The sequence below is a fragment of the Salmo salar genome, chromosome 22 (assembly GCF_965601325.2).
Source record: "Salmo salar chromosome 22, fSalSal1, whole genome shotgun sequence".
NCBI lineage: Eukaryota > Metazoa > Chordata > Actinopteri > Salmoniformes > Salmonidae > Salmo > Salmo salar.
The window spans coordinates 64,330,485-64,402,573 of NC_138312.1; the positions used below are offsets into that span (position 1 = coordinate 64,330,485).

Genomic DNA, 72,089 nt, shown 5'->3' on the forward strand with positions numbered 1-72,089 from the left:
TCTGACCAGATCACACCAGATCATACCAGATCACACCAGATCACACCAGATCATACCAGATCACACCAGATCTGACCAGATCATACCAGATCACACCAGATCATACCAGATCACACCAGATCACACCAGATCTGACCAGAGCACACCAGATCATACCAGATCACACCAGATCACACCAGATCTGACCAGATCTGACCAAAGAATTCTGACAAACATCAGTAGTTTGCTCATTTAAATAAATTAATTTTAGTCTAGTGGTTCCTAAAAAATAAAGTTAGATATTGCAATCCTGCTTCAGTTGATTCATGCCAGAAGATCATAATGTGCTTCTTCATAACTTGCTTCTTCTAAATAGTAGGTGAAAAAAAAAGGTTTATAGAATCGTCTTTCAAGACCGTTGTATCTGACAACAGCTGATAATCACATAATGTGACACGCTGTACCAAAATGAATTGAGCATTAGATTATGCATTCTCAGTAGGAGGAGCCTAGCATGCTGATATTCTCAGTAGGAGGAGCCTAGCATGCTGATATTCTCAGTAGGAGGAGCCTAGCATGCTGATATTCTCAGTAGGAGGAGCCTAGCATGCTGATATTCTCAGTAGGAGGAGCCTAGCATGCTGATATTCTCAGTAGGAGGAGCCTAGCATGCTGATATTCTCAGTAGGGGGAGCCTAGCATGCTGATATTCTCAGTAGGAGGAGCCTAGCATGCTGATATTTGTAGCTTACTGCATACGTTTTTGCTAAATGTTGTAAATAATATGTCGTATGATTAGTACGTAGTTTAAGTAGGTAGTAGGCAAACCAGACTTCAGACATGGATAATGTCAATCCACCTGCCGAAGACTCACTGAACAAGTAGGGATCAATTACAAGCTACACCAGTCACTGTTATCCACAGAGGCAGTTCTGTCCAGTTCTGGACCATGGCACTGTAGATTTCCAGTTAGTAGTGCAGTAGTTCTGGCAGCTCTGTTCAGTTCTGTCCAGTTCTATTGTCCAGTTCTGGGCCATCAAAGCAGTGATAAGGGAAGTCTATCATCCGGCTCGAAGGGACAGCTTGTGACTGAAGGAGCAGGGAGTTTGTACAATAGTAGTCCAGTGTTGTAGTAGTCCAGTAGCACAGGAAGTACTGTCCAGCTCTGGGTCATCATAGTAAACAGTATGTCCATGAACAGACCAGAAGATACCATACATCTCTTACTCTCCACTCCTATCATTGTAACATCCATGTCAGCCACAGACATCCCTGTCACTGAAATAAGCCTCTCTCTCTCAGACTTATGAACACTTCATTGTGACAGATGCTGGATTAGGTTCTGGAGAGAGATGTATGAGATAAGATACTAAGGAGACTAGTGAAGTCTCCACCCCCCTATATGATAAGACACTAAGGAGACTAGTGAAGTCTCCACTACCCCTAAATGATAAGACACTAAGGAGACTAGTGAAGTCTCCACTACCCCTAAATGATAAGACACTAAGGAGACTAGTGAAGTCTCCACCCCCTAAATGATAAGACACTAAGGAGACTAGTGAAGTCTCCACCCCCTAAATGATAAGATACTAAGGAGACTAGTGAAGTCTCCACTACCCCTAAATGATAAGACACTAAGGAGACTAGTGAAGTCTCCACCCCCCTAAATGATAAGACACTAAGGAGACTAGTGAAGTCTCCACTACCCCTAAATGATAAGACACTAAGGAGACTAGTGAAGTCTCCACTACCCCTAAATGATAAGACACTAAGGAGACTAGTGAAGTCTCCACTACCCCTAAATGATAAGACACTAAGGAGACTAGTGAAGTCTCCACTACCCCTAAATGATAAGATACTAAGGAGACTAGTGAAGTCTCCACTACCCCTAAATGATAAGACACTAAGGAGACTAGTGAAGTCTCCACCCCCTAAATGATAAGACACTAAGGAGACTAGTGAAGTCTCCACCCCCTAAATGATAAGATACTAAGGAGACTAGTGAAGTCTCCACTACCCCTAAATGATAAGACACTAAGGAGACTAGTGAAGTCTCCACCCCCCTAAATGATAAGACACTAAGGAGACTAGTGAAGTCTCCACTACCCCTAAATGATAAGACACTAAGGAGACTAGTGAAGTCTCCACCCTCTTAAATGATAAGACACCAAGGAGACTAGTGAAGTCTCCACCCCCCCTAAATGATAAGACACTAAGGAGACTAGTGAAGTCTCCACCCTCTTAAATGATAAGACACTAAAGAGAATAGTGAAGTCTCCACCCCCTAAATGATAAGACACCAAGGAGACTAGTGAAGTCTCCACCCCCCCTAAATGATAAGACACTAAGGAGACTAGTGAAGTCTCCCCCCCCCCCCCCCAAATGATAAGACACTGTAACCCACATATTACCCTTATTTACAGGTGTATACCTCTGTCCTCTCTCTGCAGGTATTACACTTCACATAGCAGCACCAGAGAAAGTGGCAGTTGCACTGCCAGACTCTAGAGTACAGGTGAGTGTCGTAGCCTCGTCCACAACACAACAGGTCACAGCCATTAGTCTGCTGGGCTGTCTTGTTACAAGACCTCCCGTGAGTACCCACGCTGCCCGTGACCAGGTCAGCCTCGCAGTAGTTAGGGCTCCTCTCTACGTACACCAAGTCTGTTTCCGTGGGCTTCCTGTAAGAGTGGGCCTTCTTGACCTTCAGGAAGGTGGGTCGTTTGTGTCGCGTGGCGCGTACCGGTTCGACGTGCACCGCCTGGTTGTACTTGTCCCTCAGCATGTACCCCAGCTGGCGGAACATCGGCAGCCTGGTCCAACACGTCCTAGTGGTGCAGGATCCCGACACTCCATGACAGTTACACTCCAAACGCATACTCTTCTCCAGGATCTGGAACACACACAGAGAGAGAGAGGAACACAGGGTCATATACATCGCCTTCAATTCACTGTTGGAGCTACAAACACAAGCATTTCTCTGCACCTTCGATGACATATGCAAATCTGTGTAAGAAACCAATCAGAACAACAAGTTTTGATTTGATTTCAATTTAGACTATGCTTTAGTCCCCCCCCCCGACAGACAGACAGACAGACAGACAGACAGACAGACAGACAGACCACCACACAACAACAACATGGTTCAGTCTACAGTACACAACAACATGGTTCAGTCTACAGCAGTGGTCACCAACCAGTCGATCGCGATCAACTTGTCGATCTCCAAGGCATTTCTAGTCTATCGCCAAACCTTTCTGTAAAAAACTCAACGATAAAGCCTTTTTCTATTTTATTAGTCTCGGGCTGTTGGTTTTTTTCTAAGTCCTGCCGTCTCCTCCCTCTGCCCGGTCTCCCTACGGCCCTACAGACTGAGGAGGCCTTGTTTACATACGTCTTCCGGCACTACGGGGTGCCTGAGGATATAGTGTCTGATCGGGGTCCCCAGTTCACTTCGAGGGTCTGGAGGGCGTTCATGGAACGTCTGTGGGTCTCGATCAGCCTTACCTCAGGTTTTCACCCCGAGAGTAACGGGCAGGTGGAGAGAGTTAACCAGGATGTGGGTAGGTTTCTGAGGTCTTATTGCCAGGACCGGCCGGGGGAGTGGGCGGCGTTCGTGCCCTGGACAGAGATGGCCCAGAACTCGCTCCGCCACTCCGCCACTCCTCCACTAACCTCTCCCCCTTCCAGTGCGTACTGGGGTACCAGCCGGTTCTGGCTCCTTGGCATCAGAGTCAGACCGAGGCTCCTGTGGTGGACGACTGGTTCCGGTGTGTGGAGGAGACATGGGACGCCGCCCATGTTCACCTTCAGCGTACCGTGCTGCGCCAGAAAGCCGGCGCAGACCGTCACCGCAGTGAGGCCCCCACCGGGTCTGGCTCTCGACCCGAAACCTGCCCCTCCTGCCAGAAGCTGGGTCCGCGGTTTGTGGGGCCATTTAAAGTCCTGAGGAGACTGAATGAGGTGAGTTACAGGTTACAGCTTCCCCCCGATTACCGTATTAGCCCCTCGTTCCATGTGTCTCTCCTCAGGCCGGTGGTGGCTGGCCCGCTCCAGGAGTCTGAGGTTTCGGGAGGTTCCTCCGCCCCCTCTGGACATCGAGGGTGCCCCGGCGTACTCCGTTCGCTCCATACTGGATTCGAGGCGTCGGGTGAGGGGCCATCAGTACCTGGTGGACTAGGAGGGGTACGGTCCGGAGGAGAGGTGCTGGGTTCCGGTGGAGGACGTGTTGGACCCTTCAATGCTGCTGGAGTTCCACCATCTCCGTCCGGATCGCCCTGCGCCTCGCCCTCCGGGTCGTCCTCGAGGCCGGTGTCGGCGCACGGCTGGAGCAAGGGGGGGGGGGGGGGGGTGGTACTGTCACGACTTCCGCCGAAGTCGGTTCCTCTCCTTGTTCGGGCGGCGTTCGGTGGTCGACGTCCCCGGTCTTCTAGCCATCGCTGATCCACCTTTCATTTTCCATTTGTTTCGTCTTGTTTTCCTGAACACCTGGTTTTCATCTCCTACTAATTACTATGTGTATTTAGCCCTCTGTTCCCTCCATGTCTGTGTGGGGTATTGTTTATTTGTCAGGTTGGCACGCTTCCGGCTGGTTTGCGCCGGGTTTTGTTTTATACCCGTGCTTTGTGGCAGCCGGTACTTTGTACTTTGTTTGTGGTACTTTGTGCTGCCTCACTTGTTCTTTGGGCATTTTGTTTTTGTGACACGATTGCATTCTGTTGATATAATTGCCTCAGTAAAGTGCTTTGTCCACTCATCTCTGCTCTCCTGCGCCTGACTTCCATGCACCAGCTACACCCACCACTGACATGCTGCCTTGGCAGGAACTAATGGGGATCCATAATAAACCCCGGGAAGAGTAGATACTGCCTTGGCAGGAACTAATGGAGACCCATAATAAACCCCAGGAAGAGTAGCTGCTGCCTTGACAGGAACTAATGGAGATCCATAATAAACCCCAGAAAGAGTAGCTGCTGCCTTGGCAGGAACTAATGGAGATCCATAATAAACCCCAGGAAGAGTAGCTGCTGCCTAGACAGGAACTAATGGGGATCCATATTAAAGCCCAGGAAGAGTAGCTGCTGCCTTGGCAGGAACTAATGGGGATCCATAATAAACCCCAGGAAGAGTAGCTGCTGCCTTGGCAGGAACTAATGGGGATCCATAATAAACCCCAGGAAGAGTAGCTGCTGCCTTGGCAGGAACTAATGGGGATCCATAATAAACCCCAGGAAGAGTAGCTGCTGCCTTGGCAGGAACTAATGGGGATCCATAATAAACCCCAGAAAGAGTAGCTGCTGCCTTGGCAGGAACTAATGGGGATCCATAATAAACCCCAGGAAGAGTAGCTGCTGCCTTGGCAGGAACTAATGGGGATCCATAATAAACCCCAGGAAGAGTAGCTGCTGCCTTGACAGGAACTAATGGGGATCCATAATAAACCCCAGGAAGAGTAGCTGCTGCCTTGGCAGGAACTAATGGGGATCCATAATAAACCCCAGGAAGAGTAGCTGCTGCCTTGGCAGGAACTAATGGGGATCCATAATGAACCCCAGAAAGAGTAGCTGCTGCCTTGGCAGGAACTAATGGGGATCCATAATAAACCCCAGGAAGAGTAGCTGCTGCCTTGGCAGGAACTAATGAGGATCCATAATAAACCCCAGGAAGAGTAGCTGCTGATTTGGCAGGAACTAATGGGGATCCATAATAAACCCCAGGAAGAGTAGCTGCTGCCTTGGATGTTCTTTCTATTTCCTGTCCAGTAATATGGTCTTACGCATTAGATGTTCTTTCTATTTCCTGTCCAGTAATATGGTCTTACGCATTAGATCGTCTTTCTATTTCCTGTCCAGTAATATGGTCTATCACATTAGATGTTCTTTCTATTTCCTGTCCAGTAATATAGTCTTACACATTAGATGTTCTTTCTATTTCTGTCACGCCCTGACCTGAGAGAGACGGTTTATTTCTCTATTTTGTTAGGTCAGCGTGTGGGGTGGGCAGTCTATGTTTTGTATGTCTTTGTGTTGGGCCGAGTATGGTTCCTTATCAGAGGCAGCTGTCTATCGTTGTCTCTGATTAGGAATCATACTTAGGCAGCCTTTTCCCACCTGTGTTTTGTGGGTAGTTATTTTTGGTTTTGTATTCGTTACCTGACGGACCTGTTTGGCTTTTCGGTTTGTTTCTTTGTTATAGTGTTTCATTGTTTAATAAATAATATGAACACTTACCACGCTGCGCTTTGGTCCCCTCTCTACGACAGCCGTAACAATTTCCTGTCAAGTCATATGGTCTTATGCATTAGATGTTCTTTCTATTTCCTGTCCAGTCATATGGTCCAGGGACCAGGGATTGACCATATAACTGGACAGTACTCTAAGTGTGATGGTACCAGGGATTGACCATATAACTGGACAGTACTCTAGGTGTGATGGGACCAGGGATTGACCATATAACTGGACAGTACTCTAAGTGTGACGGGACCAGGGATTGACCATATAACTGGACAGTACTCTAAGTGTGATAAGACCAGGGATTGACCATATAACTGGACAGTACTCTAAGTGTGACAGGACCAGGGATTGAATCACCTGATTCAGAGTGCTAGATGTTACATACTCTGAACATGTTCTTGTAACAGTAATTCCCTCACCCATCTTAATAACGATATTATCTATGTGTTCTGACCGTGATGAAGCTGCTTCCAACATGATGCCTTGCAGTTTTTTTTTTTCACTTCCTCTACATGTGTTCTATTCATCAGCAAGCACATATCTTCAACCAAATACAATACACTTAGTTTTAGAAATGTTCAACACCAATTTGTTCATATCAACCCACTCAGACACCATTCTTAGTTCACTGCTCAGTACATCTGTTAGCTCATTACATTCTGATGCTGCGTTATACATTGTAGAGTCATCAGCATACATGACCACTCTTCCTTTGTTCATTACTGAAGGTAAATCATTAGTAAAGATAGAGTAGAGCAGTGGGCCTAGGCAGCTTCCTTGAGGAACACCACAGTGTATATCTTTACTGTTTGAAAAGCTACCATTAAAGAACATAACATTTGCGAGTAACAGTTCATGATCAATTACATCAAAAGCAGCACTGAAATCTAGCAACACCGCACCAACTAACTTCCTGTCATCCATACTCTTTAACCAATCATCTGTCATTTGTGCTAAGGCCGTACTCATAGGTCCCCAAAGCGCACACATCCTTGGGTCGCACCTCTTTTCAGTTCGCTGCAGCTAGCGACTGGAACGAGCTGCAAAAAAACATTCAAACTGGACAGTTTTATCTCAATCTCTTAATTGAAAGACTCATTCATGGACACACTTAATGACAGTTGTGGCTGCTTTGCGTGATGTATTGTTGTCTCTACCTTCTTGACCTTTGTGCTGTTGTCTGTGCCCAATAATGTTTGTACCGTGTTTTGTGCTGCTACCATGTTGTGTTGCTACCATGCTGTGTTGTCATGTTGTGTTGCTGCCATGCTGTGTTGTCATGTTGTGTTGCTACCATGCTGTGTTGTCATGTGTTGCTGCCATGCTGTGTTGTTGTCTTAAGTCTCTCTGTAGTGTTGAGGTGTCTCTCTTGTCGTGATGTGTGTTTTGTCATGATATTTTTATTTTTAATCCCAGGCCCCAGTCCCCGCAGGAGGCCTTTTGCCTTTTGGTAGGCAGTCAATGTAAATAAGAATTTGTTCTTATTTAAATAAATAAAAAATAATATATATTTTTTTTATACTCTGGACTCTCTGACATTGCTCATCCTAATATTAATATATTTCTTAATTCCATTCTTTTACTTTTAGATTTGTGTGTATTGTTGTGAATTGTTAGATATTACTGCACTGTTGAAGCTGGGAACAAAAATTCCTCTACACCTGCAATAACATCTGCTAGTATGCGACCAATAACATTTGATTTGAACACAGTATGAATGATGAGCACCTCGTGCCTAAAACAACATGTGGGTGTGTTTATATGTGGGTGTGTTTATATGTGGGTGTGTTTATATGTGGGTGTGTTCATATGTGGGTGTGTTTATATGTGGGTGTGTTTATATGTGGGTGTGTTTATATGTGGGTGTGTTTATATGTGGGTGTGTTCATATGTGGGTGTGTTTATATGTGTGTGTGTTTATATGTGGGTGTGTTCATATGTGGGTGTGTTCATATGTGGGTGTGTTCATATGTGGGTGTGTTCATATGTGTGTGTGTTTATATGTGGGTGTGATCATATGTGGGTGTGTTCATATGTGTGTGTGTTCATATGTGGGTGTGTTTATATGTGGGTGTGTTCATATGTGGGTGTGTTTATATGTGGGTGTGTTCATATGTGTGTGTGTTCATATGTGTGTGTGTTCATATGTGGGTGTGTTTGTATGTGGGTGTGTTTATATGTGTGTAGTGTTTATATGTGTGTAGTGTTTATATGTGTGTAGTGTACACAGATTAATCTCAAGAGTCAGGTTTCAGCTACTCCATGTTGCCTGCCTTTCTCCTTCATAAAGGGCTGGGCTATACTCGGCCTTGTCTTAGGACGGTAAGTTGGTGGTTGGAGACATCCCTCTAGTGGTGTGGGGGCTGTGCTTTGGCAAAGTGGGTGGGGTTATATCCTGCCTGTTTGGCCCTGTCCGGGGGTATCATCGGATGGGGCCACAGTGTCTTCTGATCCCTCCTGTCTCAGCCTCCAGTATTTATGCTGCAGTAGTTTATGTGTCGGGGGGCTAGGGTCAGTCTGTTACATCTGGAGTATTTCTCTTGTCTTATCCGGTGTCCTGTGTGTATTTAAATATGCTCTCTCTAATTCTCTCTTTCTCTCTTTCTGTCTTTCTCTCGGAGGACCTGAGCCCTAGGACCATGCCTCAGGACTACCTGGTATGATGACTCCTTGCTGTCCCCAGTCCACCTGGCCGTGCTGCTGCTCCAGTTTCAACTGTTCTGCCTGCGGCTATGGAACCCTGACCTGTTCACCGGACGTGCTTGTTGCACCCTCGACAACTACTATGATTATTATTATTTGACCATGCTGGTCATTTATGAACATTTTAACATTTTAACATTTTGACCATGTTCTGTTATAATATCCACCCTGCACAGCCAGAAGAGGACTGGCCACCCCTCATAGCCTGGTTCCTCTCTAGGTTTCTTCCTAGGTTTTTGGCCTTTCTAGGGAGTTTTTCCTAGGGAGTTTTTCCTAGCCACCGTGCTTCTTTCACATGCTTTGCTTGCTGTTTGGGGTTTTAGGCTGGGTTTCTGTACAGCACTTTGAGAATATCAGCTGATGTACGAAGGGCTATATAAAAATAAATTTGATTTGATTTTGATTTGATAAAGCCGGTGAATCCTGAATGCCTATGGGGCTCAATGTATTAGTCCCATATGGCACCCTATTCCCTATGTAGTACACTATTTTAGACCAGGGCCATAGGGTAGTGGTTCACTATACAGTCTAGGGAATAGGGTGATAGTTGGAATACAGACTAGGTGTCTAGAGGAATCTATAAAGGTCTTGCTGACTGGTGGCAAGTAGCCTAGCGGTTCAGAGGTTGGGCCAGTAACCAAAAGGTTGCTGGTTTGAATCCCCGAGCTGACTAGGTGAACAAGCAAGGCACTTAACCCTAACTGCGCCTGTAAGTCACTCTGTATAAGAGTGTCTGTTAAATGACAAAAATGTAAACAGCCTGTTAGAGGTTGGTATTCTAGTCTCTCTCTTTCTGCCTCCATCTCTCTTTTAGTCTCTGCATCAATCTCTCTCTTTCAGTCTGTCTCCATCGCTCTTCAGTCTGTCTCCATTTATCTCTTTCAGTCTGCCTCCATCTCTCTTTCAGTCTGTTTCCATCTCTCTCTTTCAATCTGCCTCCATCTCTCTTTCAGTCTGTCTCCATCTCTCTCTTTCAGTCTGTATCCATCTCTCTTTCAGTCTGTATCCATCTCTCTCTGCATCTCTCTCTTTCATTCTGTTTCCATCTCTCTCTGCATCTCTCTCTTTCAGTCTGTCTCCATCTCTCTCTGCATCTCGCTCTTTCAGTCTGTTTCCATCTCTCTCTTTCAGTCTACTCCCCGATTTCCAAGATGGCGTAGCAGTCAGACATCTTTGTCCTGTCGTGTCCCTTGTATATAGCTTTTTACATATTTTTCTTCGCATATCTTTTTTAAATATTTTCCTAAACCTCAACTTCTAAATACTCCCCTGCAACCCGCCTCACCCAATGTGGCGTGGATATATATTTTTTTTCTCAAGTATTTCTATTTACTTCGGATCTGGAATCCCTCAACTGAAGCTAGCCAGCTAACTACCTACCAGCTATCAGTCAGCAAACCATTGCTAGCGGTCATAAGCTAACCTTTAGCTCGGAAAGCTCTCGCCAGTTTGAACAACGTGACTCAAACCAGAGCATAACGGACCTATTATTATTTTATATATTTTTTTCCCCCATATCCCCAGATTCCTACCGCAAACTCTGAACATTTTCATCTGGATCTTCGCAACTAGCTAACCGCAATCCCGGGTGACTACTCCTGGCTAGCGTTTCCATCCCGGAGCAAGAACCAATTAGCCTGAAGCTAGCCCGGCCAGGGCTTCTGTGCTACCACCGAAGCCCACTCCTGGGCTACAATATCCGGACCCCTTCTACTGCCGGTACGGGGCACGGAACCCCGCCGATCCTCTACGACTGGAATACCGACATAATCTGCCTGAGGATTCCAACAGGCCCCTCAGGCGCGACATCTGCTGAAGGCCCATTCTGCTAACCGGCCTTCTAGCTATCTAGAGCTACTTGGAACCCTACTAATTCCACGTCTGGTCTATCGATGTCACAGCACGAAGAGGCAAAAACAGACTTACCCCCATCGCGACGTCCCCCAAAGGCTAACTTGCAAGCCACGGTCTGCTAACTGCTAGCTTGCCTGCCCCGGTCTGCTAACTGCTAGCTTGCCTGCCCCGGTCGCTAACTGCTAGCTTGCTAACCCGGTCTGCTAACTGCTAGCTTGCCTGCCCCGGTCTGCTAACTGCTAGCCCCGGTCTGCCAACTGCTTGCTTGCTAACCCGGTCTGCTAACTGCTAGCTTGCCTGCCCCGGTCTGCTAACTGCTAGCCCCGGTCTGCTAACTGCTAGCTTGCCAGCCCCAGTCTGCTAATTGCTAGCTTGTTTAGCCCCGGCCTACTAACTGTTAGCTTGTTAGCATCGGCCCGCTAACTGTCTGAATCGCCGTGTCCCCAGTCAGCCCAACCAATCACTGGACCCATATGTTCACTTGGCTACGCATGCCTCTCTCTAATATCAATATGCCTCGTCCAATACTGTCCTGGTTAGTGATTACTGTCTTATTTCACTGTAGAGCCTCTAGCCCTGATCAATATGCCTTAACCAACCATGTTGTTCCACCTCCTACATATGCGATGACATCACCTGGTTTAAACATCTCTAGAGACTATATCTCTCTCATCATTACTCAATGCCTAGGTTTACCTCCAATGTACTCGCATCCTACCTTACCTTTGTCTGTACACTATGCCTTGAATCTATGCTATCATGCCCAGAAACCTGCTCCTTTTACTCTCTGTTCCAAATGTGCTAGACGGCCAGTTCGTATAGCCTTTAGCCGTACCCTTATCCTACTTCTCCTCTGTTCCTCTGGTGATGTGGAGGTTAATCCAGGACCTGCAGTGCCTAGCTCCACTCCCACTCCCCAGGTGCTCTCATTTGTTGACTTCTGTAACCGTAAAAGCCTTGGTTTCATGCATGTTAACCTGTTATGGCTAGGGGGCAGTATTTTCACGGCTGGATAAAAAACGTACCCGATTTAATCTGGTTACTACTCCTGCCCAGTAACTAGAATATGCATATAATTATTGGCTTTGGATAGAAAACACCCTAAAGTTTCTAAAACTGTTTGAATGGTGTCTGTGAGTATAACAGAACTCATATGGCAGGCAAAAACCTGAGAAGGTTTCATGCAGGAAGTGGCCTGTCTGACAAGGTGTCGTTCTTCTTGTCTCTGTTTATTGAAGAGTGAGGATCTTAGCTGTCCCATGACACTTCCTACGGCTGCCATAGGTTCTCAGAAGGCGGAAAAAAGCTGAATCGTGGCTTTGCAGGCTCTGGCTGAAACAAAGTAGCGCGTTTGGGTAGTGGCTGGTTACAGTACTGTGAGACTCAGGCTCGTGCCCGCGTCGACCGAAAGCTTTGTTTTCTTTCCTCTGTTTAGCTAAATGGACATTCCCGGTCGGAATATTATCGCTTTTTTACGAGAAAAATGGCATAAAAATTGATTTTAAACAGCGGTTGACATGCTTCGAAGTACGGTAATGGAATATTTAGATTTTTTTGTCACGAATTGCACCATGCGCACGACCCTTCTTTACCATTCGGATAGTGTCTGGGACGCACGAACAAAACGCCGCTATTCGGATATAACGATGGATTATTTTGGACCAAACCAACATTTGTTATTGAAGTAGCAGTCCTGGAAGTGCATTCTGACGAAGACAACAAAAGGTAATCAAACTTTTATAATAGTAAATCTGATATTGGTGAGTGCTAAACTTGCCGGGTGTCTAAATAGCTAGCCCGTGATGCCTGGGCTATGTACTTAGAATATTGCAAAATGTGCTTTCACCAAAAAGCTATTTTAAAATCGGACATATCGAGTGCATATTGGAGTTCTGTATCTATAATTAAAATAATTGTTATGCTTTTTGTGAACGTTTATCGTGAGTAATTTAGTAAATTGTTAGCAAATTCCCCGGAAGTTTGCTAGTTCTCAACGTCACATGCTAATGTAAAAAGCAGTTTTTTGATATAAATATGAACTTGATTGAACAAAACATGCATGTATTGTATAACATAATGTCCTAGGTGTGTCATCTGATGAAGATCATCAAAGGTTAGTGCTGCATTTAGCTGTCTTCTGGGTTTTTGTGACATTATATGCTAGCTTGAAAAATGGGTGTCTGATTATTTCTGGCTTGGTACTCTGCTGACATAATCTAATGTTTTGCTTTCGCTGTAAAGCCTTTTTGAAATCGGACAGTGTGGTTAGATAAAGGAGAGTCTTGTCTTTAAAATGCTGTGAAATAGTCATATGTTTGAAAAATTGAAGTTTTTGTATTTTTGAGGAATTTGTAATTCGCGCCACGCCTATCATTGGATATTGGAGCAGGTGTTCCGCTAGCGGAACGTCTAGATCTAAGAGGTTAACATTAGAAGCCTACTCCCTAAGTTTGTTTTACTCACTGCTTTAGCACACTCTGCCAACCCGGATGTCTTAGCCATGTCTGAATCCTGGCTTAGGAAAACCACCAAAAACCCTGAAATCTCCATCGCTAACTATAACATTTTCCGCCAAGATAGAACTGCCAAAGGTGGCGTTGTTGCAATCTACTGCAAAGATAGCCTGCAGAGTTCAGTGTTACTATTCAAGTCTGTACCCAAATAATTCGAGCTTCTACTTCTAAAAATGTACCTTTCAAGAAACAAGTCTCTCACTGTTGCCGCTTGCTATAGACCTCCCTCTGCCCCAGCTGTGCCCTCGATACATATGTGAATTGATTGCCCCCCATCTATCTTCTGAGCTCGTGCTACAAGGTGACCTAAACTGGGACATGTTTAACCTGTTGGGGCTAGGGGGCAGTATTTTCACGGCTGGATAAAAAAACTTACCCGATTTAATCTGGTTACTAATCCTACCCAGTAATTAGAATATGCATATACTTATTATATATGGATAGAAAACACCCTAAAGTTTCTAAAACTGTTTGAATGGTGTCTGTGAGTATAACAGAACTCATTTGGCAGGCAAAACCCTGAGACATTTTCTGACAGGAAGTGGATACCTGATGTGTTGAATTACCTTTAAGCCTATGCCATTGAAACACACAGGGGCTGATTAATGTTTTGGCACTTCCTATTGCTTCCACTAGATGTCACCAGCCTTTACAAAGTGTTTTGAGTCTTCTACTATGAGATCTGACCGAACAAGAGCCTTGGAACGGTGATGGCCGATTAGACTCTGTCGCGCGAGGTCATGTTGGGTACCCTCGTTCCAATACGTTTTAAAAGAGAATGCATTCGTCCACCTTGAATATTATTCATGTTCTGGTTAACACCCCGGCCATCCTACAATCTAAGCTTGATGCCCTCAATCTCACACAAATTATCAATGAACCTACCAGGTACAATCCCAAATCCGTAAACACGGGCACCCTCATAGATGTCATCCTAACCAACTCGCCCTCCAAATACACCTCTGCTGTCTTCAACCAAGATCTCAGCGATCACTGCCTCATTACCTGCATACGTAATGGGTCTGTGGTCAAACGACCACCCCTCATCACTGTCAAACGCTCCCTAAAACACTTCTGCGAGCAGGCCTTTCAAATCGACCTGGCCGGGGTATCCTGGAATGACATTGACCTCATCCTGTCAGTAGATGATGCCTGGCTATTCTTTAAAAGTGCCTTCCTCACCATCTTAAATAAGCATGCCCCACTCAAAAACTTTGAACTAGCAATAGATATAGACCTTGGTTCACTCCAGACCTGTCTGCCCTTGACCAGCACAAAAACATCCTGTGGTGTACTGCATTAGCATCGAATAACCCCCGCAATATGCAACTTTTCAGGGAAGTTAGGAACAAATATACACAGGCAGTTAGGAAAGCTAAGGCTAGCTTTTTCAAACAGAAATTTGCATCCTGTAGTACCAACTCAAAAAAAGTTCTGGGACACTGTAAAGTCCATGGAGAATAAGAGCACCTCCTCCCAGCTGCCCACTGCTCTGAGGCTAGGAAACACTGTTACCACCGATAAATCCACTATAATTGAGAATTTCAATAAGCATTTCTATACGGCTGGCCATGCTTTCCACCTGGCTACCCCTACCCCGGTCAACTGCCCGACACCTTCCACAGCAACCCGCCAAAGCCCCCACCACTTCTCCTTCTCCCAAATCCAGATAGCTGATGTTCTGAAAGAGCTGCAAAATCTGGACCCCTATAAATCAGCTGGGCTAGACAATCTGGACCCTTTGTAAAATGATCTGCCGAAATTGTTGCAGCCCCTATTACTAGCCTGTTCAACCTCTCTTTCGTATCGTCTGAGATTCCCAAAGGTTGGAAAGCTGCCACAGTCATCCCCCTATAGACCTATATCTATCCTACCCTATATCTATCCGACCCTCACCGCATTCTTATCGGCAGACTCGACAGCCTTGGTTTCTCAAATGATTGCCTCGCCTGGTTCACCAACTACTTCTCTGATAGAGTTCAGAGTGTCAAATCGGAGGGCCTGTTGTCCAGACCTCTGGCAGTCTCTATGGGTGTGCCACAGGGTTCAATTCTCGGGCCGACTCTCTTCTCTGTATACATCAATGATATCGCTCTTGCTGCTGGTGATTCTCTGATCCACCTCTATGCAGACGACACCATTCTATTTACTTCTGGCCCTTCTTTGGATACTGTGTTAACAACCCTCCAGACGAGCTTCAATGCCATACAACTCTCCTTCCGTGGCCTCCAACTGCTCTTAAATGCAAGTAAAACTAAATGCATGCTATTCAATCAATCACTGCCCACACCTGCCCGCCCGTCCAACTAGCATCACTACTCTGGATGGTTCTGACTTAGAATGCGTGGACAACTACAAATACCTGGGTGTCTGGTTAGACTGTAAACTCTCCTTCCAGACTCACATTAAGCATCTCCAATCCAAAATTAAATCTAGAATCGGCTTCCCATATCGCAACAAAGCATCCTTCACTCATGCTGCCAAACACACCCTCGTAAAACTGACCATCCTACCGATCCTCGACTTCGGTGATGTCATCTATAAAATAGCCTCCAACACCCTACTCAGCAAACAGGATGCAGTCTATCACAGTGCCATCCGTTTTGTCACCAAAGCCCCATACACTACCCACCATTGCGACCTGTATGCTCTAGTTGGTTGGCCCTCGCTTCATACTCGTCGCCAAACCCACTGGCTCCAGGTCATCTACAAGTCTCTGCTAGGTAAAGCCCCGCCTTATCTCAGCTCACTGGTCACCATAGCAGCACCCACTCATAGCATGCACTCCAGCAGGTATATCTCTCTGGTCACCCCCAAAGCCAATTCCTCCTTTGGTCATCTTTCCTTCCAGTTCTCTGCTGCCAATGCCTGGAACGAACTGCAAAAAGCACTGAAGCTGGAGACTCATATCTCCCTCACTAGCTTTAAGCACCAGCTGTCAGAGCAGCTCACAGATTACTGCACCTGTACATAGCCCATCTGTAAATAGCCCATCCAACTACCTCATCCCCATACTGTATTTATTTATCTTGCTCCTTTGCACCCCAGTATCTCTACTTGCACATTCATCTTCTGCACATCTACCATTCCAGTGTTTAATTGCTATATTGTAATTACTTCGCCACCATGGCCTATTTATTGCCTTAACTTACCTCATTTGCAGTTACTGTATATAGACTTTTTGTTTTCTTTTGTTCTACTGTATTATTGACTGTATGTTTTGTTTATTCCATGTGTAACTCTGTGTTGTTGTATGTGTCGAATTGCTACGCTTTATCTTGGCCAGGTCGCAGTTGCAAATGAGAACTTGTTCTCAACTAGCCTACCTGGTTGAATAAAGGTGAAATAAAAAAAATCCCCCAAAAAATCCACTGAATGACATCATCTCTCTCCTTCCCAGACAGAAGCCGCACCCCTTTTATTCATTACACTATATCTCTCCCTCATTTTCTCCCCCCTCTCTTTCTCACTCACCTCTCTCTCTCGCTCTCTCTCTCTGACTCACCTCTGTCTCTCTCGCTCTTGCTCACTCACCTCTCTCTCTCGCTCTCTCTCTCTGACTCACCTCTGTCTTTAATGACTCCATTCCCCCTTCTCCCCCCTCTCTCTCCCCCATCTCTCTCTCTCTCCCCCCATCTCGGGGCGGCAGGTAGCCTAGTGGTTAGAGCGTTGGCCCAGTAATTGAAAAATAGCAAGATCGAATAGCCGAGCTGACATGGTAAAAATCTGTCGTTCTGCCCCTGAACAAGGCAGTTAACCCACTGTTCCTAGGCCCTCATTGAAAATAAGAATTTGTTCTTAACTGACTTGCCAAGTTAAATAAAGGTAAAATAAAAATATCCCCCTTTTATATCTTGCTCACTCACCTCTCTCTCTCTGTTCTTAATGATTCAATTCCCCCTTCTCTCATATCCCACTCCCTGTCTATCTCTCTGTTCTTAATGATTCCCCCTTCTCTCATATCCCACTCCCTGTCTATCTCTCGCTCTTCTACCCTCACCCTATTCTTAATGATTCAATTCCTCCTTCTCTCCCCTCCTCTCTTTCTCTCCCCCCCCCCCCCCCCTCAGACAGGCTGGAGTCAGGTGGGTAATCATCAGAAGCCCTGGGAGCACAGCAGCTTAGTATGTTAATGCCTCAGACTCCTGAGAAACACTACATTCATGGAGCTGATTGAAGCTACGTTGAAGGTACATGCCCATGAAGATGTTGTTGTCGGTTTAACATTCAGACCCCCTGGAAGCTCAAGTAGGAAGACAGTTGCAGACATCAAAGCTCAAAGCCCTTTGATGTCATCAAAGCTATGCTCTGTCCCAGAGCAATGACTTGGCCAGTCGGTGCCCAGGTGACAGACTACGCTGGCCAAGCGGAGAAATACTGGGTGTGCAGGATCTAATGATGACAAACTACAGGACAGGGATTCTCAGATCATTAACCTAGCAATGTGCCAGTCTTGATGTGTCACAAAAAGCCTGGTGCCCGTCTGGAGGGTACCTGGTGCCAGCATAGTGCCAGTCTGGAGGGTACCTGGTGCCAGCATAGTGCCAGTCTGGAGGGTACCTGGTGCCAGCATAGTGCCAGTCTGGAGGGTACCTGGTGCCAGCATAGTGCCAGTCTGGAGGGTACCTGGTGCCAGCATAGTGCCAGTCTGGAGGGTACCTGGTGCCAGCATAGTGCCAGTCTGGAGGGTACCTGGTGCCAGCATAGTGCCAGTCTGGAGGGTACCTGGTGCCAGCATTGTGCCAGTCTGGAGGGTACCTGGTGCCAGCATAGTACCCGTCTGGAGGGTACCTGGTGCCAGCAGCCAGCATAGTGCCAGTCTGGAGGGTACCTGGTGCCAGCATAGTGCCAGTCTGGAGGGTACCTGGTGCCAGCATAGTGCCAGTCTGGAGGGTACCTGGTGCCAGCATTGTGCCAGTCTGGAGGGTACCTGGTGCCAGCATAGTGCCCGTCTGGAGGGTACCTGGTGCCAGCATAGTGCCAGTCTGGAGGGTACCTGGTGCCAGCATTGTGCCAGTCTGGAGGGTACCTGGTGCCAGCATAGTGCCGTCTGGAGGGTACCTGGTGCCAGCATAGTGCCAGTCTGGAGGGTACCTGGTGCCAGCATAGTGCCAGTCTGGAGGGTACCTGGTGCCAGCATAGTGCCAGTCTGGAGGGTACCTGGTGCCAGCATAGTGCCAGTCTGGAGGGTACCTGGTGCCAGCATAGTGCCAGTCTGCAGGGTACCTGGTGCCAGCATAGTGCCAGTCTGGAGGGTACCTGGTGCCAGCATAGTGCCAGTCTGCAGGGTACCTGGTGCCAGCATTGTGCCAGTCTGGAGGGTACCTGGTGCCAGCATAGTGCCAGTCTGGAGGGTACCTGGTGCCAGCATAGTGCCAGTCTGGAGGGTACCTGGTGCCAGCATAGTGCCAGTCTGGAGGGTACCTGGTGCCAGCATAGTGCCAGTCTGGAGGGTACCTGGTGCCAGGTAGTGAGAAGGTTCCAGATTAACTGCATGTTCACTCATTAGACGGTTCTCCATTGGAATGTGTTCCCACATATAAATACTGAGGCATTTGGGCTGATATGGATTTGATGTTTATATAACAGATGATCTGGTTAAGAAACTAAGATTTAAAGTTGTCTTTTTCTACAGAAACAGATGGTGCCTTTCTCTAAGCAGTAGGAAGCAGATTATTCAGTCAACCTTTTTATCTGTTGATTATGGTGATATTATTAATCAAAGTGCAGCTGCTACTGTACTACTGTTAAACCTTTGGATGCCATCTCCCATAATGCCCTTTGTTTTGTTACAGGTGAAAGGTTTGATACTCATCACTGCATCCTGTATCTAAAGGTTGGCTGGACTTCACTAAAGACCCATAGATGTCTACATTCATAAACGTCCATCTTATCTAACTTTGATGTTGAAGTACAGTGCCTTCAGAAAGTATTCAGACCCCTTGACTTTTTCAACTTTGTTACTTAATAATCTTATTCTAAAATGAATTGAATAAAAAAAATCCTCAGCAATAGCCCCATAATGGCAATTCGAATACAGGTTTGTAGATTTTTTTTGCTGAAAAAATTAAAACAGAAATACCTTATTTACATAAGTATTCAGACCACTTGCTATGAGACTCGAAATTCAGCCTTGATATTGAGCTCAGGTGCATCCTGTTTCCATTGAAGATCCTTGAGATGTTTCTACAACTTGATTGGAGTCCACTTGTGGTAAATTCCATTGATTGCACATGATTTGGAAAGGTACACATCTGTCTATATAAGGTCCCACAGTTGACAGTGCATGTCAAAGCAAAAACCAAGCCATGAGGTCGAAGGAAATGTCCGTAGAGCTCCGAGACAGGATTGTGTCGAGGCACAGATCTGGGGAAGGACACCAAAAAATGTCTGCAGCATTGAAGGTCCACAAGAACACAGTGGCCTCCATCATTCTTAAATGGAAGAAGTTTGGGACCACCAAGACTCTTCCTAGAGCTGGCCGCCCGGCCAAACTGAGCAATCAGGGGAGAAGGGCCTTGGTCAGGGAGGTGACCAAGAACCCGATGGTCACTCTGACAGAGCTCCAGAGTTCCTCTGTGGAGATGGGAGAACCTTCCAGAAGTACAACCATCTCTGCAGCACTCCACCAATCAGGCCTTTATGGTAGAGTGGCCAGAAAGAAGCCATTCCTCAGTAAAAGGCACATGACAGCCCCCTTGGAGTTTGCCAAATGGCACCTAAAGGACTCTCAGACCATGAGGAACAAGATTCTCTGGTCTGATGATACCAAGATTCAACTCTTTGGCCTGAATGCCAAGCGTCACGTCTGGAGGAAACCTGGGAATCTCCAAACGGTGAAGCATGGTGGTGGCAGCATCATGCTGTGGGGATGTTTTTCAGCGGCAGGGACTGGGAGACTAGTCTGGATCGAGGGAAAGATGAATGGAGCAAAGTATAGAGAGATCCTTGATGAAAACCTGCTCCAGAGTGCCCAGGACCTCAGACTGGGGTGAAGGTTCAACTTCCAACAGGACAACGACCCTAAACACACAGTCAAGACAATGCAGGAGTGGCTTCGGGACAAGTCTCTGAATGTCATTTAGTGGGCCAGCCAGAGCCCGGACTTGGAGAGACTTCAAAATAGCTTTGTAGCAACGCTCCCCATCCAACCTGACAGAGCTTGAGAGGATCTGCAGAGAAGAATGGGAGAAACTCCCCAAATACAGGTGTGCAAAGCTTGTAGCGTCATACCCAAGAAGACTCAAGGCTGTAATCGCTGCCAAAGGTGCTTCAACAAAGTACTGAGTAAAGGGTCTGAATACTTATGTAAATGTGATATCTGTTTTTTATTTTTAATAAATTAGCAAACATTTCTAAAAACCTGTTTTTGCGTTGTCATTATGGGGTATTGTGTGTAGATTGATGAGGGGGGGGGGGGAAGAATTGAATCAATTGTAGAATAAGACTGTAACGTAACAAAATGTAGAAAAATTCAAGGGGTCTGAATACTTTCCGAAGGCACCGAAGTTGCCTAACCCTTTCACAGGATTTGTTAACTCTTGAGAATCCTATGGTCTCCACCGAGCTACGGAAATCTGCTTTTAGTTTTAATGCGCCGTACTGCTGGAATCAAATTCTAAACTATTTCATCTGGATGTTCCGTTGGGGCAATTTAAAGTATTGATTGGGGATTTATTTGTGGAGAAATGTAACTGTTTTTCTGGGTGATTTGTGGTGTTTTATTTGTGCTTCCCATGGCTGTGTTTTTGTATTTTAATGTGTATAATGTGTATGGGAAATAGACCTAGTTGTTGCGTGTCTAAGAACAGCCCTTAGCCGTGGTATATTGTTGATATACCACAAACCCCCGAGGTGTATTATTGCTATTATAAACTGGTTACTAATGTAATTAGGGCAGTAAAAAAAAAATGTTTTGTCATACCCATGGTATACGGTTTGATATACCACAGATTTCGGCCAATCAGCATTCAGGGCTCGAACCACCCAGTTTATAATGTTAAATAAAAGATTGTGGGTTATCGAGCCAACACTGTACACGTAAGCAGACCAGGATCCAATTGGCCAATCCCTGTGGATTTCTTGTTGTCTATTCCTAGCAAACCATCCAGGACCTCTTTCTCTGTAAATAGCAATACTTTCATCATTCAGCAAGGTTCCCCTGTCAGCAACCAGCTCAATATCACTGTAAATAGAATTAGCTCATTCAAAGACAAATAAAATACTGAAAAAAATAGTGATTAAATGCATCAATGATGGCATTTTTGTCCGTAATGAGTCCAGTGAATTCATTTGTTGTTGCAGAGAGGAGGAAGTAGAACCCTTCAGGGATTATCATATCATATCCCCAACCAGCCCTGTAGGGTCATATCATATCCCCAACCAGCCCTGTAGGGTCATATCATATCCCCAACCAGCCCTGTAGGGTCATATCATATCCCCAACCAGCCCTGTAGGGTCATATCATATCATATCATATCCCCAACCAGCCCTGTAGGGTCATATCATATCATATCATATCCCCAACCAGCCCTGTAGGGTCATATCATATCATATCCCCAACCAGCCCTGTAGGGTCATATCATATCATATCATATCATATCCCCAACCAGCCCTGTAGGGTCATATCATATCATATCCCCAACCAGCCCTGTAGGGTCATATCATATCATATCATATCATATCATATCCCCAACCAGCCCTGTAGGGTCATATCATATCATATCCCCAACCAGCTCTGTAGGGTTATATCATATAATATCCCCAACCAGCCCTGTAGGGTCATATCATATCATATCCCCAACCAGCCCTGTAGGGTCATATCATATCATGTCATATCCCCAACCAGCCCTGTAGGGTCATATCATATCATATCATATCCCCAACCAGCCCTGTAGGGCCCATATCATATCATATCATATCCCCAACCAGCCCTGTAGGGTCATATCATATCATATCATATCATATCCCCAACCAGCCCTGTAGGGTCAGGTCATATCATATCATATCCCCAGTCAGCCCTGTAGGGTCATATCATATCATATCCCCAACCAGCCCTGTAGGGTCATATCTGATCATATCCCCAACCAGCCCTGTAGGGTCATATCATATCATATCCCCAACCAGCCCTGTAGGGTCATATCATGTCATATCCCCAACCAGCCCTGTAGGGTCATATCATATCATTCATATCCCCAACCAGCCCTGTAGGGTCATATCATATCATGTCATATCCCCAACCAGCCCTGTAGGGTCATATCATATCATATCATATCCCCAACCAGCCCTGTAGGGTCAGGTCATATCATATCATATCATATCCCCAGTCAGCCCTGTAGGGTCATATCATATCATATCCCCAACCAGCCCTGTAGGGTCATATCATATCCCCAACCAGCCCTGTAGGGTCATATCATATCATATCATATCCCCAACCAGCCCTGTAGGGTCATATCATATCATATCCCCAACCAGCCCTGTAGGGTCATATCATATCATGTCATATCCCCAACCAGCCCTGTAGGGTCATATCATATCATATCATATCCCCAACCAGCCCTGTAGGGTCAGGTCATATCATATCATATCATATCCCCAGTCAGCCCTGTAGGGTCATATCATATCATATCCCCAACCAGCCCTGTAGGGTCATATCATATCATATCCCCAACCAGCCCTGTAGGGTCGGGTCATATCATATCATATCATATCATATCATATCATATCCCCAACCAGCCCTGTAGGGCGGGCTCATATCATATCATATCATATCCCCAACCAGCCCTGTAGGGTCATATCATATCATATCATATCATATCCCAACCAGCCCTGTAGGGTCATATCATATCATATCCCCAACCAGCCCTGTAGGGTCATATCATATCATATCCCCAACCAGCCCTGTAGGGTCATATCATATCATATCCCCAACCAGCCCTGTAGGGTCATATCATATCATATCATATCCCCAACCAGCCCTGTAGGGTCATATCATATCATATCATATCCCCAACCAGCCCTGTAGGGTCATATCATATCATATCCCCAACCAGCCCTGTAGGGTCATATCATATCATATCCCCAACCAGCCCTGTAGGGCTCATCAGTCATATCATATCATATCCCCAACCAGCCCTGTAGGGTCATATCATATCATATCCCCAACCAGCCCTGTAGGGTCATATCATATCATATCCCCAACCAGCCCTGTAGGGTCATATCATATCATATCCCCAACCAGCCCTGTAGGGTCATATCATGATCATATCCCCAACCAGCCCTGTAGGGTCATATCATATCATATCCCCAACCAGCCCTGTAGGGTCATATCATATCATATCCCCAACCAGCCCTGTAGGGTCATATCATATCATATCATATCCCCAACCAGCCCTGTAGGGCCATATCATATCATATCATATCCCCAACCAGCCCTGTAGGGTCATATCATATCATATCATATCCCCAACCAGCCCTGTAGGGTCATATCATATCATGTCATATCCCCAACCAGCCCTGTAGGGTCATATCATATCATATCATATCATATCCCCAACCAGCCCTGTAGGGTCAGGTCATATCATATCATATCATATCCCCAGTCAGCCCTGTAGGGTCATATCATATCATATCCCCAACCAGCCCTGTAGGGTCATATCATATCCCCAACCAGCCCTGTAGGGTCATATCATATCATATCATATCCCCAACCAGCCCTGTAGGGTCATATCATATCATATCCCCAACCAGCCCTGTAGGGTCATATCATATCATGTCATATCCCCAACCAGCCCTGTAGGGTCATATCATATCATATCCCCAGTCAGCCCTGTAGGGTCATATCATATCATGTCATATCCCCAACCAGCTCTGTAGGGTCATATCTGATCATATCCCCAACCAGCCCTGTAGGGTCATATCATATCTTATCCCCAACCAGCCCTGTAGGGTCATATCATGTCATATCCCCAACCAGCCCTGTAGGGTCATATCATATCATATCATATCCCCAATCAGCCCTGTAGGGCCATATCATATCATGATCATATCCCCAGTCAGCCCTGTAGGGTCATATCATATCATGTCATATCCCCAACCAGCCCTGTAGGGTCATATCATATCATGTCATATCCCCAACCAGCCCTGTAGGGTCATATCATATCATATCATATCATATCCCCAACCAGCCCTGTAGGGTCAGGTCATATCATATCATATCATATCCCCAGTCAGCCCTGTAGGGTCATATCATATCATATCCCCAACCAGCCCTGTAGGGTCATATCATATCCCCAACCAGCCCTGTAGGGTCATATCATATCATATCATATCCCCAACCAGCCCTGTAGGGTCATATCATATCATATCCCCAACCAGCCCTGTAGGGTCATATCATATCATGTCATATCCCCAACCAGCCCTGTAGGGTCATATCAGCCCGTATCATATCATATCATATCATATCCCCAACCAGCCCTGTAGGGTCAGGCTCATATCATATCATATCCCCAGTCAGCCCTGTAGGGTCATATCATATCATATCCCCAACCAGCCCTGTAGGGTCATATCATATCATATCATATCCCCAACCAGCCCTGTAGGGTCACATCATATCATATCATATCCCCAACCAGCCCTGTAGGGTCATATTATATCATATCATATCATATCCCCAACCAGCCCTGTAGGGTCATATCATATCCCCAACCAGCCCTGTAGGGTCATTTCATATCCCCAACCAGCCCTGTAGGGTCATATCATATCATATCCCCAACCAGCCCTGTAGGGTCATATCATATCATATCATATCCCCAACCAGCCCTGTAGGGTCATATCATATCATATCCCCAACCAGCCCTGTAGGGTCATATCATATCATATCCCCAACCAGCCCTGTAGGGTCATATCATCTCATATCCCCAACCAGCCCTGTAGGGTCATATCATATCATATCCCCAACCAGCCCTGTAGGGTCATATCATATCATATCCCCAACCAGCCCTGTAGGGTCATATCATATCATATCATATCCCTAACCAGCCCTGTAGGGTCATATTATATGATATCATATCATATCCCCAACCAGCCCTGTAGGGTCATGATCATATCCCCAACCAGCCCTGTAGGGTCATTTCATATCCCCAACCAGCCCTGTAGGGTCATATCATATCATATCATATCCCCAACCAGCCCTGTAGGGTCATATTATATCATATCATATCCCCAACCAGCCCTGTAGGGTCATATCATATCATATCCCCAACCAGCCCTGTAGGAGTCATATCATATCATATCCCCAACCAGCCCTGTAGGGTCATATCATCTCATATCCCCAACCAGCCCTGTAGGGTCATATCATATCATATCCCCAGCCAGCCCTGTAGGGTCATATCATATCATATCATATCCCCAACCAGCCCTGTAGAGTCATATCATATCCCCAACCAGCCCTGTAGGGTCATATCATATAATATCCCCAACCAGCCCTGTAGGGTCATATCATATCATATCCCCAACCAGCCCTGTAGGGTCATATCATATCATATCCCCAACCAGCCCTGTAGGGTCATATCATATAATATCCCCAACCAGCCCTGTAGGGTCATATCATATCATATCCCCAACCAGCCCTGTAGGGTCATATCATATCATATCATATCCCCAACCAGCCCTGTAGGGTCATATCATATCATGTCATATCCCCAACCAGCCCTGTAGGGTCATATCATATCATATCCCCAACCAGCCCTGTAGGGTCATATCATATCATGTCATATCATATCATATCCCCAATCAGCCCTGTAGGGTCATATCTGATCATATCCCCAACCAGCCCTGTAGGGTCATATCATATCTTATCCCCAACCAGCCCTGTAGGGTCATATCATATCATGTCATATCCCCAACCAGCCCTGTAGGGTCATATCATATCATATCATATCCCCAACCAGCCCTGTAGGGTCAGGTCATATCATATCATATCATATGCCCAGTCAGCCCTGTAGGGTCATATCATATCATATCCCCAACCAGCCCTGTAGGGTCATATCATATCCCCAACCAGCCCTGTAGGGTCATTTCATATCCCCAACCAGCCCTGTAGGGTCATATCATATCATATCATATCCCCAACCAGCCCTGTAGGGTCATATTATATCATATCATATCCCCAACCAGCCCTGTAGGGTCATATCATATCATATCCCCAACCAGCCCTGTAGAGTCATATCATATCATATCCCCAACCAGCCCTGTAGGGTCATATCATCTCATATCCCCAACCAGCCCTGTAGGGTCATATCATATCATATCATATCCCCAACCAGCCCTGTAGGGTCATATCATATCATATCCCCAACCAGCCCTGTAGGGTAATATCATATCATATCATATCCCCAACCAGCCCTGTAGGGTCATATTATATCATATCATATCATATCCCCAACCAGCCCTGTAGGGTCATATCATATCCCCAACCAGCCCTGTAGGGTCATTTCATATCCCCAACCAGCCCTGTAGGGTCATATCATATCATATCATATCCCCAACCAGCCCTGTAGGGTCATATTATATAATATCATATCATATCCCCAACCAGCCCTGTAGGGTCATATCATATCATATCATATCCCCAACCAGCCCTGTAGAGTCATATCATATCATATCCCCAACCAGCCCTGTAGGGTCATATCATCTCATATCCCCAACCAGCCCTGTAGGGTCATATCATATCATATCCCCAGCCAGCCCTGTAGGGTCATATCATATCATATCATATCCCCAACCAGCCCTGTAGGGTCATATCATATCATATCCCCAACCAGCCCTGTAGGGTCATATCATATCATATCCCCAACCAGCCCTGTAGGGTCATATCATGTCATGTCATATCCCCAACCAGCCCTGTAGGGTCATATCATATCATATCCCCAACCAGCCCTGTAGGGTCATATCATATCATATCATATCCCCAACCAGCTCTGTAGGGTTATATCATATAATATCCCCAACCAGCCCTGTAGGGTCATGTCATATCATATCCCCAACCAGCCCTGTAGGGTCATATCATATCATGTCATATCATATCATATCCCCAATCAGCCCTGTAGGGTCATATCATATCATATCCCCAACCAGCCCTGTAGGGTCATATCATATCATATCCCCAGTCAGCCATGTAGGGTCATATCATATCATATCATATCCCCCAACCAGCTCTGTAGGGTCATATCTGATCATATCCCCAACCAGCCCTGTAGGGTCATATCATATCTTATCCCCAACCAGCCCTGTAGGGTCATATCATATCATGTCATATCCCCAACCAGCCATGTAGGGTCATATCATATCATATCCCCAATCAGCCCTGTAGGGCCATATCATATCATATCATATCATATCCCCAGTCAGCCCTGTAGGGTCATATCATATCATGTCATATCCCCAACCAGCCCTGTAGGGTCATATCATATCATGTCATATCCCCAACCAGCCCTGTAGGGTCATATCATATCATATCATATCCCCAACCAGCCCTGTAGGGTCAGGTCATATCATATCATATCATATCCCCAGTCAGCCCTGTAGGGTCATATCATATCATATCCCCAACCAGCCCTGTAGGGTCATATCATATCCCCAACCAGCCCTGTAGGGTCATATCATATCATATCATATCCCCAACCAGCCCTGTAGGGTCATATCATATCATATCCCCAACCAGCCCTGTAGGGTCATATCATATCATATCATATCCCCAACCAGCCCTGTAGGGTCATATTATATCATATCATATCATATCCCCAACCAGCCCTGTAGGGTCATGTCATATCCCCAACCAGCCCTGTAGGGTCATTTCATATCCCCAACCAGCCCTGTAGGGTCATATCATATCATATCATATCCCCAACCAGCCCTGTAGGGTCATATTATATCATATCATATCACATATCCCCAACCAGCCCTGTAGGGTCATATCATATCATATCCCCCAACCAGCCCTGTAGAGTCATATCATATCATATCCCCAACCAGCCCTGTAAGGTCATATCATCTCATATCCCCAACCAGCCCTGTAGGGTCATATCATATCATATCCCCAGCCAGCCCTGTAGGGTCATATCATATCATATCCCCAACCAGCCCTGTAGAGTCATATCATATCCCCAACCAGCCCTGTAGGGTCATATCATATCCCCAACCAGCCCTGTAGGGCTCATATCATATCATATCCCCAACCAGCCCTGTAGGGTCATATCATATCATATCCCCAACCAGCCCTGTAGGGTCATATCATGTCATGTCATATCCCCAACCAGCCCTGTAGGGTCATATCATATCATATCCCCAACCAGCCCTGTAGGGTCATATCATATCATATCATATCCCAATCAGCCCTGTAGGGTCATATCATATCATATCCCCAACCAGCTCTATAGGGTCATATCATATCATATCCCCAACCAGCTCTATAGGGTCATATCATATCATATCCCCAACCAGCCCTGTAGAGTCATATCATATCATATCCCCAACCAGCTCTATAGGGTCATATCATATCATATCCCCAACCAGCCCTGTAGGGTCATATCATATCATATCATATCCCCAATCAGCCCTGTAGGGCCTCATATCATATCATCATCCCCAACCAGCCCTGTAGGGTCATATCATATCATATCATATCCCCATTCAGCCCTGTAGGGTCAGGTCATATCCCCAACCAGCTCTGTCCAGAGTGCTGAAACACTTTCCTCATCTCTGCAGAGTGAGGGCAATATATCAACATGGAGCAAGAAAGACATGTCATAAAACCAAGAAAATTTTGAACCTTAATAAATGTAAAGGTCCTATCAGCCAGTGGTGCATCTCCAGACACAGAGAGAGAGAGAGAGAGAGGGCTCTGTGAAGTGGAAACATCATCACAACATGTCGAGCTTGTTTTCTTAATTGATCTCATCATGTCATCAAAACAGTTACTACATCTAAATTCAGACTGTTCATAGAGGAAGTACTTAATATAGCTCACCATGTACTTTCTTTTGATGGAAGAGTCCGAGAACAGAGAGAGAACAGTTTCCAGGTCCACACCAGGTCCAGATTTAAGATGTGATCACACCTTCCTGTATTTTCCCTCCTCTTTAACGCCTGCCATGGTTCCATTACAGGTTACTTCCTCTCTGATGCGTCTGACTACTTCCTGTGTTTTTCCTCCTCTGTAACGCCTGCCATTGTTCCATTACAGGTTACTTCCTCTCTGATGCGTCTGACTACTTCCTGTGTTTTCCCTCCTCTGTAACGCCTGCCATGGTTCCATTACAAGTTACTTCCTCTCTGATGCGTCTGACTACTTCCTGTGTTTTCCCTCCTCTGTAACGCCTGCCATGGTTCCATTACAGGCTACTTCCTCTCTGATGCGTCTGACTACTTCCTGTGTTTTCCCTCCTCTGTAACGCCTGCCATGGTTCCATTACAGGTTACTTCCTCTCTGATGCATCTGACTACTTCCTGTGTTTTCCTTCCTCTGTAACGCCTGCCATGGTTCCGTTACAGGTTACTTCCTCTCTGATGCGTCTGACTACTTCCTGTGTTTTCCCTCCTCTGTAACGCCTGCCATGGTTCCATTACAGGTTACTTCCTCTCTGATGCGTCTGACTACTTCCTGTGGTGTATTCTCCAGAGCATACAGACAAGGTTACAGCACCGTCCGCTGCTTCCAGCTCTTCTTGCGACCGGAGTCTTCCAGGTTATAATGATTACATGAGAGGAGGGTCTGTTTGTTGCTCTACCTCATGCTATGGTGGTCTATCAGACTACAATAAAGGTGTTTTATACCACGTCTCAATATAATAAAATGATCTTCCTGTTAGACATTGTTTAGTGAGGGGAAACATTGACATGACTTCCTACAGGAAGTGGAATGTCCACTTTCGTATCTACATACCTTGCGTCCCACCTCGTTGTTGTGGAGGTTCATTAAAGTTCTGGCGTTCTGTTTGATCTCTCGCGCGTCTACGAAGACCTTAGAGAACCCCAGGCCATAGCTCACGTCAGCCGAGCAACCTCCCCACTTCCAGCCCTCGTCCTGGCTGTAGGTCCCCTGCTTGTCCTTATCACAGCCGCAGTCGGACAGCTTCCCCTGGGTACACGCTGCTGTGATGGCATGGGCCACACCTGCGGCGATGATGGCATAGGTAAACGCTGCCTCTTTACTACCTGGGAGAGAGGAGAGAGGATTTGATTGGTTGACAGGTTGATTGATTGAAACCATTTCCCTGATGGGAATTTGTTTTGCACAGAAATGAAATATATAAAGAAAGAACATTTTGAATCATTAATCGCTGACAACATGACCCTCTGTCAGGGCGGTATCAAGCCTCCTCACATACCTGACATAGCTTGTTCAAACCAAATCATAAAATGTGCGAGGTAAGCCAAGTTTAGTTCATTTATCACGGCTGCTTTAAACAGATTAATGACGGTAGGGGGGTGAGGGGCAGGGGGAGGGCAGCAGGGGGAAGGAGGAAGGAGAGGAGGAGAGGAGGAGAGGAGGGCAGGGAAAGGGGGGGAGGAGAGCAGAGAAAGGGGGAGAGGAGAAGAGGAGGAGGAGGGCACGGTGAAAGGAGGAGAGGAGGGAAAGGGGGGAGACTAATGCACCTGAAGGGCTCTGAGTATTGTGAGCTCACAGATATCTGTAGGAGATAGAATCCAAACTTAGTTTACTATGCAGAAGAGAAAGTATCAATCTCAGAGGGCATACTAGATATACAGCAAACACTGTCCTTTATTCTGCTGTCAGACAGAGGAATCATTAGTCAAGACAGGCAGCAACCACCAGTCTCTGGACAGACAGACAGACAGACAGACAGACAGACAGACAGACAGACAGACAGACAGACAGACAGACAGACAGACAGACAGACAGACAGACAGACAGACAGACAGAGTACCAGGTCAACACTGTCTCTCAGCAGGTCAACACGGTCTCTCAGCAGGTCAACCTCCAGGTCAACACTGGTCAACCAGGTCAATCCAGGAAGGGAAAGTCCATGTATTGCAACAATACAATGGTCAGAGCTGTATTTAACAGTGCACCCAGAGGGAGAGATAATGTTGTGATGTTTAGAATCTGGCCTGCAGCCCAGCTCCTGTCGCACAGCTGGCAGCTCCTTGAGGTGAGCCTGAGGGCTGAGAGGCATGCAGACCCTCCCTAGATGGACCGCCTGATACCACACCATTACACCCCACACTAATACGGTACCACAAGGTTCTGATCAGACCGGGGTTTTGTTCTGATACCACAGAGTTCTGATACCACAGAGTTCTGATGCCACAGAGTTCTGTTCTGATACCACAGAGTTCTGATACCACAGAGTTCTGATACCACAGGGTTCTGTTCTGATACCACAGAGTTCTGATACCACAGAGTTCTGATACCACATGGTTCTGTTCTGATATCACAGATTTCTGATACCACAGAGTTCTGTTCTGATACCACAGAGTTCTGATACCACAGAGTTCTGTTCTGATACCACAGTGTTCTGTTCTGACACCACAGAGTTCTGTTCTGATACCACAGTGTTCTGTTCTGATACCACAGAGTTCTGTTCTGACACCACAGGGTTCTGTTCTGATACCACAGAGTTCTGTTCTGATACCACAGAGTTCTGTTCTGACACCACAGGGTTCTGTTCTGATATCACAGAGTTCTGTTCAGATACCACAGAGTTCTGTTCTGATACCACAGAGTTCTGTTCTGACACCACAGGGTTCTGTTCTGATACCACAGGGTTCTGACACAACAGAGTTCTGATACCACAGTGTTCTGTTCTGACACCACAGAGTTCTGTTCTGATATCACAGAGTTCTGTTCTGATACCACAGTGTTCTGTTCTGACACCACAGAGTTCTGTTCTGATACCACAGTGTTCTGTTCTGATACCACAGAGTTCTGTTCTGACACCACAGGGTTCTGTTCTGATATCACAGAGTTCTGTTCAGATACCACAGAGTTCTGTTCTGATACCACAGAGTTCTGTTCTGACACCACAGGGTTCTGTTTTGATATCACAGAGTTCTGTTCTGATATCACAGAGTTCTGTTCTGATACCACAGAGTTCTGTTCTGACACCACAGGGTTCTGTTCTGACACCACAGGGTTCTGTTCTGACACCACAGGGTTCTGATACCACAACACAGGATAAGCCACGGCAAAATGTGTATAATTCTAGGAAATTAGCTTTAAACTCAACAACAACAAAAATTCCGCCCCATGACAAAATGTGTAGAATTGCATGAAACAAACTTTAAAAGAGCAACATTCTGTCTCTGCAGCCATCTTTTCTAACACCACAGGGTTCTGATAAAATACCACAGGGTTCTGATGAAATACCACAGGGTTCTGATAAAATACCACAGGGGTTCTGATGAAATACCACAGGGTTCTGATGAAATACCACAGGGTTCTGATAAAATACCACAGGGTTCTGATAAAATACCACAGGGTTCTGATGAAATACCACAGGGTTCTGATGAAATACCACAGGGTTCTGATAAAATACCACAGGGTTCTGTTCTGATACTGTGTTAACTAACCTCCAGACGAGCTTCAATGCCATACAACTCTCCTTCCGTGGCCTCCAACTGCTCTTAAATGCTAGTAAAACTAAATGCATGCTCTTCAACCGATCGCTGCCTGCACCTGCCCGCCCGTCCAGCATCACTACTCTGGATGGTTCTGACTTAGAATGCGTGGACAACTACAAATACCTGGGTGTCTGGTTAGACTGTAAACTCTCCTTCCAGACTCACATTAAGCATCTCCAATCCAAAATTAAATCTAGAATCGGCTTCCTATTTCGCTATAAAGCATCCTTCACTCATGCTGTTAAACATACCCTCGTAAAACTGACCATCCTACCGATCCTCGACTTCGGTGATGTCATCTATAAAATAGCCTCCAACACCCTACTCAGCAAACAGGATGCAGTCTATCACAGTGCCATCCGTTTTGTCACCAAAGCCCCATACACTACCCACTATTGCGACCTGTATGCTCTTGTTGGTTGGCCCTCGCTTCATACTCGTCGCCAAACCCACTGGCTACAGGTTATCTACAAGTCTCTGCTAGGTAAAGCCACGCCTTATCTCAGCTCACTGGTCACCATAGCAGCACCCACTCGTAGCATGCTCTCCAGCAGGTATATCTCTCTGGTCACCCCCAAAGCCAATTCCTCCTTTGGTCATCTTTCCTTCCAGTTGTCTGCTGCCAATGACTGGAACGAACTACAAAAATCTCTGAAGCTGGAGACTCATATCTCCCTCACTAGCTTTAAGCACCAGCTGTCAGAGCAGCTCACAGATCACTGCACCTGTACATAGCCCATCTGTAAACAGCCCATCTATCTACCTCATCCCAATACTGTATTTATTTATTTATCTTGCTCCTTTGCACCCCAGTATCTCTACTTGCACATTCATCTTCTGCACATCTACCATTCCAGTGTTTAATTGCTATATCGTAATTACTTCGCCACCATGGCCTATTTATTGCCTTAACTTACCTCATTTGCAGTTACTGCATATAGACTTTTTGTTTTCTTTTTTCTACTGTATTATTGACTGTATGTTTGTTTATTCCATGTGTAACTCTGTGTTGTTGTATGTGTCAAATTGCTTTGCTTTACCTTGGTCAGGTCGCAGTTGTAAATGAGAACTTGTTCTCAACTAGCCTACCTGGTTAAATAAAGGTAAATAAAATAAAATAAATAAAAAATACCACAGGGTTCTGTTCTGATAGCACAGGGTTCTGTTCTAATACCACAGGGTTCTGTTCTAATACCATAGGGTTCTAATACCACAGGGTTCTGTTCTGATACCACAGGGTTCTGTTCTAATACCATAGGGTTCTAATACCACAGGGTTCTGTTCTGATACCACAGGGTTCTGTTCTAATACCATAGGGTTCTAATACCACAGGGTTCTGTTCTGATACCACAAGGTTCTGTTCTAATACCATAGGGTTCTGATACCACAGGGTTCTGTTCTGATACCACAATGTTCTAATACCACAAGGTTCTGTTCTGATACCACAGGGTTCTGTTCTGATACCACAAGGTTCTAATACCACAAGGTTCTGTTCTGATACCACAGGGTTCTGTTCTGATACCACAGGGTTCTAATACCACAAGGTTCTGTTCTGATACCACAGGGTTCTGTTCTGATACCACAAGGTTCTGTTCTGATACTACAGGGTTCTGATACCACAGGGTTCTGTTCAGATACCACAGGGTTCTGTTCTGATATCACAGGGTTCTGTTCTGATACCACAAGGTTCTGTTCTGATACCACAGGGTTCTGATACCACAGGGTTCTGTTCTGATACCACAGGGTTCTGTTCTGATACCACTAGATTCTGATACCACCGAGTTATATTCTGATACCACAGGGTTCTGATCTGATACCACTAGATTCTGATGCGACAGGGTTTTAATAACACATGGTTTTGATACCACAGGGTTGTGATACCACATGGTTTTGATACCACATGGTTCTGATACCACAGGGTTCCACCCCATACACCACTACCAGGTTAGCCTCATTCTTAATTAAAATGCAGATAACAATTTACAGGTCTATATACTATTGAAAATAAAATACACAGGAAATGAAAACACCCATGAGCTGGTCAGTAATAGTACCATACTGTAATCTAATCACATCCTATCAGGACAAATCTCAGTAGATTTGAAGCCAGTATTTATGCTGCAATAGTTTATGTGTTGGGGGGCTAGAGTCAGTCTGTTATATCTGGAGTATTTCTCCTGTCTTCTCCGGTGTCCTGTGTGAATTTCAGTATGCTCTCTCTAATTCTCTCTCTCTCTCTTTCTCTCTCTTTATTTCTTTCTTTCTCTCTCTCTCAGAGGACCTGAGCCCTAGGACCATGCCTCAGGACTACCTGGCCTGATGACTCCTTGCTGGCCCCAGTCCACCTGGCCGTGCTGCTGCTCCAGTTTCTGGAGTTCTGCCTGCGGCTATGGAACCCTGACCTGTTCACCAGACGTGCTACCTGTCCCAGACCTGCTGTTTTCAACTCTCTAGAGACAGCAGGAGCGGTAGAGATACTCTGAATGATCGGCTATGAAAAGCCAACTGACATTTACTCCTGAGGTGCTGACCTGTTCATCCTCGACAACCACTGTGATTATTATTATTTGTCCCTGCTGGTCATCTATGAACATTTGTTCATCTTGGCCATGTTCTGTTATAATCTCCACCCGGCACAGCCAGAAGCGGACTGGCCACCCCTCAAAGCCTGGTTCCTCTCTAGGTTTCTTCCTGGGTTTTGGCCTTTCTAGGGAGTTTTTCCTAGCCACCGTGCTTCTACACCTGCATTGCTTGCTGTTTGGGGTTTTAGGCTGGGTTTCTGTACAGCACTTTGTGACATCAGCTGATGTAAGGGCTACATTTTTTGGGGATTGATTGAATGCTGTAGCCTCAGCAGTTTCAGAGTCCCATCATCATCATCATCATCATCATTACAGTATTGATAAGCAGTGTTACTGGCTTGCCTGGTCAACTCTCCCCCCGATCAATCATTTACACCTTAATTAACCCTACAACACTCTGACCCTACAACCAAGGAAACAGACCCTGTATTCCAAATCAACCCCTAGCCCCCCTAAACACTTAGAAAAGAGGGTTCCTCAAGGGTTCTTTGGGAAGGTTGATGGTTCTATGTGGAACCATAATGACTCTAAGAACGATTAGAGCTCTTCAATGGTTCACAAAAGGGTTCTTGGCTCTTTTAGTGATAATTAAAAGGTGACTACGGCCCGTGATGGTGTCTAGTGAAAGACTCACGTACGGCCTTGAGTCAATTGTTAACTGATGTCTAAACCAGTGGTTCTCCTCAAGGACCCCCCCAGCCATTGCCGATCTAGAACGCCTGATTCAACTTAGTTAACCTGTTGGGTCTAGGGGGCAGCATTTGCACGTCTGGATAAAAAAAATGTACCCGATTTAATCTGGTTACTAATCCTACCCAGTAACTAGAATATGCATATACTTATTATATATGGATAGAAAACACTCTAAAGTTTCTAAAACTGTTTGAATGGTGTCTGTGAGTATAACAGAACTCATTTGGCAGGCAAAACCCTGAGACATTTTCTGACAGGAAGTGGATACCTGATGTGTTGTATTGACTTTAAACCTATCCCATTGAAAAACACAGGGGCTTAGGAATATTTTGGCACTTCCTATTGCTTCCACTAGATGTCACCAGCCTTTACAAAGTGTTTTGAGTCTTCTGGAGGGAGATCTGACCGAACAAGAGCCATGGAACGATGATGTCCCATTAGACACCTGGCGCGCGAGTTCATGTTGGGTACCCTCGTTCCAATACGTTATAAAAGAGTATGCATTCGTCCACCTTGAATATTATTCATGTTCTGGTTAAAAAAGGCCCTAATGATTTATGCTATACAACGTTTGACATGTTTGAACGAACGGAAATATATTTTTTCCCCTCGTTCATGACGAGAAGTCCGGCTGGCTTACATCATGTGCTAACGAGACGGAGATTTTTGGACATAAATGATGAGCTTTTTTGAACAAAACTACATTCATTATGGACCTGTGATACCTGGAAGTGACATCTGATGAAGAGAATCAAAGGTAATGGATTATTTACATAGTATTTTCGATTTTAGATCTCCCCAACATGACGTCTAGTCTGTATCGCAACGCGTATTTTTCTGGGCGCAGTGCTCAGATTATTGCAAAGTGTGATTTCCCAGTAAGGTTATTTTTAAATCTGGCAAGTTGATTGCGTTCAAGAGATGTAAATCTATAATTCTTTAAATGACAATATAATATTTTACCAATGTTTTCTAATTTTAATTATTTAATTTGTGACGCTGACTTGTCTGCCGGTTATTGGAGGGAAACGATTTCCTCAACATCAATGCCATAGTAAAACGCTGTTTTTGGATATAAATATGAACTTGATAGAACTAAAAATGCATGCATTGTCTAACATAACATCCTACATAACATAATGTCCTAGGAGTGTCATCACAAACAGGACCAAGCCTGGCCTGTTGAGGAGTGACGGACTCCATCCTAGCTGGAGGGGTGCTCTCATCTTATCTACGAACATAGACAGGGCTCTAACTCCTCTAGCTCCACAATGAAATAGGGTGCAGGCCAGGCAGCAGGCTGTTAGCCAGCCTGCCAGCTTAGTGGAGTCTGCCACTAGCACAGTCAGTGTAGTCAGCTCAGCTTTCCCCATTGAGACCGTGTCTGTGCCTCGATCTAGGTTGGGCAAAATTAAAAATGGCGGTGTTCGCTTTAGCAATCTCACTAGTATAAAGACCTCCTCCATTCCTGCCATTATTGAAAGAGATTGTGATACCTCACATCTCAAAATTGGGTTACTTAATGTTAGATCCCTCACTTCCAAGGCAGTTATAGTCAATGAACTAATCACTGATAATAATCTTGATGTGATTGGCCTGACTGAAACATGGCTTAAGCCTGATGAATTTACTGTGTTAAATGAGGCCTCACCCCCAGGTTACATTAGTGACCATACCCCCCGTGCATCCGGCAAAGGCGGAGGTGTTGCTAACATTTACGATAGCAAATTTCAATTTACAAAAAAAAAAACAACAATGACGTTTTCGTCTTTTGAGCTTCTAGTCATGAAATCTATGCAGCCTACTCACTCACTTTTTATAGCTACTGTTTATAGGCCTCCTGGGCCATATGCAGTGTTCCTCACTGAGTTCCCTGAATTCCTATCGGATCTTGTAGTCATAGCAGATAATATTCTAATTTTTGGTGACTTTAACATTCACATGGAAAAGTCCACAGACCCACTCCAAAAGGCTTTCGGAGCCATCATCGACTCAGTGGGTTTTGTCCAACATGTCTCTGGACCTACTCACTGCCACAGTCATACTCTGGACCTAGTTTTGTCCCATGGAATAAATGTTGTGGATCTAAATGTTTTTCCTCATAATCCTGGACTATCGGACCACCATTTTATTACGTTTGCAATTGCAACAAATAATCTGCTCAGACCCCAACCAAGGAGCATTAAAAGTCGTGCTATAAATTCTCAGACAACCCAAAGATTCCTTGATGCCCTTCCAGACTGCCTCTGCCTACCCAAGGACGTCAGAGGACAAAAATCAGTTAACCACCTAACCGAGGAACTCAATTTAACCTTGCGCAATACCCTAGATGCAGTTGCACCCCTAAAAACTAAAAACATCTGTCATAAGAAACTAGCTCCCTGGTATACAGAAAATACACGAGCTCTGAAGCAAGCTTCCAGAAAATTGGAACGGAAATGGCGCCACACCAAACTGGAAGTCTTCCGACTAGCTTGGAAAGACAGTACCGTGCAGTATCGAAGAGCCCTTACTGCTGCTCGATCATCCTATTTTTCCAACTTAATTGAGGAAAATAAGAACAATCCGAAATTTCTTTTTGATACTGTCGCAAAGCTAACTAAAAAGCAGCCTTCGCAAATGGAGGATGGCTTTCACTTCAGCAGTAATACATTTATGAACTTCTTTGAGGAAAAGATCATGATCATTAGAAAGCAAATTACAGACTCCTCTTTAAATCTGGGTATTCCTCCAAAGCTCCATTGTCCTGAGTCTGCACAACTCTGCCAGGACCTAGGATCAAGGGAGATACTTAAGTGTTTTAGTACTATATCTCTTGACGCAATGATGAAAATAATCATGGCCTCCAAACCCTCAAGCTGCATACTGGACCCTATTCCAACTAAACTACTGAAAGAGCTGCTTCCTGTGCTTGGCCCTCCTATGTTGAACATAATAAACGGCTCTCTATCCACCGGATGTGTACCAAGCTCACTAAAAGTGGCAGTAATAAAGCCTCTCTTGAAAAAGCCGAATCTTGATCCAGAAATTATAAAAAACTATCGGCCTATATCGAATCTTCCATTCCTCTCCAAAATTTTAGAAAAAGCTGTTGCACAGCAACTGACTGCCTTCCTGAAGACAAACAATGTATACGAAACGCTTCAGTCTGGTTTTAGACCCCATCATAGCACTGAGACTGCACTTGTGAAGGTGGTAAATGACCTTTTAATGACGTCAGACCGAGGCTCTGCATCTGTCCTCGTGCTCCTAGATCTTAGTGCCGCTTTTGATACCATCGATCACCACATTCTTTTGGAGAGATTGGAAACCCAAATTGGTCTACATGGACAAGTTCTGGCCTGGTTTAGATCTTATCTGTCGGAAAGATATCAGTTTGTCTCTGTGAATGGTTTGTCCTCTGACAAATCAATTGTAAATTTCGGTGTTCCTCAAGGTTCCGTTTTAGGACCACTATTGTTTTCACTATATATTTTACCTCTTGGGGATGTCATTCGAAAACATAATGTTAAATTTCACTGCTATGCAGACGACACACAGCTGTACATTTCAATGAAACATGGTGAAGCCCCAAAATTGCCCTCGCTAGAAGCCTGTGTTTCAGACATAAAGAAGTGGATGGCTGCAAACTTTCTACTTTTAAACTCGGACAAAACAGAGATGCTTGTTCTAGGTCCCAAGAAACAAAGAGATCTTCTGTTGAATCTGACAATTAATCTGGATGGTTGTACAGTCGTCTCAAATAAAACTGTGAAGGACCTCGGCGTTACTCTGGACCCTGATCTCTCTTTTGAAGAACATATCAAGACTGTTTCAAGGACAGCTTTTTTCCATCTACGTAACATTGCAAAAATCAGAAATTTTCTGTCCAAAAATGACGCAGAAAAATTAATCCATGCTTTTGTTACTTCTAGGCTGGACTACTGCAATGCTCTACTTTCCGGCTACCCGGATAAAGCACTAAATAAACTTCAGTTAGTGCTAAATACGGCTGCTAGAATCCTGACTAGAACCAAAAAATTTGATCATATTACTCCAGTGTTAGCCTCCCTACACTGGCTTCCTGTTAAGGCAAGGGCTGATTTCAAGGTTTTACTGCTAACCTACAAAGCATTACATGGGCTTGCTCCTACCTATCTTTCCGATTTGGTCCTGCCGTACATACCTACACGTACGCTACGGTCACAAGACGCAGGCCTCCTAATTGTCCCTAGAATTTCTAAGCAAACGGCTGGAGGTAGGGCTTTCTCCTATAGAGCTCCATTTTTATGGAATGGTCTGCCTACCAATGTGAGAGACGCAGACTCAGTCTCAACCTTTAAGTCTTTACTGAAGACTTATCTCTTCAGTAGGTCCTATGATTAAGTATAGTCTGGCCCAGGAGTGTGAAGGTGAACGGAAAGGCTGGAGCAACGAACCGCCCTTGCTGTCTCTGCCTTGCCGGTTCCCCTCTTTCCACTGGGATTCTCTGCCTCTAACCCTTTTACAGAGGCTGAGTCACTGGCCTACTGGTGTTCTTCCATGCCGTCCATGGGAGGGGTGCGTCACTTGAGTGGGTTGAGTCACTGACGTGGTCTTCCTGTCTGGGTTGGCGCCCCCCCCCCCCCCCCCTTGGGTTGTGCCATGGCGGAGATCGTTGTGGGCTATACTCGGCCTTGTCTTAGGACGGTAAGTTGGTGGTTGGAGACATCCCTCTAGTGGTGTGGGGGCTGTGCTTTGGCAAAGTGGGTGGGGTTATATCCTGCCTGTTTGGCCCTGTCCCGGGGTATCATCGGATGGGGCCACAGTGTCTTCTGATCCCTCCTGTCTCAGCCTCCAGTATTTATGCTGCAGTAGTTTATGTGTCGGGGGGCTAGGGTCAGTCTGTTACATCTGGAGTATTTCTCTTGTCTTATCCGGTGTCCTGTGTGTATTTAAATATGCTCTCTCTAATTCTCTCTTTCTCTCTTTCTGTCTTTCTCTCGGAGGACCTGAGCCCTAGGACCATGCCTCAGGACTACCTGGTATGATGACTCCTTGCTGTCCCCAGTCCACCTGGCCGTGCTGCTGCTCCAGTTTCAACTGTTCTGCCTGCGGCTATGGAACCCTGACCTGTTCACCGGACGTGCTTGTTGCACCCTCGACAACTACTATGATTATTATTATTTGACCATGCTGGTCATTTATGAACATTTTAACATTTTAACATTTTGACCATGTTCTGTTATAATATCCACCCTGCACAGCCAGAAGAGGACTGGCCACCCCTCATAGCCTGGTTCCTCTCTAGGTTTCTTCCTAGGTTTTTGGCCTTTCTAGGGAGTTTTTCCTAGGGAGTTTTTCCTAGCCACCGTGCTTCTTTCACATGCTTTGCTTGCTGTTTGGGGTTTTAGGCTGCGTTTCTGTACAGCACTTTGAGAATATCAGCTGATGTACGAAGGGCTATATAAAAATAAATTTGATTTGAATTTGATCTGATGGAGATTGTAAAAGGTTAGTGCATCATTTTAGCTGGTTTTATGGTTTTGGTGACCCTGTCTTTGACTTGACAAAACATTACACACAACTCTTGTAAATGTACTGTCCTAACATACTCTAAATTTATGCTTTCGCCGTAAAACCTTTTTGAAATCGTAAAACGTGGTTAGATTAAGGAGATGTTTATCTTTCAAATGGTGTAAAATAGTTGTATTTTTGAAAAATTTGAATTTTGACATTTATTTGGATTCAAATTTGCCGCTCTTGAAATGCACCTGCTGTTGATGGAGTGCACCACGGGTGGCACGCTAGCGTCCCACCTAGCCCCAAGAGGTTAACACAATAATAAAACCAACGAAATTGTAACAATATAAAATGGCTAACCAGAAAAAATAACCCTGTTTGGTTCTTCAAAATGTTCTTTCTAGAACCTAAAGATTGAGAAAGTTTCTTTATAGAATCATTCTCTATAAAGAACCATTAAAAAGGGTTCTATAGCTAAGTCCTTTTGTTTACCTGACCTAGAATTCAAATGCCGACCGCATTATCTACCAAGAGAATTCTCTTAGATTATAATCACAGTCGTGTATATCCCACCCCAAGCAGACACATCGACCGCCCTGAAAGAACTTCATTGGACTCTATGTAAACTGGAAACCACATATCCTGAGGCTGCATTTATTGTAGCTGGGGATTTTAACAAGGCTAATCTGAAAACAAGGCTCCCTAAATTTTATCAGCATATCGAATGCGCGACCCGGGCTGGCAAAACCCTGGATCATTGTTATTCTAACTTCCGCGACGCATACAAAGCCCTCCCCCGCCTTCCTTTTAGAAAATCTGACCACGACTCCATTTTGTTGCTCCCAGCCTATAGACAGAAACTAAAACAGGAAGCTCCCGCGCTCAGGTCTGTTCAATGCTGGTCTGACCAATCGGATTCCACGCTTCAAGATTGCTTCGATCACGTGGACTGGGATATGTTCCGCATAGCGTCGAACAATACAGCGAATACGCTGATTCGGTGAGTGAGTTTATTAGCAAGTGCATCGGTGATGTTGTACCCACTGTGACGATTAAAACCTTCCCTAACCAGAAACCGTGGATTGATGGCAGCATTTGTGCAAAACTGAAAGCGCAAACCACTGCTTTTAATCAGGGCAAGGCAACCAGAAACATGACCGAATACAAACAGTGTAGCTATTCCCTCCGCAAGGCAATCAAACAAACTAAGCGTCAGTATAGAGACAAAGTGGAGTCGCAATTCAACGGCTCAGACACGAGAGGTATGTGGCAGGGTCTACAGTCAATCACGGATTACAAAAAGAAAACCAGCCCTGTCACGGACCACGATGTCTTGCTCCCAGACAAACTAAACAAATTCTTTGCTCGCTTTGAGGACAATACAGTGCCACTGACACAGCCCGCTACCAAAACCCGCGGGTTGTCTTTCACTGCAGCCAACGTGAGTAAAACATTTAAACGTGTTAACCCTCGCAAGGCTGCCGGCCCAGACGGCATCCCTAGCCGCGTCCTCAGAGCATGCGCAGACCAGCTGGCTGATGTGTTTACGGACATATTCAATCAATCCTTATCCCAGTCTGCTGTTCCCACATGCTTCAAGAGGGCCACCATTGTTCCTGTTCCCAAGAAAGCTAAGGTAACTGAGCTAAATGACTATTGCCCCATAGCACTCACTTCCGTCATCATGAAGTGCTTTGAGAGACTAGTCAAGGATCATATCACCTCCACCCTACCTGACACCCTAGACCCACTCCGATTTGCTTACCGCCCCAATAGGTCCACAGATGACGCAATCGCAATCACATGGCACACTGCCCTAACCCATCTGGACAAGAGGAATACCTATGTAAGAATGCTGTTCATCGATTACAGCTCAGCATTTAACACCATAGTACCCTCCAAACTCGTCATTAAGCTCGAGACCCTGGGTCTCAACCCCGCCCTGTGCAACTGGGTCCTGGACTTCCTGACGGGCCGCCCCCAGGTGGTGAGGGTAGGTAACAACATCTCCACCCCGCTGATCCTCAACACTGGGGCCCCACAAGGGTGCGTTCTCAGCCCTCTCCTGTACTCCCTGTTCACTCATGACTGCGTGGCCATGCACGCCTCCAACTCAATCATCAAGTTTGCAGATGACATTACAGTGGTAGGCTTGATTACCAACAACGACGAGACGGCCTACAGGGAGGAGGTGAGGGCCCTCGGAGTGTGGTGTCAGGAAAATAACCTCACACTCAATGTCAACAAAACAAAGGAGATGATCGTGGACTTCAGGAAACAGCAGAGGGAGCAGCCACATCAACGGTACAGTGGTGGAGAAGGTGGAAAGTTTTAAGTTCCTCGGCGTACACATCACGGACAAACTGAAATGGTCCACCCACACAGACAGCGTGGTGAAGAAGGTGCAGCAGCACCTCTTCAACCTCAGGAGGCTGAAGAAATTTTACTTGTCACCAAAAACACTCACAAACCTTTACAGATGCACAATCGTGAGCATCCTGTCGGGATGTATCACCGCCTGGTACGGCAACTGCTCCGCCCACAACCGTAAGGCTCTCCAGAGGGTAGTGAGGTCTGCACAACGCATCACCGGGGGCAAACTACCTGCCCTCCAGGACACCTACACCACCCGATGTCACAGGAAGGCCAAAAAGATCATCAAGGACATCAACCATCCGAGCCACTGCCTGTTCACCCTGCTAACATCCAGAAGGCGAGGTCAGTACAGGTGCATCAAAGCTGGGACCGAGAGACTGAAAAACAGCTTCTATCTCAAGGCCATCAGATTGTTAAACAGCCATCACTAACATTGAGTGGCTGCTGCCAACATACTGACTCAAATCTCTAGCCACTTTAATAATTAAAAATTGGATGTAATAAATGTATCACTAGCCACTTTAAACAATGCCACTTTTTATAATGTTTACATACCCTACATTACTCATCTCATATGTATATACTGTACTCTATACCATCTACTGCATCTTTGCCTATGCCGTTCGGCCATCACTCATTTATATATTTATATGTACATATTCTTATTCTTTCCTTTACGTTTGTGTGTATAAGGTAATTGTTGTGGAATTGGTAGATTACTTGTTAGATATTACTGCATGGTCGGAACTAGAAGCACAAGCATTTCGCTACACTCACATTAACACCTGCTAACCATGTGTATGTGACAAATAAAATTTGATTTGAATTTGATTTAAAACCCAAAAAAAGGGGTTTTAATCATAGCAGAACCCTTCTTTGGTGCTATATAGAACATTTTATTAACGGTTCTTTATAGAACCTTCAAAACAAGTTTCTATTTACAATAGCGCTAAAAATGGTTCCCCTTTGCTAACAAGCCAAATAACTCCTATTTGAAACTATATAGAACCATTTGTTTTAGTGTGTATAATATCCTAACCCTTGCAACCCAGAGCAGAGGCAGTGAAAATGGTTCACTAGTTTACTCTGGTTAATCCTGACCAATCATGTCTGAGCACCTGCAGGTGAGAGGAAGTACTCTTTGTCCGAAAATGTAATTGTAGGAAATGTACACCATGTTTCTGTGTCTACACCAGTAGATGATATATGTTCTGTCTGCCAGCGTTATGAGTTTCACAGTTCTGGACCGATAGCTACAGGTATGCAGAACATTGCACACTGAATAACTGACAGGGCAATCAATTGAAATGTTTTAAAATATCATGTGGAGTGAAGTGAGGCCTGGCTCTCCTCAGGAACACTTCAGATAAACAGCTAGATAGATCTAGTTAACTTCATATAAACAGCTAGATAGATCTAGTTAACTTCATATAAACAGCTAGATAGATCTAGTTAACTTCATATAAACAGCTAGATAGATCTAGTTAACTTTAGATCCTAAACAGCTAGATAGATCTAGTTAACTTTAGATCCTAAACAGCTAGATAGATCTAGTTAACTTCATATAAACAGCTAGATAGATCTAGTTAACTTCATATAAACAGCTAGATAGATCTAGTTAACTTCATATAAACAGCTAGATAGATCTAGTTAACTTCATATAAACAGCTAGATAGATCTAGCTAACTTCATATAAACAGCTAGATAGATCTAGTTAACTTCATATAAACAGCTAGATAGATCTAGTTAACTTCATATAAACAGCTAGATGGATCTAGTTAACTTCATATAAACAGCTAGATAGATCTAGTTAACTTTAGATCCTAAACAGCTAGATAGATCTAGTTAACTTTAGATACTAAACAGCTAGATAGGTCTAGTTAACTTCATATAAACAGCTAGATAGATCTAGTTAACATTAGATACTAAACAGCTAGATAGATCTAGTTAACTTCATATAAACAGCTAGATAGATCTAGTTAACTTCATATAAACAGCTAGATAGATCTAGTTAACTTTAGATCCTAAACAGATAGATAGGTCTAGTTAACATTAGATACTAAACAGCTAGATAGATCTAGTTAACTTCATATAAACAGCTAGATAGATCTAGTTAACTTTAAATCTTAAACAGATAGATAGGTCTAGTTAACGTTAGATACTAAACAGCTAGATAGGTCTAGTTAACTTTTAGTTAACAGTTTCCCGTGTGTATCAAGAATGGTCCACCACCCAAAGGACATCCAGCCAACAGCAGGCCAGTGGTGGAGAACGGGTCACTGATGAAAAAGGACAAAGGAGGCTGACACAAATTATGCAGACCAACAGTCCGGTACAACATTGGTTCCCAAAGACCCATAAAATAATACACAAGTTGTCGTACCTTGACACGAATGGGGTATGGCAGCTGACGACCAAACAAGAACCTGCTATTGCAGTGGGCTATGGAACGAAAACACTGGACACAGGAGAATTGGATAAACCTGGTTTGATGAATCCCGGTTCATGCGGTTTCACGCTGATGGGAGGACTAGGGTATGGAGAATACCATGAGTACCTGCATCCATCATGTTGTGATGGGAGGACTAGGATATGGAGAATACCACGAGTACCTGCATCCATCATGTTGTGATGGGAGGACTAGGGTATGGAGAATACCATGAGTACCTGCATCCATCATGTTGTGATGGGAGGACTAGGGTATGGAGAATACCATGAGTACCTGCATCCATCATGTTGTGATGGGAGGACTAGGGTATGGAGAATACCACGAGTACCTGCATCCATCATGTTGTGATGGGAGGACTAGGATATGGAGAATACCATGAGTACCTGCATCCATCATGTTGTGATGGGAGGACTAGGGTATGGAGAATACCATGAGTATGTAACAGTGTAGGTTCCGTCCCTCTCTGTCGCCCCAACCTGGGCTCGAACCAGGGACCCTTGCACACATCAACAACTGACACCCCACGAAGCATCGTTACCCATCGCGCCAGCAAAAGCCGCGGCCCTGTGCAACGCAAGGGGCAACCGCTACTTCAAGTCTCAGAGCGAGTGACGTCACCGATGTGAAACCGCTATTAGCGCGCACCACCGCTGAGACTGGGAGGACTAGCCATTTCACATCGGTTACCACGAGTACCTGCATCCATCATGTTGTGATGGGAGGACTAGGGTATGGAGAATACCACGAGTACATGCATCCATCATGTTGTGATGGGAGGACTAGGGTATGGAGATATACCACGAGTACCTGCATCCATCATGTTGTGATGGGAGGACTAGGATATGGAGAATACCACGAGTACATGCATCCATTATGCCGCGTGTCAACACTGCAGTCTGGTGCTGGTGTTGTGTTTTCAGGGCACACATTGGTTCCCCTTAATAAAAGTGGAGCAACTTTTGAATGCCACAGGATATCTCAACATTAGTGCCAATCAGATGCCTTCATGGCAGCAGTGTATACATCTGCGAACATATTTTTTTCTGCAGGATAATGCCCCACGCCACAAGGCTAGGAATGTTGTGAAATCTGCTTACAGCAGTGGCCTCTGCCCACCAGATCTCAATATACATTTTACATTTTAGTCATTTAGCAGACGCTCTTATCCAGAGCGACTTACAGTAGTGAATGCATACATTTAATTTATTTTTATTTTTTTCTGTGCTGGCCCCCCGTGGGAATCGAACCCACAACCCTGGCGTTGCAAACACCACGCTCTAACCAACTGAGCCACAGGGAAGGTCCAATGAAACATCTGCGGGATGAGATGAAATTAGCTATTTGAGGTAGAGATCCACTACCAGCCAACTGGACACAACTGTGGGGAAGCATTGGAGTGAACATGGGGCCAGCATCCCTGTGGAACGGCTTTCGACACCTTGTAGAGTCCACGCCCCGATGACTTGAGGCTGTAACAATGCAGTCATAGGTAAGTTCATAAGGGGGGTAAACATCTCAGTCCCAAGGAAACAACAAACATACAAAATACGACGAATTGATGCTGTTCTAAGGACAAAAGGGGCTGCAACTCAATATTAGGAATCTGTTCCTAATGTTTTGTACACTCAGTGTATCTAGTTCACTTTAGATGTTAAACAACCATAAGCCACCTCCAATGGCGATTTAGAGAGCAACCACAGACCACGTGTATGGCGTCGCGTGGTCAGACCACGTGTATGGCGTCGTGTGACCACGTGTATGGCGTCGTGTGGCCAGACCACGTGTATGGCGTCGCGTGGCCGGACCACGTGTATGGCGTCGTGTGACCACGTGTATGGCGTCGTGTGGCCAGACCACGTGTATGGCGTCGCGTGGCCGGACCACGTGTATGGCGTCGCGTGGCCGGACCACATGTATGGTGTCGTGTGGCCGGACCACGTGTATGGCGTCGCGTGGCCAGACCACATGTATGGCGTCGTGTGGCCGGACCACGTGTATGGCGTCGCGTGGCCAGACCACATGTATGGCGTCGTGTGGCCGGACCACGTGTATGGCGTCGTGTGACCACGTGTATGGCGTCGCGTGGCCGGACCACGTGTATGGCGTCGTGTGACCACGTGTATGGCGTCGTGTGGCCAGACCACGTGTATGGCGTCGCGTGGCCGGACCACGTGTATGGCGTCGCGTGGCCGGACCACATGTATGGTGTCGTGTGGCCGGACCACGTGTATGGCGTCGCGTGGCCAGACCACATGTATGGCGTCGTGTGGCCGGACCACGTGTATGGCGTCGTGTTTCCAGACCACGTGTATGGCGTCGTGTGACCACGTGTATGGCGTCGTGTTTCCAGACCACGTGTATGGCGTCGTGTGACCACGTGTATGGCGTCGTGTGGCCAGACCACGTGTATGGCGTCGTGTGGCCAAACCACGTGTATGGCGTCGTGTGGCCAGACCACGTGTATGGCGTCGTGTGGCCGGACCACATGTATGGCGTCGTGTTTCCAGACCACGTGTATGGTGTCGTGTGGCCGAGCGGTTTGCTGATGTTAATGTTGTGAACAGAGTCCCCCATGGTGGCGGTGGGGTTATGGTATCCAGGCTGTATCACATCCGGCCGTGATTGGGAGTCCCATAGGGCGGCGCACAGCGTCGTCCGAGCTTGGCCGGGGAAGGTAATCATTGTAAATAAGAATTTGTTCTTAACTGACTTGCCTAGTTAAATAAAGGTTAAATGAAATACAATTAAAAGAAATACACTTAAATGGTATGGGTAGGCATAAGCTACAGACAATGAACACAATTGCATTTTATTGATGGATCCTGAGGCCCATTGTCATTCATCCGCCGCCATCACCTCATGTTTCAGCATGATAATGTACAGCTCCATGTCGCAAGGATCTAGACACAATTCCTGTAAGTAAAACAAATAAAAATCCCAGTTCTTCCATGGCCTGCATACTCATCAAACATGCTTGCTATCTAGCTAAGGTTAGATAGCAAGTAGCTAAGGGAAGGTGGAGATACCTAGTCAGTTGTCCAACTGAATGTATTCAACTGAAATGTGTCTTCCACATTTAACCCAACCCCTCTGAATCAGAGAGGTAAGGGGGGCTGCCTTAAGCGACATCCACGTCTTCGGCGCCCAGGGAACAGTGGGTAAATTGCCTTGCTCAGGGCCCGGGGAACAGTGGGTTAACTGTCTTACTCAGGGCCCGGGGAACAGTGGGTTAACTGTCTTACTCAGGGCCCGGGGAACAGTGGGTTAACTGCCTTACTCAGGGCCCGGGGAATAGTGGGTTAACTGCCTTACTCAGGGCCCGGGTAACAGTGGGTTAACTGAACTTACTCAGGGGCAGAACGATAGATTTTTACCATGTCAGCTCGAGGATTCGATCCAGCAAACTTTCTGGCCCAACGCTCTAACCACTAGGCTACCTAGCTAGCAGATTAACTTGATTATAAAGGCAACAATATCAACACTGACCTGAACAGGAGAACGTTGGCCATTTATTTGTGACTTTGTCACTTGTCAGTATGTGTAGGCTGTGTTTCAGTCTGGCGGCAGCAGTAACAAGCTGGAGAGGCTTCCTCTCACCACTGGCTCCCAGAGCGAGGCACAATGTAGGTCCTCAAGTGGACGGCATTTACGCAAAGACACACTTTTCCCCAAGGCCAGCCCAGCACAGCAGATATGGCTAGGCCAGCTCACAGCAGATATGGCCAGACCAGCAGATATAGCCAGACCAGCCCAGCAGATATGGCCAGACCAGCAGATATGGCTAGGCCAGCTCACAGCAGATATGGCTAGGCCAGCTCACAGCAGATATGGCTAGGCCAGCTCACAGCAGATATGGCTAGGCCAGCCCTCACAGCAGATATGGCTAGGCCAGCTCACAGCAGATATGGCTAGGCCAGCTCACAGCAGATATGGCTAGGCCAGCTCACAGCAGATATGGCTAGGCCAGCTCACAGCAGATATGGCTAGGCCAGCCCAGCACAGCAGATATGGCTAGGCCAGCTCACAGCAGATATGGCCAGCCAGCTCACAGCAGATATGGCCAGGCCAGCTCACAGCAGATATGGCCAGGCCAGCTCACAGCAGATATGGCTAGGCCAGCTCACAGCAGATATGGCTAGGCCAGCTCACAGCAGATATGGCTAGGCCAGCCCAGCACAGCAGATATGGCTAGGCCAGCTCACAGCAGATATGGCTAGGCCAGCTCACAGCAGATATGGCTAGGCCAGCCCAGCACAGCAGATATGGCTAGGCCAGCTCACAGCAGATATGGCTAGGCCAGCTCACAGCAGATATGGCTAGGCCAGCCCAGCACAGCAGATATGGCTAGGCCAGCTCACAGCAGATATGGCTAGGCCAGCTCACAGCAGATATGGCTAGGCCAGCTCACAGCAGATATGGCTAGGCCAGCTCACAGCAGATATGGCTAGGCCAGCTCACAGCAGATATGGCTAGGCCAGCTCACAGCAGATATGGCTAGGCCAGCTCACAGCAGATATGGCTAGGCCAGCTCACAGCAGATATGGCTAGGCCAGCTCACAGCAGATATGGCTAGGCCAGCCCAGCACAGCAGATATGGCTAGGCCAGCTCACAGCAGATATGGCTAGGCCAGCTCACAGCAGATATGGCTAGGCCAGCTCACAGCAGATATGGCTAGGCCAGCTCACAGCAGATATGGCTAGGTCAGCTCACAGCAGATATAGCCAGGCCAGCAGATATGGCTAGGCCAGCCCAGCAGATATGGCCAAGCCAGCAGATATGGCCAGACCAGCAGATATAGCCAGACCAGCCCAGCAGATATGGCCAGACCAGCAGATATGGCCAGACCAGCAGATACAGCCAGACCAGCCCAGCAGATATAGCCAGACCAGCAGATATGGCCAGACCAGCCCAGCAGATATGGCCAGACCAGCCCAGCAGATATGGCCAGACCAGCCCAGCAGATATAGCCAGACCAGCAGATATGGCCAGACCAGCATATTTGGCCAGCTCACAGCAGATATGGCCAGCCCAGCAGATATGGCCAGCCCAGCATATATGGCCAGCCCAGCAGATATGGCCAGCCCAGACCAGCAGATATGGCCAGCCCAGCAGATATGGCCAGACCAGCCCAGCAGATATGGCCAGCCCAGCAGATATGGCCAGACCAGCCCAGCAGATATGGCCAGCCCAGCAGATATGGCCAGCCCAGACCAGCAGATATGGCCAGCCCAGCAGATATGGCCAGACCAGCCCAGCAGATATGGCCAGCCCAGCAGATATGGCCAGACCAGCCCAGCAGATATGGCTAAGCAAAACCCCCCATGTTTTCCTTCAAGCTCTATATTTTTTCTGTCTCACAACACAAGCAGTGGGGCGCCATCTGTTGGGGAAAGAACAGTCCGGGCTAATCCGGGCTAGTCTTCTCATTTTAGCAAATGAGAAGACAATCAGTCATTTGGACATTGTATTGTGAAAAGCAAATGCTCTGTATGAACATGCATTGCAATGTGTATCACAAAACACTGTTTAAGTTGGGTGACAAAGTGACTGTATGATGTTGTGAGTTGTACTAAAGCCAATTGAAAATGTGCTTACAGATTTGTAACTGTATTTTAGTTTTGTACTAAGAGTTTTGTACATTTACTACAGACTTGCACCAAAGCCATTGGGGTAAAAAAATGTAGTCTGAAAACAAATTAACTTGAACACATTACTTAAATATTAATCCAACCATTACTCCATGTAACAACATCATACTATAGAAGGAATAGCCTACATTTGATTGTAAATTCTATTATATTTATGGCTATTTGTATAAAATCCATAAACAGGCAAATCAAAGGGGAAATCTGCAGTTGCAACATCCATTTGTGGACTTATAAATAAAATGTACCCATTGATTGAATAATGGATATGTTCCCATTGATTGAATAATTGATATGTACCCATTGATTGAATAATTGATATGTACCCATTGATTGAATAATTGATATGTACCCATTGATTGAATAATTGAATAATTGATATGTACCCATTGATTGAATAATTGAATAATGGATATGTACCCATTGATTGAATAATTGATATGTACCCATTGATTGAATAATTGATATGTACCCATTGATTGAATAATTGATATGTACCCATTGATTGAATAATTGATATGTACCCATTGATTGAATAATGGATATGTACCCATTGATTGAATAATGGATATGTACCCATTGATTGAATAATGGATATGTACCCATTGATTGAATAATGGATATGTACCCATTGATTGAATAATGGATATGTACCCATTGATTGAATAATGGATATGTACCCATTGATTGAATAATGGATATGTACCCATTGATTGAATAATGGATATGTACCCATTGATTGAATAATTGATATGTACCCATTGATTGAATAATTGATATGTACCCATTGATTGAATAATTGATATGTACCCATTGATTGAATAATGGATATGTACCCATTGATTGAATAATGGATATGTACCCATTGATTGAATAATTGATATGTACCCATTGATTGAATAATTGATATGTACCCAATGATTGAATAATTGAATAATGGATATGTACCCATTGATTGAATAATTGAATATGGATATGTACCCATTGATTGAATAATTGATATGTACCCATTGATTGAATAATTGATATGTACCCATTGATTGAATAATGGATATGTACCCATTGACTGATGAAGAATATAACTGAAAAATGCCTCATGAACTCAGTTCAACTGGCGACCTCATCAGAACACAACATATCACCTCGTTTTACTCCAATGTTTGTAAACAAAGTAAACAAACACAGTATAGCCTCAAAACATGGTTCAAACTATGATTGTATATCATTGATGGTCAGTCAGTCTATGAATCTGAGAGTGGTTGAATACAGTCTATGAATCAGAGAGTGGTTACATACAGTCTATGAATCAGAGAGTGGTTGAATACAGTCTATGAATCAGAGAGTGGTTACATACAGTCTATGAATCTGAGAGTGGTTACATACAGTCTACCAGTCTATGAATCAGAGAGTGGTTACATACAGTCTATGAATCTGAGAGTGGTTACATACAGTCTACCAGTCTATGAATCATGAGAGTGGTTATATACAGTCTATGAATCAGAGAGTGGTTACATACAGTCTATGAATCAGAGAGTGGTTACATACAGTCTATGAATCTGAGAGTGGTTACATACAGTCTACCAGTCTATGAATCAGAGAGTGGTTACATACAGTCTACCAGTCTATGAATCTGAGAGTGATTACATACAGTCTATGAATCTCAGAGTGGTTACATACAGTCTACCAGTCTATGAATATGAGAGTGGTTACATACAGTCTATGAATCTGAGAGTGGTTACATACACTCTATGAATCTGAGAGTGGTTACATACAGTCTACCAGTCTATGAATCTGAGAGTGGTTACATACAGTCTATGAATCTGAGAGTGGTTACATACACTCTATGAATCTGAGAGTAGTTACATACAGTCTACCAGTCTATGAATCTGAGAGTGGTTACATACAGTCTATGAATCTGAGAGTAGTTACATACAGTCTACCAGTCTATGAATCTGAGAGTGATTACATACAGTCTATGAATCTGAGAGTGATTACATACAGTCTACCAGTCTATGAATCTGAGAGTAGTTACATACAGTCTACCAGTCTATGAATCTGAGAGTGGTTACATACAGTCTATGAATCTGAGAGTGATTACATACAGTCTATGAATCTGAGAGTGGTTACATACAGTCTATGAATCTGAGAGTGGTTATATACAGTCTACCAGTCTATGAATCTGAGAGTGATTACATACAGTCTATGAATCTGAGAGTGATACATACAGTCTATGAATCTGAGAGTGATTACATACAGTCTATGAATCTGAGAGTGGTTACATACAGTCTACCAGTCTATGAATATGAGAGTGGTTACATACAGTCTATGAATCTGAGAGTGGTTACATACAGTCTATGAATCTGAGAGTGGTTACATACAGTCTATGAATCTGAGAGTGGTTACATACAGTCTACCAGTCTATGAATCAGAGAGTGGTTACATGCAGTCTATGAATCTGAGAGTGGTTACATACAGTCTACCAGTCTATGAATCTGAGAGTGGTTACATACAGTCTATGAATCTGAGAGTGGTTACATACAGTCTATGAATCTCAGAGTGGTTACATACAGTCTACCAGTCTATGAATATGAGAGTGGTTACATACAGTCTATGAATCTGAGAGTGGTTACATACAGTCTATGAATCAGAGAGTGGTTACATACAGTCTATGAATCTGAGAGTAGTTACATACAGTCTACCAGTCTATGAATCTGAGAGTGGTTATATACAGTCTACCAGTCTATGAATATGAGAGTGGTTACATACAGTCTATGAATCTGAGAGTGGTTACATACAGTCTATGAATCAGAGAGTGGTTACATACAGTCTATGAATCTGAGAGTGGTTACATACAGTCTACCAGTCTATGAATCTGAGAGTGGTTACATACAGTCTACCAGTCTATGAATCTCAGAGTGATTACATACAGTCTACCAGTCTATGAATCTCAGAGTGATTACATACAGTCTACCAGTCTATGAATCTGAGAGTGGTTAGATACAGTATCTCCAGCCCCACCATCCATCATGTTTTTGAAGCATCTCATACCTCTGTATTCTAGACCTACAGATTGGGCCAGGTGGAGGTATTCATTTGGAATAGGTCCAATGTGGCTCAGTTGGTAGAACATGGTGTTTGCAACGCCAGGGTTGTGGGTTCGTTTCCCACGGGGGACGAGTACGGAGAAACATTTTTTAGGAAATGTATGCATTCACTACTGTAAGTCGCTCTGGATAAGAGCGTCTGCTAAATAATGTAAATGTAATGAATAGCATTCAGTAAAAGTCAGGTTATAGCATAGCATAGACATCACATGATTACGTAACACTTTGATCTCAGGAATAAAAACTATGAAAGGAAGAAATTGGTAAATTAATTCAAGTCTGATGTCCATAATATAGGATACCAGACATGATTAAAGTCTATCACTGTTCAGCTATCTGATGTCCACATTACAGGATACCAGACATGATTAAAGTCTATCACTGTTCAGCTATCTGATGTCCACATTACAGGATACCAGACATGATTAAAGTCTATCACTGTTCAGCTATCTGATGTCCATATTACAGGATACCAGACATGATTAAAGTCTATCACTGTTCAGCTATCTGATGTCCACATTACAGGATACCAGACATGATTAAAGTCTATCACTGTTCAGCTATCTGATGTCCACATTACAGGATACCAGACATGATTAAAGTCTATCACTGTTCAGCTATCTGATGTCCACATTACAGGATACCAGACATGATTAAAGTCTATCACTGTTCAGCTATCTGATGTCCATATTACAGGATACCAGACATGATTAAAGTCTATCACTGTTCAGCTATCTGATGTCCACATTACAGGATACCAGACATGATTAAAGTCTATCACTGTTCAGCTATCTGATGTCCACATTACAGGATACCAGACATGATTACAAGTCTATCACTGTTCAGCTATCTGATGTCCACATTACAGGATACCAGACATGATTAAAGTCTATCACTGTTCAGCTATCTGATGTCCACATTACAGGATACCAGACATGATTAAAGTCTATCACTGTTCAGCTATCTGATGTCCACATTACAGGATACCAGACATGATTAAAGTCTATCACATGATGAGTGTAAACAACTTTTTAATTGGACTAATGCCATATGATGGGTGAAACAGAACTAAAGTGAGAGGGGAACACGTGTTAAACCATTCACAAAAAAGGAAGAACATTTCTGAGAACTTGGCAAATACATTGGGAACGGAGTGCTGTCAGGTGTATCCTAATAATATCGATTTAATATCTCTGTAAGTGGTGAAACTGAAATTATTGTAACATACCCACTTTCAGCTCTTTTCCAAATACGGTCCTCTGTCCCAGGGCAGAACAGTTCCACCGTCCGTGTTTAAACTGAAACTGGCATTCATCGATGCCCATCTGAGCTCCTTCTCCGATCACTATAATGGCGTCCGGTCGGCTCTGACAGATCGTCCGCTGTCGAGGAGCTAAACCCGGGATCTTGTTACAGATGATACTGGCGCCTAATGCCACCACGGACGAAAAAACCCTGTCAATTGTATTAGTTACATTCAATTATGGCAAATAATGAATAATGCGTTGGATACTTGTCATCAACATGGTTTCAAAATAGTTGGACATAGTGGAGAATGACAATCATGCGAGTATATTGACATTTTTTTTTACAGGGACTATGAATCATACATACGTTACAACACAAAAACCATTCAACATATTTTCAATCCGAGTTATTGTTATTCTTCATGTTTCATTCTCTGTTTAATGTTAAAACTCTATTTATATATAAATCCCACTGTGCAGAACAGTACGCTAATACATGTCTATTGGGGCTAACAGCTCATTTACTCAGATGTCACAATTAATGGAACAATGAAATAAAAAAAACTAGTCCTACCTAATATTATTTCGTTGACAATAAATGATCTAGGTATTATTTCCTGCCCACATGTCCCATATGATCTGTGTCCATAGCTATCCACTGACAACATTCCCCAGCTCTCATCCCTAATTCCACGCTATCAGGTCTCAACATGCACAATCTACTCACCCTATTTTCAAATACACTATTCCCAAGCAGAGAAACATGTGGAACATCCAGCAGCGCGTTTTCATGCTCATGATCAACCAGCCAGTTGGTTTGATGTGACCGCTGCAACCAGACCGGCAGGCAGGCAGGCAGACGGGCAGGCAGGCAGGCGGGCGGGCGGGCAGGCGGGCAGGCAGGCAGGCGGGCAGACGGGCAGACAGGCAGACGGGAATTCCAGGTAAACTTATTGGCGACAGAAAGAAAAGCCTCCGGGGGACAAATGAAAGTTCCTCTGCATACGAGTCTGAAATATCCTGGGGTATATCTGAAGTTGTTTGTGTCGCATTGGTCAGCCTGTCTCCCCGGTTACCGTAAGAGAAAGAGATATCTAACAGATCCGAGTGCTCGCCTGCAGGGCCGATGGTATCTCTCTCTGATATCTATCAGGGCGTGCTGCTAATACACGCACCAGGAGCGGCTCACTGACTCTCACTGAGACACACCGCTGCTGCCCCCCGAAACAAAGTCACCGACACTCGCTAGGATCGTCTGGAACAGTGACTGACCGAATTTGTATATATATATATATATAAAAAAAAAACGATTGACATGTCCTTCCAAATTATTACATTGTTGATACAAAATATCGATTTGAAGTATTCATATAATAAACGGCATTGAAAGTTTATATTGATAATGTTCCTGTCGCAGTTTGCATGACAGAGTGAATGAATGTAGCGTGGGGTATTAGTTTAAAGCCATGTAGACAGTCTACTATCTACACTACAGACCAACGGTATGTAGACTGTCTATCTACACTACAGACCAACGGTATGTAGACTGTCTACTATCTACACTACACGACCAACGGTATGTAGACTGTCTACTATCTACACTACAGACCAACGGTATGTAGACTGTCTACTATCTACACTACATGACCAACGGTATGTAGACTGTCTATCTACACTACACGACCAATGGTATGTAGACTGTCTACTATCTACACTACACGACCAATGGTATGTAGACTGTCTACTATCTACACTACATGACCAACGGTATGTAGACTGTCTACTATCTACACTACCAACGGTATGTAGACTGTCTGCTATCTACACTACATGACCAACGGTATGTAGACTGTCTACTATCTACACTACATGACCAACGGTATGTAGACTGTCTATCTACACTACATGACCAACGGTATGTAGACTGTCTACTATCTACACTACACGACCAATGGTATGTAGACTGTCTGCTATCTACACTACATGACCAACGGTATGTAGACTGTCTACTATCTACACTACACGACCAATGGTATGTAGACTGTCTGCTATCTACACTACATGACCAACGGTATGTAGACTGTCTACTATCTACACTACACGACCAATGGTATGTAGACTGTCTGCTATCTACACTACATGACCAATGGTATGTAGACTGTCTACTATCAACACTACATGACCAACGGTATGTAGACTGTCTACTATCTACACTACACGACCAACGGTATGTAGACTGTCTACTATCTACACTACACGACCAACGGTATGTAGACTGTCTGCTATCTACACTACAGACCAACGGTATGTAGACTGTCTACTATCTACACTACATGACCAACGGTATGTAACGACCAACGGTATGTAGACTGTCTACTATCTACACTACACGACCAACGGTATGTAGACTGTCTACACTACACAACCGACGGCATGTAGACAACTGCTCATCGAACATCTCATTCCAAAATCATGACATTAATATGGAGGTTGAGGGGTTGAGGTCAGGGCTCAGTGCAGGCCAGTCAAGTTCTTCCACACTGATGCCGACTACTGAGCAAAGGGGCATTGTCAAGCTGAAACAGGAGAGGGCCTTCCCTGAACTTTTGCCACAAAGTTGGAAGCACAGAATAGTCTAGAATGTCATTGTATTCTGTAGTGTTAAGATTTCCTTCACTGGAACTAAGGGGCCCGAACCATGAAAAACAGCCCCAGACCATTATTCCTCCTCCACCAAACTTTACAGTTGGCACTATGCATTGGGGCAGGTAGCGTTCTCCTGGCATCCGCCAAACCCAGATTCGTCCGTTGGACTACCAGATGGTGAAGCATGATTCATCACTCCAGAGAACGTGTTTCCACTGCTCCAGAGTCCAATGGCGATGAGCTTTACACCATTCCAGCCGACGGTAGTCATTATGCATGGTGATCTGAGGTTTGTGTACGGCTGCTCGGCCATGGAAACCCATTTCATGAAGCTTCCGATTAACAGTTCTTGTGCTGACGTTGCTTCCAGAGGCAGTTTGGAACTCGGTAGTGAGTGTTGCAACTGAGGACAGACGATTTTTACACGCTACGCGCTTCAGCACTCGGCGGTCCCATTCTGTGAGCTTGTGTGGCCTACCACTTCGCGGCTGAGCCGTTGTTGCTCCTAGATGTTTCCAGTTCACAATAACATCACTTACAGTTGATCGGGGGGCAGCTCTAGCAGGGCAGAAATTTTACAGACTTTTTGGAAAGGTTTCATCCTGTGACGGTGCCACGTTGAAAGTCACTGAGCTCTTCAGTATGGCCATTCTACTGCCAATGTTTGTCTCAGGAGATTGCATGACTATGTGCTCGATTTTATACACCTGTCAGCAATGGGTGTGGCTGAAATAGAATCCACTCATTTGAAGGGGTGTCATACTGCTGTATACATAGTGGATGAAGGGGTGTCCTCATACTGCTGTATACATAGTGGATGAAGGGGTGTCCTCATACTGCTGTATACATAGTGGATGAAGGGGTGTCCTCATCCTGCTGTATATATAGTGGATGAAGGGGTGTCCACATACTGCTGTATATAAAGTGGATGAAGGGGTGTCCTCATACTGCTGTATATATAGTGGATGAAGGGGTGTTTACATACTGCTGTATATATAGTGGATGAAGGGGTGTCCTCATACTGCTGTATATATAGTGGATGAAGGGGTGTCCTCATACTGCTGTATATATAGTGTATGAAGGGGTGTCCTCATACTGCTGTATATATAGTGTATGAAGGGGTGTCCACATACTGCTGTATATATAGTGTATGAAGGGGTGTCCTCAAACTGCTGTATATATAGTGTATGAAGGGGTGTCCTCATACTGCTGTATATATAGTGAATGAAGGGGTGTCCACATACTGCTGTATATATAGTGAATGAAGGGGTGTCCTCATACTGCTGTATATATAGTGGATGAAGGGGTGTCCTCATACTGCTGTATATATAGTGTATGAAGGGGTGTCCTCATACTGCTGTATATATAGTGTATGAAGGGGTGTCCTCATACTGCTGTATATATAGTGAATGAAGGGGTGTCCACATACTGCTGTATATATAGTGGATGAAGGGGTGTCCTCATACTGCTGTATATATAGTGGATGAAGGGGTGTCCTCATACTGCTGTATATATAGTGTATGAAGGGGTGTCCTCATACTGCTGTATATATAGTGTATGAAGGGGTGTCCTCATACTGCTGTATATATAGTGAATGAAGGGGTGTCCTCATACTGCTGTATATATAGTGGATGAAGGGGTGTCCTCATACTGCTGTATATATAGTGAATGAAAGGGTGTCCTCATACTGCTGTATATATAGTGTATGAAGGGGTGTCCTCATACTGCTGTGTATATAGTGGATGAAGGGGTGTCCTCATACTGCTGTATATATAGTGTATGAAGGGGTGTCCACATACTGCTGTATATATAGTGTATGAAGGGGTGTCCTCATACTGCTGTATATATAGTGAATGAAGGGGTGTCCACATACTGCTGTATATATAGTGAATGAAGGGGTGTCCTCATACTGCTGTATATATAGTGGATGAAGGGGTGTCCTCATACTGCTGTATATATAGTGTATGAAGGGGTGTCCTCATACTGCTGTATATATAGTGTATGAAGGGGTGTCCTCATACTGCTGTATATATAGTGAATGAAGGGGTGTCCACATACTGCTGTATATATAGTGGATGAAGGGGTGTCCTCATACTGCTGTATATATAGTGGATGAAGGGGTGTCCTCATACTGCTGTATATATAGTGTATGAAGGGGTGTCCTCATACTGCTGTATATATAGTGTATGAAGGGGTGTCCTCATACTGCTGTATATATAGTGAATGAAGGGGTGTCCTCATACTGCTGTATATATAGTGGATGAAGGGGTGTCCTCATACTGCTGTATATATAGTGAATGAAAGGGTGTCCTCATACTGCTGTATATATAGTGTATGAAGGGGTGTCCTCATACTGCTGTGTATATAGTGGATGAAGGGGTGTCCTCATACTGCTGTATATATAGTGTATGAAGGGGTGTCCACATACTGCTGTATATATAGTGTATGAAGGGGTGTCCTCATACTGCTGTATATATAGTGTATGAAGGGGTGTCCTCATACTGCTGTATATATAGTGGATGAAGGGGTGTCCTCATACTGCTGTGTATATAGTGTATGAAGTGGTGTCCTCATACTGCTGTATATGAAGGGGTGTCCTCATACTGCTGTATATATAGTGTATGAAGGGGTGTCCTCATACTGCTGTATATATAGTGTATGAAGGGGTGTCCTCATACTGCTGTATATATAGTGGATGAAGGGGTGTCCTCATACTGCTGTATATATAGTGTATGAAGGGGTGTCCTCATACTGCTGTATATATAGTGAATGAAGGGGTGTCCTCATACTGCTGTATATATAGTGAATGAAGGGGTGTCCTTATACTGCTGTATATATAGTGAATGAAGGGGTGTCCTCATACTGCTGTATATATAGTTGTAGTCGGAAGTTTACATACACCTTAGCCAAATACATTCACCTTTTTCACAATTCCTGACATTTAATCCTAGTAAACATTCCCTGTCTTAGGTCAGTTAGGATCACCACTTTATTTTAAGAATGTGAAATGTCAGAATAATAGTAGAGAGAATGATTTATTTCAGCTTTTATTTCTTTCATCACATTCCCAGTGGGTCAGAAGTTTACATACACTCAATTAGTATTTGGTAGCATTGCCTTTAAATTGTTTAACTTGGGTCAAACATTTCGGGTAGCCTTCCACAAGCTTCCCACAATAAGCTGGGTGAATTTTGGCCCATTCCTCCTGACAGAGCTGGTGTAACTGAGTCAGGTTTGTAGGCCTCCTTGCTCGCACACTCTTTTTCAGTTCTGCCCAAACATTTGCTATGGGATTGAGTTCAGGGCTTTGTGATGGCCACTCCAATACCTTGACTTTGTTGTCCTTAAGCCATTTTGCCACAACTTTGGAAGTATGCTTGGGGTCATTATCCATTTGGAAGACCCATTTGCGACCAAGCTTTAACTTCCTGACTGATGTCTTGAGATGTTGCTTCAATATATCCACCTAATTTTCCACTCTCATTATGCAATCTATTTTGTGAAGTTCACCAGTCCCTCCTGCAGCAAAGCACGCCCACAACATGATGCTGCCACCCCCGTGCTTCACGGTTGGGATGGTGTTCTTCGGCTTGCGAGCATCCCCCATTTTCCTCCAAACATAACGATGGTCATTATAGCCAAACAGTTCTATTTTTGTTTCATCAGACCAGAGTACATTTCTCCAAAAAAAGTACAATCTTTGTCCCATGTGCAGTTGCAAACCGTAGTCTGGCTTTTTTATGGTGGTTTTGGAGCAGTGGCTTCTTCCTTGCTGAGCGGCCTTTCAGGTTATGTCAATATAGGACTCGTTTTACTGTGGATATAGATACTTTTGTACCTGTTTCCTCCAGCATCTTCACAAGGTCCTTCGCTATTGTTCTGGGATTGATTTGCACTTTTCGCACCAAAGTACGTTCATCTCTAGGAGACAGAACGCGTCTCCTTCCTGAGCGGTATGACGGCTGCGTGGTCCCATGGTGTTTATACTTGCATATTATTGTTTATACAGATGAATATGGTAGCTTCAGGCATTTGGAAATTGTTCCCAAGGATGAACCAGACTTGTGGAGGTCTACAATTGTTTTTCTGAGGTCTTGGCTGATTTCTTTTGATTTTCCCATGATGTCAAGCAAAGAGACACTGAGTTTGAAGGTAGGCCTTGAAATACATCCACAGGTACACCTCCAATTGACTCAAATGATGTCAATTAGCCTATCAGAAGCTTCTAAAGCCATGACATCATTTTCTGGAATTTTCCAAGCTGTTTAAAGGCACAGTCAACTTAGTGTAGGTAAACTTCTGACCCACTGGAATTGTGATACAGTGAATTATAAGTGAAATAATTTGTCTGTAAACAATTGTTGGACAAATGACTTGTGTCATGCACAAAGTAGATGTCCTAACCGACTTGCCAAATCTATAGTTTGTTAACAAGAAATTTGTGGAGTGGTTGAAAAACAAGTTTTACTGACTCCAACATAAGTGTATGTAAACTTCCGACTTCAACTGTATAGTGTATGAAGGGGTGTCCACACACTAATGTATATATAGTGGATGAAGGGGTGTCCACATACTGCTGTATATATAGTGTATGAAGGGGTGTCCTCATACTGCTGTATATATAGTGTATGAAGGGGTGTCCACATACTGCTGTATATATAGTGTATGAAGGGGTGTCCACATACTGCTGTATATATAGTGTATGAAGGGGTGTCCACATACTGCTGTATATATAGTGTATGAAGGGGTGTCCACATACTGCTGTATATATAGTGTATGAAGGGGTGTCCGCATACTGCTGTATATATAGTGTATGAAGGGGTGTCCACATACTGCTGTATATATAGTGGATGAAGGGGTGTCCTCATACTGCTGTATATATAGTGGATGAAGGGGTGTCCACATACTGCTGTATATATAGTGGATGAAGGGGTGTCCTCATCCTGCTGTATATATAGTGGATGAAGGGGTGTCCTCATACTGCTGTATATATAGTGTATGAAGGGGTGTCCTCATACTGCTGTATATATAGTGTATGAAGGGGTGTCCTCATACTGCTGTATATATAGTGAATGAAGGGGTGTCCTCATACTGCTGTATATATAGTGGATGAAGGGGTGTCCTCATACTGCTGTATATATAGTGGATGAAGGGGTTTCCTCATACTGCTGTATATATAGTGGATGAAGGGGTGTCCTCATACTGCTGTATACATAGTGGATGAAGGGGTGTCCTCATACTGCTGTATATATAGTGGATGAAGGGGTGTCCTCATACTGCTGTATATATAGTGGATGAAGGGGTGTCCACATACTGCTGTATATATAGTGTATGAAGGGGTGTCCTCATACTGCTGTATATATAGTGAATGAAGGGGTGTCCTCATACTGCTGTATATATAGTGTATGAAGGGGTGTCCTCATACTGCTGTATATATAGTGTATGAAGGGGTGTCCTCATACTGCTGTATATATAGTGTATGAAGGGGTGTCCACATACTGCTGTATATATAGTGTATGAAGGGGTGTCCTCATACTGCTGTATATATAGTGAATGAAGGGGTGTCCTCATACTGCTGTATATATAGTGTATGAAGGGGTGTTCTCATACTGCTGTATATATAGTGGATGAAGGGGTGTCCACATACTGCTGTATATATAGTGAATGAAGGGGTGTCCACATACTGCTGTATATATAGTGTATGAAGGGGTGTCCTCATACTGCTGTATATATAGTGAATGAAGGGGTGTCCACATACTGCTGTATATATAGTGTATGAAGGGGTGTCCTCATACTGCTGTATATATAGTGTATGAAGGGGTGTCCTCATACTGCTGTATATATAGTGGATGAAGGGGTGTCCTCATACTGCTGTATATATAGTGTATGAAGGGGTGTCCTCATACTGCTGTATATATAGTGAATGAAGGGGTGTCCACATACTGCTGTATATATAGTGTATGAAGGGGTGTCCTCATACTGCTGTGTATATAGTGGATGAAGGGGTGTCCTCATACTGCTGTATATATAGTGTATGAAGGGGTGTCCACATACTGCTGTATATATAGTGTATGAAGGGGTGTCCTCATACTGCTGTATATATAGTGTATGAAGGGGTGTCCTCATACTGCTGTATATATAGTGGATGAAGGGGTGTCCTCATACTGCTGTGTATATAGTGTATGAAGTGGTGTCCTCATACTGCTGTATATGAAGGGGTGTCCTCATACTGCTGTATATATAGTGTATGAAGGGGTGTCCTCATACTGCTGTATATATAGTGTATGAAGGGGTGTCCTCATACTGCTGTATATATAGTGGATGAAGGGGTGTCCTCATACTGCTGTATATATAGTGTATGAAGGGGTGTCCTCATACTGCTGTGTATATAGTGTATGAAGTGGTGTCCTCATACTGCTGTATATGAAGGGGTGTCCTCATACTGCTGTATATATAGTGTATGAAGGGGTGTCCTCATACTGCTGTATATATAGTGTATGAAGGGGTGTCCTCATACTGCTGTATATATAGTGGATGAAGGGGTGTCCTCATACTGCTGTATATATAGTGTATGAAGGGGTGTCCTCATACTGCTGTATATATAGTGAATGAAGGGGTGTCCTCATACTGCTGTATATATAGTGAATGAAGGGGTGTCCTTATACTGCTGTATATATAGTGAATGAAGGGGTGTCCTCATACTGCTGTATATATAGTTGTAGTCGGAAGTTTACATACACCTTAGCCAAATACATTCACCTTTTTCACAATTCCTGACATTTAATCCTAGTAAACATTCCCTGTCTTAGGTCAGTTAGGATCACCACTTTATTTTAAGAATGTGAAATGTCAGAATAATAGTAGAGAGAATGATTTATTTCAGCTTTTATTTCTTTCATCACATTCCCAGTGGGTCAGAAGTTTACATACACTCAATTAGTATTTGGTAGCATTGCCTTTAAATTGTTTAACTTGGGTCAAACATTTCGGGTAGCCTTCCACAAGCTTCCCACAATAAGCTGGGTGAATTTTGGCCCATTCCTCCTGACAGAGCTGGTGTAACTGAGTCAGGTTTGTAGGCCTCCTTGCTCGCACACTCTTTTTCAGTTCTGCCCAAACATTTGCTATGGGATTGAGTTCAGGGCTTTGTGATGGCCACTCCAATACCTTGACTTTGTTGTCCTTAAGCCATTTTGCCACAACTTTGGAAGTATGCTTGGGGTCATTATCCATTTGGAAGACCCATTTGCGACCAAGCTTTAACTTCCTGACTGATGTCTTGAGATGTTGCTTCAATATATCCACCTAATTTTCCACTCTCATTATGCAATCTATTTTGTGAAGTTCACCAGTCCCTCCTGCAGCAAAGCACGCCCACAACATGATGCTGCCACCCCCGTGCTTCACGGTTGGGATGGTGTTCTTCGGCTTGCGAGCATCCCCCATTTTCCTCCAAACATAACGATGGTCATTATAGCCAAACAGTTCTATTTTTGTTTCATCAGACCAGAGTACATTTCTCCAAAAAAAGTACAATCTTTGTCCCATGTGCAGTTGCAAACCGTAGTCTGGCTTTTTTATGGTGGTTTTGGAGCAGTGGCTTCTTCCTTGCTGAGCGGCCTTTCAGGTTATGTCAATATAGGACTCGTTTTACTGTGGATATAGATACTTTTGTACCTGTTTCCTCCAGCATCTTCACAAGGTCCTTCGCTATTGTTCTGGGATTGATTTGCACTTTTCGCACCAAAGTACGTTCATCTCTAGGAGACAGAACGCGTCTCCTTCCTGAGCGGTATGACGGCTGCGTGGTCCCATGGTGTTTATACTTGCATATTATTGTTTATACAGATGAATATGGTAGCTTCAGGCATTTGGAAATTGTTCCCAAGGATGAACCAGACTTGTGGAGGTCTACAATTGTTTTTCTGAGGTCTTGGCTGATTTCTTTTGATTTTCCCATGATGTCAAGCAAAGAGACACTGAGTTTGAAGGTAGGCCTTGAAATACATCCACAGGTACACCTCCAATTGACTCAAATGATGTCAATTAGCCTATCAGAAGCTTCTAAAGCCATGACATCATTTTCTGGAATTTTCCAAGCTGTTTAAAGGCACAGTCAACTTAGTGTAGGTAAACTTCTGACCCACTGGAATTGTGATACAGTGAATTATAAGTGAAATAATCTGTCTGTAAACAATTGTTGGACAAATGACTTGTGTCATGCACAAAGTAGATGTCCTAACCGACTTGCCAAATCTATAGTTTGTTAACAAGAAATTTGTGGAGTGGTTGAAAAACAAGTTTTACTGACTCCAACATAAGTGTATGTAAACTTCCGACTTCAACTGTATAGTGTATGAAGGGGTGTCCACACACTAATGTATATATAGTGGATGAAGGGGTGTCCACATACTGCTGTATATATAGTGTATGAAGGGGTGTCCTCATACTGCTGTATATATAGTGTATGAAGGGGTGTCCACATACTGCTGTATATATAGTGTATGAAGGGGTGTCCACATACTGCTGTATTTATAGTGTATGAAGGGGTGTCCACATACTGCTGTATATATAGTGTATGAAGGGGTGTCCACATACTGCTGTATATATAGTGTATGAAGGGGTGTCCGCATACTGCTGTATATATAGTGTATGAAGGGGTGTCCACATACTGCTGTATATATAGTGGATGAAGGGGTGTCCTCATACTGCTGTATATATAGTGGATGAAGGGGTGTCCACATACTGCTGTATATATAGTGGATGAAGGGGTGTCCTCATCCTGCTGTATATATAGTGGATGAAGGGGTGTCCTCATACTGCTGTATATATAGTGTATGAAGGGGTGTCCTCATACTGCTGTATATATAGTGTATGAAGGGGTGTCCTCATACTGCTGTTTATATAGTGAATGAAGGGGTGTCCTCATACTGCTGTATATATAGTGGATGAAGGGGTGTCCTCATACTGCTGTATATATAGTGGATGAAGGGGTGTCCTCATACTGCTGTATATATAGTGGATGAAGGGGTGTCCTCATACTGCTGTATACATAGTGGATGAAGGGGTGTCCTCATACTGCTGTATATATAGTGGATGAAGGGGTGTCCTCATACTGCTGTATATATAGTGGATGAAGGGGTGTCCTCATACTGCTGTATATATAGTGTATGAAGGGGTGTCCACATACTGCTGTATATATAGTGTATGAAGGGGTGTCCTCATACTGCTGTATATATAGTGAATGAAGGGGTGTCCTCATACTGCTGTATATATAGTGTATGAAGGGGTGTCCTCATACTGCTGTATATATAGTGTATGAAGGGGTGTCCACATACTGCTGTATATATAGTGTATGAAGGGGTGTCCTCATACTGCTGTATATATAGTGAATGAAGGGGTGTCCTCATACTGCTGTATATATAGTGTATGAAGGGGTGTTCTCATACTGCTGTATATATAGTGGATGAAGGGGTGTCCACATACTGCTGTATATATAGTGAATGAAGGGGTGTCCACATACTGCTGTATATATAGTGTATGAAGGGGTGTCCTCATACTGCTGTATATATAGTGAATGAAGGGGTGTCCACATACTGCTGTATATATAGTGTATGAAGGGGTGTCCTCATACTGCTGTATATATAGTGTATGAAGGGGTGTCCTCATACTGCTGTATATATAGTGGATGAAGGGGTGTCCTCATACTGCTGTATATATAGTGTATGAAGGGGTGTCCTCATACTGCTGTATATATAGTGAATGAAGGGGTGTCCACATACTGCTGTATATATAGTGTATGAAGGGGTGTACTCATACTGCTGTATATATAGTGTATGAAGGGGTGTCCTCATACTGCTGTATATATAGTGGATGAAGGGGTGTCCTCATACTGCTGTATATATAGTGTGTGAAGGGGTGTCCTCATACTGCTGTATATATAGTGTATGAAGGGGTGTCCTCATACTGCTGTATATTTAGTGGATGAAGAGGTGTCCTCATACTGCTGTATATATAGTGTATGATGGGTGTCCTCATACTGCTGTATATATAGTGAATGAAGGGGTGTCCTCATACTGCTGTATATATAGTGAATGAAGGGGTGTCCTCATACTGCTGTATATATAGTGTATGAAGGGGTGTCCTCATACTGCTGTATATATAGTGAATGAAGGGGTGTCCTCATACTGCTGTATATATAGTGTATGAAGGGGTGTCCTCATACTGCTGTATATATAGTGTATGAAGGGGTGTCCACATACTGCTGTATATATAGTGTATGATGGGGTGTCCTCATACTGCTGTATATATAGTGTATGAAGGGGTGTCCACATACTGCTGTATATATAGTGGATGAAGGGGTGTCCTCATACTGCTGTATATATAGTGTATGAAGGGGTGTCCTCATACTGCTGTATATATAGTGGATGAAGGGGTGTCCTCATACTGCTGTATATATAGTGTATGAAGGGGTGTCCTCATACTGCTGTATATATAGTGTGTGAAGGGGTGTCCTCATACTGCTGTATATATAGTGTATGAAGGGGTGTCCTCATACTGCTGTATATATAGTGGATGAAGGGGTGTCCTCATACTGCTGTATATATAGTGTATGAAGGGGTGTCCTCATACTGCTGTATATATAGTGAATGAATGGGTGTCCTCATACTGCTGTATATATAGTGAATGAAGGGGTGTCCTCATACTGCTGTATATATAGTGTATGAAGGGGTGTCCTCATACTGCTGTATATATAGTGAATGAAGGGGTGTCCTCATACTGCTGTATATATAGTGTATGAAGGGGTGTCCTCATACTGCTGTATATATAGTGTATGAAGGGGTGTCCACATACTGCTGTATATATAGTGTATGATGGGGTGTCCTCATACTGCTGTATATATAGTGTATGAAGGGGTGTCCACATACTGCTGTATATATAGTGGATGAAGGGGTGTCCTCATACTGCTGTATATATAGTGTATGAAGGGGTGTCCTCATACTGATGTATATATAGTGTATGAAGGGGTGTCCTCATACTGCTGTATATATAGTGAATGAAGGGGTGTCCTCATACTGCTGTATATATAGTGTATGAAGGGGTGTCCTCATACTGCTGTATATATAGTGTATGAAGGGGTGTCCTCATACTGCTGTATATATAGTGAATGAAGGGGTGTCCTCATACTGCTGTATATATAGTGTATGAAGGGGTGTCCTCATACTGCTGTATATATAGTGTATGAAGGGGTGTCCTCATACTTCTGTATATATAGTGTATGAAGGGGTGTCCTCATACTGCTGTATATATAGTGTATGAAGGGGTGTCCTCATACTGCTGTATATATAGTGAATGAAGGGGTGTCCTCATACTGCTGTATATATAGTGGATGAAGGGGTGTCGTCATACTGCTGTATATATAGTGTATGAAGGGGTGTCGTCATACTGCTGTATATATAGTGGATGAAGGGGTGTCGTCATACTGCTGTATATATAGTGTCTCTCAGGACGGTTAAACTTGTCCTTGAAAACAGGAAGGCTCCTCCCATTTCCAGACTATTTTTTTTGTGTTTTACTACGTTAACAGTCTTCCTTGAGGAAGACTCAAGCATCATAGCGTCACATAATGAAGCAGCCTGGAGTTTGATGAACCCCGCTAACACCATGTAAATTAACTAATGGGCATTTCTATTAACCTACCGCTTGTTCACTGACAAATGTTATGGATTTAACATTACAATAGTTCTCCCTGTTTCAGAAAATATACCCTTGACTTTGTTATTTGATATTTATGTATTTTTTATTTTTATTTTGTCATTTCGTTGTTGATTTTTCTCATTTGTCATTCATATTACTGTTCTCCTAGTCTTTAGTCACTATAACCTGAAGGACAGTGTGATGTTGTGGTTAACGTCAGTACAGCCCCCCCTAGTGGTCAGCTTTTGTATCAGCCATCCAATGGGAAAATGTTGTGAAGAGGACCCACTGACAGATTAGTGGTTAGTATCATTATCTAGAGAGGACCCACTCTGACAGATTAGTGGTTAGTATCATTATCTAGAGAGGACCCACTGACAGATTAGTGGTTAGTATCATTATCTAGAGAGGACCCACTCTGACAGATTAGTGGTTAGTATCATTATCTAGAGAGGACCCACTCTGACAGATTAGTGGTTAGTATCATTATCTAGAGAGGACCCACTCTGACAGATTAGTGGTTAGTATCATTATCTAGAGAGGACCCACTCTGACAGATTAGTGGTTAGTATCATTATCTAGAGAGGACCCACTCTGACAGATTAGTGGTTAGTATCATTATCTAGAGAGGACCCACTCTGACAGATTAGCAGTTAGTATCATTATCTAGAGAGGACCCACTCTGACAGATTAGTGGTTAGTATCATTATCTAGAGAGGACCCACTCTGACAGATTAGCAGTTAGTATCATTATCTAGAGAGGACCCACTCTGACAGATTAGTGGTTAGTATCATTATCTAGAGAGGACCCACTCTGACAGATTAGTGGTTAGTATCATTATCTAGAGAGGACCCACTCTGACAGATTAGTGGTTAGTATCATTATCTAGAGAGGACCCACTCTGACAGATTAGTGGTTAGTATCATTATCTAGAGAGGACCCACTCTGACAGATTAGTGGTTAGTATCATTATCTAGAGAGGACCCACTCTGACAGATTAGCAGTTAGTATCATTATCTAGAGAGGACCCACTCTGACAGATTAGCAGTTAGTATCATTATCTAGAGAGGACCCACTGACAGATTAGTGGTTAGTATCATTATCTAGAGAGGACCCACTCTGACAGATTAGTGGTTAGTATCATTATCTAGAGAGGACCCACTGACAGATTAGTGGTTAGTATCATTATCTAGAGAGGACCCACTCTGATAGATTAGTGGTTAGTATCATTATCTAGAGAG

The 72,089-nt window shown here is 44.4% G+C and overlaps 1 protein-coding gene across 1 annotated transcript; it reads right to left on the reverse strand.

Annotated features, from left to right (window-relative positions):
• Positions 1 to 2,322: 2,322 nt before the first annotated feature.
• wnt7aa (wingless-type MMTV integration site family, member 7Aa) lies at positions 2,323 to 57,685 on the reverse strand. The gene is made up of 4 exons (XM_045705474.2): positions 57,232 to 57,685; positions 56,486 to 56,712; positions 30,225 to 30,496; positions 2,323 to 2,872 (listed from the first exon to the last, which is right to left on the reverse strand). Exons 1-4 carry the CDS (start codon positions 57,300 to 57,302, stop codon positions 2,393 to 2,395), a joined length of 1,050 nt encoding a protein of 349 aa, XP_045561430.1. The 5' UTR covers positions 57,303 to 57,685; the 3' UTR covers positions 2,323 to 2,392.
• Positions 57,686 to 72,089: the final 14,404 nt, after the last annotated feature.

What these genes read in the sequence shown, in the direction of transcription:
- wnt7aa (XM_045705474.2), bottom strand. Translation starts at nt 57,302, where the DNA reads ATGAGCATGAAAACGCGCTGCTGGATGTTCCACATGTTTCTCTGCTTG. An exon ending in ATAGTGTATTTGAAAATAGG is followed by an intron (nt 56,713 to 57,231) that starts GTGAGTAGATTG and finishes TACAATTGACAG; the next exon opens with GGTTTTTTCGTCCGTGGTGG. An exon ending in TGGAAAAGAGCTGAAAGTGG is followed by an intron (nt 30,497 to 56,485) that starts GTATGTTACAAT and finishes CCTCTCTCCCAG; the next exon opens with GTAGTAAAGAGGCAGCGTTT.